Source organism: Gossypium raimondii, chromosome 7 (genome assembly GCF_025698545.1).
Source record: "Gossypium raimondii isolate GPD5lz chromosome 7, ASM2569854v1, whole genome shotgun sequence".
Taxonomy (NCBI): domain Eukaryota; kingdom Viridiplantae; phylum Streptophyta; class Magnoliopsida; order Malvales; family Malvaceae; genus Gossypium; species Gossypium raimondii.
In genome coordinates this window covers 24265041-24337129 of record NC_068571.1, presented here as the reverse complement: position 1 = coordinate 24337129, position 72089 = coordinate 24265041, and the positions used below count along the sequence as shown (strand labels likewise).

Sequence of the window (72089 nt, the reverse complement as noted above, 5' to 3'; positions counted from 1 at the left end):
TTTAAGCACAAGAGTAGAGGAGCTCATAAGAGAGCTTACTTTGTGCCGAGCTGCTATGGGTAAAGGAGAATTGAGTGCGACACTCAACCGCAAGATGGATGTCCCCAAATCGGAGAAGTTCAAGGGGGAAAGGTCCACAAGTGAAGTGGACTACTTCTTATAAAAGATGGAACAATACTTTCGTGCCATGAGCATCAATGATGATGGTGTTAAGGTAAATACTATTGCTTGATATTTTACTGACTTTGTTATTTTATGGTGGAATCGTAGGTCCACAAATGAAAAGCGTGGTTAGGCTGCGATTGGAACTTGGGAGGAGTTCCAAAATGAGTTCAATGAGCAGTTTTACCCTCAATATGCCAAGAAGAAGGCTCGGTCTAAGTTGTGTTGGTTCTCACAAACAGGCATAATCCAAGAGTATGTAAAAGAGTTTAGCAAGTTGATGATTCAAATCTCCAATCTGAGTGAGGAGGAAGCATTCTTCTATTTTATGGATAGGTTGAAATCGTGGGTTAGACAGGAATTGGAACGTCGAAGGGTCCAAGAACTATCAAAAGCCATAATTATAGTTAAGTCTTTGATTGAACTTGTTCCAATGAAAGATAAGTTCAAGTTTTTCAAGCCTAATGAGAAGAGCAATGGTGGGGGAGACCATGAGGAAGATGAAAAGGGACACAGCGATGATGGAAATGGTAGTAGTAGTGACAGTGGTAATGGGAAACCATGAAATGGGAAGTGGAGATGCAACAACCCGAATGAGAAAGGGAGCAAGATAAAATGCTACATTTGTCGAGGACTGTATATGACAAGGTATTGTCTAAAGTGATCTATTTTTTTTACTGTCAGAAGGGATGATGAGTTAGAAGAAGCACCCATGAAGCTTGGTTCAATTATGAGTAGAGTCGAAGCCAATAAGGCCAAGTAGAGTAAGAAGAAACTAGTGTAGTACTTCTCTTGTAGTGGTCCGCATGAGATGCGGAACTATCCAGAGTGAGTTAAGTCGTCCACAACCAATAAAGGGAAGGAAGCGGAGCCTGATGAGAGGAAGGCATCGAAACTTAATTCAATGATACTCACTCCTGGGAAAAGGAATCGTAAAGTGAAAAGGTTGATACTTGTGGACATTAACATCGTAGGCCAAAAAAAGAGTGCTCTTGTTGATACGGGAGCATTAAACTTTTTCATTTTGAAAAAAGTTGCGAGGAAATTTGGTCTCTCGATTAGGATTAAGGCTGTTATTTTTCCTTTTATCGATCAAATTCATATCGTTGATGATCCGTTATCACGAATTGTTGTACCGGTAGATTGAGATATAAAGGTTGGGACCAAGGTGTTGTCAGCAATTCAACTAGTCTAGAATATTTCATATGGGAGAAACATTGACTCAATAAAACAGAGTGCTAAGAAAGCACATTCGGAAATGCTAGTGGAGCATGAAACCAATATGAAGCTTGTTGAGATATCAATAGAGCTACCACCTATGAGAAATGTGGGTTATGCATCAAAATTTAGGGGTAAAGTGGTGATCCAAACTAGACAGTCGGGATGAGTAAATGCTATAAGTAAGATACATTTCTAACACTTTAGTAGTGTTTTGCATTCTAACTTGTTGGCTTGGTGAGAACATAAAGGCCCTTTCAGAGTTCAGAAGAGGGTAAGCCGAAGGACTTACAAACTTAAGTTAGCGGGAATACTCAAGGTTAACCTGGTGTTCAACGTGGGGGTGTCGAAACCTAGTTGTGTGGATCAAACGGATCTTGATCGAGGCAAGTCACAATGTAAGCAAGTGAAAATGATGACTTTTTGTGAACGAAATGTATGAGCAAGGGAAACGGTTTGAGTTAAGAAGCGACAAAAGCTGAGGCAAAAGTTTCAAAAGGCGAGACGACCCAATAGTGAGACTAGTTGGGAAAAAGCTAAGGCATCGAGAGTTTCGAGGTGAATCAAGTCAGTTTATTCTTAGAGCGCAATAAAGGCATTGCGAGAATGAATGTGGGAAAATGTCAGGGGCCAAGGTGCAAAACCCGTGACCATCGTGTAAAATACATCCCATGGAGGTCTATTGGTTATATGGGGATCATTTGACCCACGAGGAGTGGCCCGATTCACAGAACTGATAGAGAAGCCTGTCCATTTGAAGCCTGGTGGCCCAATGAAGCAGATATGGAAAGTTAGACTACCTTAGTAAATAGGGAAACTAATCTTGAAAGATTAAGAGGAATAATATCTGATAAGATTATATTAGATTTGATTGTATAAATTTTGTAAATCCCTTAATTGTAGTGATAAGCTTCATCTTAATCATCGATGTAATTCGATTTATACCGTTGGTTTTGGGGAAGCTCAACTATAAATAGAGAGCCTCCCCCTCAGTTGTAAAGTATCCATTGTTTTGTATTCTTTGAGAGTGAATACTAAGTTGAGACCGTTTACTCAAACACCTCTCGTGCATTGTTTTTTGTGGCTATTATGTTCTTTTGAGCACTCTTTTGGCTTTGTGTTGCTTCCGCTATATAAATTGGTCCCTTGGAGGAGTTCTATGAGAATCTTCACTTTGTGGGATTTAGGCAAGCTTAGGCGTGTTTGGAACGATAGAATCACTTAAGGCTGCACGAATAAGGAGAGTAAAGTTCTAGTCCCATGACATTAGAATGTAAGACTTTTAGGATATTCAAATTATATATAACAACATAATGTTTTAGCCAAAAAGTTAACGATATTAACTATTTGAACTAATTAATAACATTATAAAAATATGGGGACCAATTTATATTAAAAATTAAAATTTAGATGTTAAATCTCAAATTTAGATATATTATATGGGTCAAAACTGAAATTTAACCATTTTAGTAAAATGCAAAAAATAAAAGAAAATGAGAAATAGAACCTAAAAAAAGAGGGACTGAAATTGTAATTTAACCATTTAAAACATAATATAATAAAGGGAAAAAAATGCATGAATGGCTAGGCACGTGTCAAATAGACCTGTTCATGGGCCAGGCTACCTGCCTAGACTTGCTCAAAATTTGAGAGGGTTTAGGTAAAAATATTAGGCTTGAAAAATGGGCTTAAGCAAAAAAATTAGGCCTGTTTGAAATATGGGTTAGGCTCGGGCTTGAACATTCAAGGCCCGAGCTTGAACCAACCCGGCCTTTTTGTAAGTTTATAATATTTTATATTATGTTATTCTATATATTATGTAATTTATAACACATTAAAAAAATAATCTTATAGTAAATATATAATACTACTCGAATGTAAATATTAAAATAATGTTAAGATGACTATATAAAAAATTTCAATAAATAAAAAATATATAAAATTATTAAATATTAAATTAAAATATTATAAATATTTTTAAAAAAATTAAAAATAATATGGGCGGGCCTAAATGGGCTTGGGTTAGTCTTTAACAAATATGGGCGGACTTGGGAAAAAAATTAAGCCCATATTTCGGGCCTGGCCAGGCTTAGGCAAGCATAAAATATATTAATATCATGCTTAAGCACGACCCAACCCGACCCATGAACATCTCTTGTGTCAAAGAAAGAAAGTTCTTTGAACCTTTCTTTTATATATAAGTACTAGTGTTATGGTTCGCAGATCAAAGTTCGTGATCATTGCGCACGGAACTAAACTGCCACAAATCGATGTGGTAAATTAGAGTCTTTTTGGCACTTAACGAGCTTGTTTTCTAGTTGTTTTAGATTATTTTGTTATGTTTTCTAGTTGTTTTAGATTATTTTCCGTTTTTAGTAGTTTATGTTTAATTTTAGTAAAATAAGTGTTTTTACACAATTTTTGGGTATGGAATGACCTAATGGGCCAATACGGGCCTTGGGAAGGACTAACATGTCGATTTAGTGTGCAGGACGTTCTTTTTAAGCTAAAAATGCAAAAGGACGATGGCATTGTCGCAACATCAGCATTTGGTGTCACAACACCACACTTCGAAGCTAAGGAAGTCACTTAGGAAGTACAGTGTCACAACACCAGAGCGACGGAAGGCATCCACATAATGTAATTTTATCAGTTTTAATGTTTGTTTTTGACCGAATTAGGGTAGCCACAATTGCCTATAAATAGCAATAGTTAGGCTGAGTTAGGGAGCCATTTTTAGGGAGTCGACCTAGAGATTTTCCCTAGGAAAGCGTCGAACGATATTTTCATACTTTTAATTTTCAATTTTCTTTAGTTCTTATTTTATCTTTTATTATGTTCGCTAAATCGGTATCGTTCTATTCCGATATGGAGACGATTGCGAGCGGAGATTGTTCTAAAACTGTGCTTCTATTAATTATTAATGAGCATTCTCTTTTCCTTTATTCTTCTATTCCGTTATTTATATTTCGTTAACTTGATCAACTAACATTTGTATGGGTATTGAAATAAAATCTTGTCTGTAATTTATATCTTGCATGATTCGATTATGGAATTGATTTATTGATTAAGTAATTATTTATCTAAAATTGAGAGTTTATTCAAAAGTACTTAGTATACTAGGAACTGACGCCCCTAGTAGAATATCTAGAAAATTGAGATCGAAAGGGTATCTGTATGCTTAGGTAGAGACCGAAAGAGTGACTTAGGTTGTAATCCATAGTGCAGATGAGACCGAAAGGTATTCTTAGCTAAGGGTATTCTTAACTAAGGGTGGTAAATAACTTAGTTGAGGATAATTAGCGACTTAATTGATAATTAGAGATTTAATCAATCATAGGCCGGGAGCACGTACATTGACACTAGGAATAGGAAATTTCATTAAGATATCAGGTTAATTAAATACTATTAGGTTATTTTATATTAATTAATTCCATTAGTTTAATTAATAATTTAATTATGCATTAACACTACTAATTTGTAACTCAATTAGATTAGTAATTATTTTTGGTAATTAATTTAATAATAAATTTTCTCCAATCTGTAATCTATTAGGTACGATCCTTGGAATACTTCTCGGAGTGTTTCGTTGTAACACTTTACTATATTACAATTTGAGTTGTATACTTGTGGTCACTGCTACTTTATTCTATATCTTTTTGTCGCAGTATTTCCTGTTCAGACGCTCGAATGTCTGGCGGCAATCAAGTTATTAGTGTCGTCGCTGGGGATTGCAATGGTGAAAATTGTTATTAATTTAATTGCTTTGTAAAATAATACTAGTTGAAAGATAAATGAGTTAGATAGTGTGTTAATTTTTAATTATTTTGTTATTTTATTTATTTAAATATTTTTTTAGATACCTTGTTGATTATTTAATTTAATCATGAATGCGATTGATGATGAATTTGATGATGATAGTAGTTGAGACGAGGAATGTGGGATGTCTGCATGGTTCGATGATGAAGGGTATTGTAACGAATGATCGATTTGGGCAATCAGAACTTCAACAAACCACTAGAGTTTTGATGAAGGCAACAATGTGACAGAATCTTCAGTTGAACCTTTTGGTGAGTTGTATGGGATATCGACGAGTTATGATAGAGAATATGATGTGCCCAGATATTCAGCCCAAAGAATTGGACCTAATCATGGATGATAAGGTATACCAGGATTTATATGAACAACATAGGAACAATCAATGATCACAATTGTCGAACAAAGCCTCAACAAACTAACATAGTCACAATCGAATGTGCGGAGATTATGAAGATTCATACAAATTTCCTTTGGAGTCGGAGGAAAATAAGTCCTTTCACCTCAAGATAGAATTCCAAGCTAAATCAGGGCAAGTCTAAAGGCAATAAGACTAGTTAAAGACATCTAAATATGCAACCGATCTAGCTTGTAATTCATATGATGTAGTTTCGTGCAAAACCACTACATCAACCTACACAACGGATGTGGTAGACATAAAAGAAGTGCTGGCATAAATATTGGAAATGAAAAAATTACTAAAACAACAAAAGGAGGCATAGAGCTCTTTGGAATATATCGAACATGATGTTTCTAACTCTAATCACGGGAACAACCGTATCATCGTCAACCACTCTGAATTAGATGGTAGTTAACAAGATTTTGGAACCGAAGACCACAAGGAGCCACTGAATATAGCCGAAGGCATCTTCGAGCCAATTAACAGAGAGATAGACATAGTTGTAGATATAGCTGTAGAAGTAGATCTAACCACTAACATGAAGCTTAACCAAATTTCGAATAAAAGTGCAGATAAGTCGATACACTGTCTAACCTAAATTGAAGAGGTGCTAGCGGATGAAACTGACAAGTTCATCTCGTTCTCATTCGATGATGAAGGTAAAGCCTGGTTTAACAAAGTCTTGCACAACATGGAGGTGAAGAGGCTCAAGGTAATAATACTCAAAAAAATAATTTGGGGTTGGCACGAATTCGACACCAAATGGCTTAGATTTCAAAAATAAGGCAATATCATTGGAATTGACCTAAAGTTCTGGTTTACATTTCTCGATTAAAAAACAACTAATGAATCAAAGTGTCAAGGACCAGTTGGAAGTTCCTTTTCGGTGGCGACATGGATCGTCTCAAGTAAGAAAAATGACTTCTTGTTTAAATTTATTTTAAATTTAATTTAAATTTTAATTGTAGTTGGTTATTTTTGTTTTGTTTATTTAAAGTTTTAATTTAGATGTTTTTACGTGTTGCCTATAGTGGTCAATGAGTTTGAGAAGTGGAAGAATCAAGAAGTTGAAAAAGGTGAAACTTCGCGCACGGGATAGATTGAAACAATGAGTGACGTCTTAACGTGAGATGTCGAGTCGTCTTGATGAGCCCACCCCACATCTCAACGTGGCCTCACGTTGTCATGATGAGCCGGCCCAACGAAAGGCAAAAAAGATCGTGACGTCGGGACGAGGTATGTCTCATCGACCCAACGAGCAGTTTCACGTCGCAACAAAGGGCTATCCACATCGCAACGATTCGTGACATAACGGACTTGGAACTCATAACGGCTATGCGACGTAGGGACAACGGGAGAAGTGACATCGTAACGAGGTAATGATTATAAAAGGACCTTGTCACGACAAGCCTTAATCAGATGCCCCAAAGAGTTTTCTCTTTTTTTGTTATTCTCTACCTCCACGTCCTCAACCCCCCTGCTTCTTTAGTTTTTCTCTGTTATTAATCCTCCATTTGCATCATTGTTTTCTATTTCAGAATTAAACCAGTCCCTTATTGAGTCTCAACAAAGTTCTCCTCTGATGAAAAATGACAGTGGTCGATAGGAAAGCATGACGATGCCGACATTTCGAAAACATAAAAGTTCGGTGATACTCAATCTTTTGCTAATCTTTGAATATTCATGCTAGATTTTTTATAAATAGATTAGTGAACATAAAATTTGTTTTGAATCAATTATATTGTGTTACTGGTTGTTTAAATTATATCAGAATTTGGTTAGCATGTCATCCTAAAAGCAAATGACATCCTGATGAACCGCGAAACACAATGTTCCAAGTGACCCAAGGAGACGATTCGTCTCAAACGAAACAACTAAAAGATTTGGCAACTTCAATAAACGACTAACCTTGAAATGTGGCTACGACTTTGCAATGCAATTATTCCAGGACCCTATAATTACAAGGGTCGACCGCTTACAGTGGAACATATTTTGCTGACAACCTCTCAAACTGGCCATCATCTCTATTGTTCATGAATTCTATGCAAATTTTCTTGAAGCCCAAGACAACACGGTCTTTGTGAGAAGTGTATACGTAGACGCCTCTCCAATCGCGATCAAGGCTATTTATAAAACACCTCCTTATGCCTCTGATTTTTTAATGAAGATTTAAATGAGGTGGATCATGATGAGATTATTAAATTTTTAATTAAAGGTTAAGGCAATTGGTTCTGAAAATTGGTATCCCGAGAACCATTATAATTTCAACAATCAATAATGACCCAAAGGATAAAATGTGGATATATTTTATCTGTGCAATTTATTTTCCTACACAGCATGTCACGGAAGTTACCCATGATCGTGCTCTTCTCTTGTATGTCATTTTACAAGGATGGAAGATTAATGTAGGGTACACGATCTAGACCCTAAGGAGGGATCTCCATCTGTGACCCACTCGACACCACCCAACCCACACAAGCAAGTCCATCCACATCAAGAGAGAATGAGACGAGGGTTGTCTCGAATGAGCATGATAGTACCACAGGTGAGTTCGACAACGACGACCTAAGTCCATGAAGTTTGCCAAACTAAAGTTTTAGCCTCATGAAAGTTTGTATCAGAGTTAGACGAAATTTACTTGAAATATGATGGGGAAGATGTGCTACTGAATCGATTTCTCCTCTTTGACTACCTCTTTCAATTGAGCCACCATGACCAATTCTCTGATCTCTAGCTACATGAGTAGATCTCTGGGTAGTAGCAGGAATATCATTAACACTTCTCAGACAATTTCGAGTGATATTCTCTAAAGATCCATATCGAAAACATGCTCCTATTTTCTTCCAACATTCACTTCTGTGCTTCCTACCACAAGGTTCAAAGTTCAAAATACTTACGTCCTTTTTCGACTTATCAACATTTCCAATAGATATTGACGATTATTTAACTTGGTCTTTGTCATATTCAACTTCCGATGGAACCAATTTCCAAGAACTTCGAGACTCTCTAGTTCGTTTAGGAAAATATTGTGAATTAATAGTCACAACTCTTTTTCCAAATACTAGGAGAGACTCATCTTGCTTATCTAGGCCTAAGGCTTGTTCAACCAATTTCGCTCGTTCAGCTAGATCAACAAACTCTTTTATTTTGTGCGAGACTAACTTAATTCAAAGTTCATCTCGCAATCCTTGAAGGAATCACTTACAACTTTCCTCTTTTGAGGGCACTGACTCAAGAGCATATTTGCTCAGTCGCAAGAATTCTCTTTCGTAGTCGACTACTAACATATTTTCTTGCTTCAACATCATAAATTCTTGCTTTCTATCTTCCAAATACAATTAATCAATATACTTCTTTTCAAAACCAGAAAAAAGGATATCCAAGTGATCTAATTTATTGGTATATAACAAGTGGCAGTTAGCCACCATTGTTATGCTTCTTCTTTTAAAAGAGACACCACACAAGTAACACACTCAGTCGGTGTACATTCTAACTATAGTAAGACCCGTTTGGTGCCTCGTGTTGGGTAGGAATTGATGATGACTCCATCAAGGCATGCACTCCCGACCTACAAATGATGCGAGGTTGTGTTTGCCTCCTACTATGACGTTGGCTAATCCTCACCTCCTCCAGCAGTAGATATAGCTTGTCGTGATGTCTGAACTATGACATGTACTCTAGAGAAGTCACCAATTCTGGTGCGAGAATTGGTTTGCATATAGGTATGAAATTGCACCTATACTCTCAAATGTTGATTAATTGCTCGTAGAATTTAGACCAATCTTCGTTGGTTCTCCCCCGCAAGTTGACCTTGTGCAATTTTTCGATATCTTAAGGTGACGATGGAATAGTTTGCCTAAACTCAAATTTTTCGTTGGTTTTCATCACTCGATCGGATTCGTGCATCTCCACCATCGTGTAAACTATCAATGGCACCTTGACGTGCCATATATTATAATGGGCCAAAAGTTCGATCGGGATGTGTTCTTCAATTTTTGGATCAGCGTATGACATCCATTCAAACTATAATATGAAATTATAAATTTTATTATGTACATAATATTAAATTTCAAATCCTTTCTTAAATATTATATAATTGAAAATTTCAGAAATTAACCTCAACTTCCTATCGTTGATCTAACAGTAATTGGATATCTTCAAACTCCTTTTTTAGTGCCACATGACTTGCGTGATTGTTTCACCTATTCAAATAATATGTTATTTCAAAAATATAATAATAATAAATATTATGATAACTATATTATCAAATGAGTTTTATCTTCTTACGGGTGAGAAAGTATAAAGGGCATCGACTTAGGGACGTAAAAATGGTAGTTTGTACAATGCCCATGACTGCAAAAGGAGTATGCAACCACTGATTTTAAGTTTTTAAGGTTACGTTGCCTGACACATCTTTCGATACAATTTGGCTAACACGGTTGATCCCTAACTAAGCCAGCTCGCTTCTTTCAAGTTGACAAGTTGTAGTAGCCATATTAAATGTACCAGAGTTCGAGATTTATCGGGCATTAGAATTCCTCTGACTAACCTCAGGATGAATGCTCAAGCATATTGTTATCTTTCAAGGTCACTCGCATAGTTGTCGAGATAATTTAAATTTTGTTCCAACCATTTTATCTCTATCCGACTACCAAAAAACCTCTCCGGCACCTTGTCTAATAGTTGTTCGCAAATGTCGCTCCAACCGCCAACTACCACTGACCCCGTAATGATTGAACCATGCACTGGTAAATTGAGTTGTAGAGCTACGTCCTCGAGTGTGATTGTACACTCACCGCATAGAAAATGAAATATATGTGTCTTGGGTCTCCATCTTTCCACCAAAGCGTTGATAAGTGTGAGATCCAATTTACACCCTCGAGCATATGATACATGTGCAAGAATCCTTCCTCTTTCAAGTGTTATTCAATTACACGCGGTGCCCTCGTAGATAGATTGTATATGTACGTCTCCAAAATGTGATCTTCGACCTGGTTATATAAACATAAAAAAATATCAATTTAATAATGTTAACAACTTAATAATGAACTTAATTAAAATTAAAAATATTTTCTTACCATTTGCAATTAGACACTGAAAATGTGGTTGCCATCAAAACGAATAAGAAGAATTGTCATTATAAAAATATTAAAATGAATAAATTACTAAATAGAAAATTAAAACAATAAGAATTTGGGAGAAGTTTAATGAAAATTAATAACTAAAAACTTGAGAGAATTGAGAAAATGGATGAATTGAGAGAATGAGATTTGAATGCAAAAGGAAGAAAATGGCTTGGGTTTATTTAGCAAATAAACTAGCCATTTGTAGCCGTTGAAAATTTTACTGTTGGGGATATTACTTTTGCCTAGTTAGGCGAAAGCGCATCGAGTAAGATGCGTTTTTACATTCTCTCCAAAATCGACTTATTTCTTTAAATATCCTAGAAATCGATCCAATACTTTAATTTTTTTTAAACTGATATATTCATCAAATTTAACATGGATTATGAGGAGAATCGTGTTTGGTTTTCAAATTTAGCCCAAAACCCACCCCAGTTCATCATTGGAGATCGATTTGGTTTTCATTATATTCGTCATGTAAAAATAGTAGTTTATATTTTTTTTAACGTTATTTATGGGTTTAAGGGTGTAAAAAGCCCTCAAATTTTTCAAAAAAAAATCAATTAAGCTCATGTTTTTTTTCCACTCAATTGGGTACTTGAACTTTCAAAATGCATCAAAAATACCCTCAAATCTTTTTTAAAAAATTAAAAAATTAAGCCCCTACTTTTATTTTTCATTCAATTGGGTACTTGAACTTTCAAAATACACCAAAATGACTCTCAAACTTTTTCAAAAAAAGCAATTAAGCCATTGCTTTTATTAAAATTAGAAAAAGTTATAAAAAATTAAAATCAATAAAAGCTATAAATATTGTTATATTTTAATAAAAATAAAATATTAAAATTTATTAAAATTAGAAAATATAAAAATCGTAAAAAATATAAAAAATTTGTAAAATTTTATAAAATTATAAAAATTATAAAATATTTTGAAATATAAAAATTTATAAAATTTTATAAAATCATAAGAAAATTATACAAAATGTAAAGAAATATAAATTTCAGAAATTTTTTTATAAAATTATCATACCAAAAGAATCATTTTCTATTTTTGCTATAATTTTTGTTGATTTTTTTATCATTTTTTGCCACATGTCATGCTGTGTTGCGACACGTGATGACTTTAATTGAAAAAACTAGGGGTCTTTATTTTTTTATGATTTTTAATAAATTTTAAAATTTTTATATTTTTATTAAAATTTTATAATTTTTCTAAAGTTTATTATTTATTATTATTTATAATTTTTTTCTAATCTTTAATAAGAGCAGGGGCTTAATTGCTTTTTTGAAAAATTTTGAGGGTCTTTTTGATGTATTTGGAAAGTTCAAATATCCAATTGATTGAAAAAAAGTAGGGACTTAATTGCTTTTCTTTGAAGAAGTTTAAGAGTTGTTTTGATGCATTTTGAAAGTTTGAGTGCTCAATTGAGTAAAAAAAATGGAGGAACTTAATTTTTGTTTTAATTGCGCCCCTAAACTTTATTGATGCAATAATTGATATGATCGAAATCAAAGAAAAGAATCGGTGTGAATGGTATAAATCTAAACTTTTAATGCTGAAAAAAACTAATTATCTTAATTTACTACTGAAAGAATGAGTACCGAACGTTTGGTCCGAAATGAAATTAAAACATTAAACTGAAATTGATTATAGTCATAAAATTTGATTAAATTATAAATTATTGATAAAATTTAAATTTTGAGTTAATCAATTAAGTTATTCGATTTTTTGAGTCAATTCAAATAAATAATTCGAGTTTTAAGTTCGAATCGAGTTGAATTTTATAATTCAAATAACTAGAATAATGATTGATGTAAATAACTCTTTAGTCATTATAAATTTTTAAAATGAGTAAATTAGTTACACTCTCAATAAAAATTACAAAATTCAAAATTCCAAAATTTACATTTTCTGAAAAATATAAAAATTTTAAAATAATAATTTTGGGATCTAAATAAGTTAATTAATGATTCAAGTTTATCATACTAAATATCTTTTTTTAAATTTTATTTTGAAAAAGTTTTTAAATATATATTTTAAATTAATTATATTATAATTTAAAATATTTAATTTTTAATTTAACTCGAATAATTTTACTCGATTCAATTTAAATTTCATTTCACTCGAGTTAATTAAATAAAATAAATTTTAGTCAAAATAATTGAAATTTTTTCGCAACAGAACATAATCATTTACTATAATGTATCTGCCCCGAATGAAGTACAGGTATAAGAAAGAATAATAATAAAATAAAGCAGCGCTTAAACAAATTTTAAAGAAAAAAAGGTAATTGGAGGTTAATTTGACAGTGGAACTAGACGAGTGACGTTATGGGGTGTCATCATGTCAGAGAGAGAAGTAATATAATAAAATTGAGAATAGGGACGCAAAGTCGTCCCCATTCATATGAATTCACTTGATTTTGAACCCCCCCGTTCTATAATTGCCTCTTACCTATTGGCTTTGTGGTTGAGCCGTCCCCCTCACCCCTTAAGATTGTCTATGCATCCCAAAACACCTCTAGTCTTCTTCACTCAGCATCACCTCAGTTCAATTGACCTATTTCTCCTTCTTTTCCTTCAGATAAATTAAAGAGAAGAGGGGAAGCCATGGTGAGCTCATCATCAAAGAATAAAATGATGATGATGATGAGCAGCTCCTCAAGACATAATGAAAAAGACCAACTTTTTCATATTCTTCATAAAGTTCCTCAAGGTGATACTCCTTATGTTAAAGCCAAACATGCTCAGGTTTGTCTCTCTCTCTCTATATTTTTCCCTTTGGAACATTTAAGTAATCAACAAACAAGTTTCACTTTTTATTAGGTTTTCTTAAGTTCCTTATATGTTGCTACATATATAGCTACCCTATTTTGTTTTCCTTTAGTGGATACTTTCTCTATTTTTAACAGTTGCTTAATGAAAGATGGATGGAGAATGTACCCTAATTGGCTGTTGCATGCCATGCTAGGCTAGCATGGCATAAAGAATCAAGTCATCGCCATAGTCATTTTCATCAACTAATAAAAAATAGTTGACTGTGGATGCCATATCTACAATTTCTCCATTTTCATATGCACAATCACTTATTTGTACTTTTCTGAACGAATGCAGCTGGTAGAAAAGGATCCAGAAGCAGCAATAGTACTATTTTGGAAGGCAATAAACGCCGGAGATAGAGTAGAGAGCGCACTAAAAGACATGGCGGTGGTGATGAAGCAACTAAACCGAACTGAAGAAGCAATTGAAGCCATCAAGTCTTTCAGGGGCCGTTGCCCCAAACAAGCTCAGGAATCACTTGACAATGTTCTCATTGACTTATACAAGGTAAGGTATATATGGATGATTGATTTGACGTCCCTCCTAAGACTATCTATTGTCTTCACAAATTAAATGTAACTTGACAGAAATGTGGGAAAGTAGACGAGCAGATTGAGTTATTAAAACGAAAGCTAAGATTAATATACCGAGGAGAGATCTTTAATGGAAAACCCACCAAGACTGCACGCTCCCATGGCAAGAAGTTCCAAGTTTCAGTTCAGCAAGAAACTTCTAGGTTACTGGTATGCTTTTGATTTTGCTTCCCAGTTTCTTTAATTGAACCAGCAACCATAGCAGTTAGTGATTCCCGCTTTATCCTGATTTTTTTTTTCTTTTTTATCAAACAAGTGCCCTTTTTCATGAGAATCCCTTTGTCTTGCCATACCGTTGCTTTTACCCATTTCCCCGAATGTCTTTCCTTTCTCAATTGAAACTTCAATGGTGAAATATGACAGGGAAATTTGGGGTGGGCTTACATGCAAAAATCAAACTACTTGACAGCAGAGGTGGTGTATCGAAAAGCCCAGATGATCGACCCAGATGCCAACAAGGCCTGCAGCTTGGGAATTTGCTTGATCAAACAAGGCAGATACTATGATGCACGGTTGGTGCTTGAAGAAATATCGCAACGGAAAATCCCAGGTTCGGAAGAAATTAGAGCCAGAAATAGAGCTGCGGAATTGTTAATGGAAATCAATACCTTCGAGCCGCCACCATCGGACGTATCAGATATTCTGGGCCTTGATGATGATTTCCTCAATGGGCTTCAACTGTTGATGAATGAATGGGGACCAGCTAGATCAAAGAGACTACCTATTTTTGAAGAGATCTCCTCATTTAGAGATCAGTTGGCCTGTTAATATCAATTATATTTGGTCTTTTGGTTGTTCAAATGGGGTTGTTTTATACTTAATACAATTGTGGTTGGATTAGTCCTTTTAGATGTGTAGGAATAAGGTGTGCTGTAAATAGTGATGCCATTTATTTCTAGAACCTATTTGCCTTTAATAATAGGCCCTTACATCAATATTGTAAAATCCACTAGCATTAAAAAGAGATAAATGTATTCCGACGATAAATTAAATTACACAAAAATAAGATGAACAAAAACGATTAAAGTTAAAAAGAAGTCTAATTCAATTTTGTCTTCATCAAGAAGAAGACAATTGTATAACCAAGATTTTCATGGCACCAATCGGTTTGCCCATTGGCAATCGTCAATAACCGATGTAGATAAATATCCGGTTGCTCATCCAAGGCCCCTAACGAATCTGCTAATTCAGAAACATTAGAGTCCAACAAATCAGCTCTAGGCCTTTAATTACCTCCCACGCTCTCAATTGGATTCTCCTCAATTTCATGTTCCATATTGATCCAACCCGTTCCACTTGAAAATCCGTTTTGATTCAAAATGTCATGATTTGGAGATCCTTCCAAATTAAAACCCAATACAGGATTAATATTTCTCCACAAATCACTCCTCGTTTCATCCCTTAATTGTTTCCTTAAAATCATCATCACCTTCCTCACGAAGCCAGATACTATTCACTATTGTCGCTCTCCTCGGTTGCACTTTTAGATTCAAATTCCATCCAAACTCCATGACATCTCTCCCCCAATTCAACCTAACAGGACAAAACTTGTCATTATGGCCTAAGCATCCACATAAGAAGCAGAATAAAGTGAGCCTTTCATACCGAAAATTCACATAAGTGAATTTCGATAATGGAAGCATAATTTTCTTCCTTCTCTTCCAGGGTAATTTGTTTCCTGATTTCTCAATTAGGCACCTACCATATTCTTTCTCTGATCACTGCCCACTTTTAATTCAAACAGATCAGGTAAATAAAGGGAGGGAGTGGAGGAAATTTAGATATGAAGTCTAGTGGGTTCCAGAGGATTCTTGTGAAGAAGTGGTGTGATGAATATGGGAATCAACGTGGGGTAATGTTTTGTCAAAATTGGATGCTCTCAAAACTACCTTGCAGAAATTATAGATGTAAATTACATCTAAATTTGGAGATGGAAAAAGAAAAAGCGTATTAAGAACAGAGGGATCGGGAAAATTGGTTGAGGATAAGAGGTAGGAGTACCGCATTTTTTCATAAATTTGCTTCCCAAAGGAGACACATGAACTGGATTAGAGTCTTGGAAAATGAGGTGGGAGATATAACAAATAATGAGTGTGAAATGGAGGAAATTGCCCGGAATTATTTCATGAATATTTTTTTCCACGAAAGGGGTGGGAAATACGGTGCATATTTTTTCTGGGGTGGAAGTGATGGCTTTCCGGCGATTTGCTTCTAGCATTTTTGACACATTATCGGTCGAGGTGTGAGTATATTTTGCCTTGATATTTTGAATGAAAGTATGTCACTGGATTCTCACAATGTTACATATATTGTTCTCATAAAATTGCTCAGCCTATGAACTTATCAAAGTTTAGGCCTATAAGCATTTGTACGGTACTTTATAAAATTATTTCTAAAACTGTCGCTAATCTATTCCAACAAGTTTTAGAATGCTATATTGATGAGGCTCAAAATGCCTTTGTTCCGGGTAGGTTGATTTCTGATAATGTTCTTTTTGCTTATGAAGTTCTACATGCGTTTAAGCAAAAAAGAACAGGAAGAAAGGGATTTTTGGCATAAAATTGAATATGAGCAAAGAGTACGATCGAGTTGAGTGGTCTTTTTTTATGTCAAATGATGTTAATGATGGGCTTTGCAAGTTCGTGGGTGGAGTCCATTATTCATTGCATAAGCTCAAATTCGTACTTTATCGTGGTTAATAGGAAAGAGAGAGAGGGATTTCATCCTACTAGAGGCTTAAGGCAAAGGGATCCATTAAGTCCATATTTATTTTTGGTGTGTAGTGAGGGTCTCTCGTCATTAATGAGACTGGCTAGGAGAGAGGGTTTGGTGGAGGGGGCTAGAGTAAATCGACGAGATCCGTAGATCTCTCATTTAATGTTTGTTGATGACTGTATTTTATTTGGGGAGGCTTCAACAAGGAGGCATAAACCTTGAAGATGATCCTTAATGAGTATGACGTTGTTTCAGGATAATGTGTGAATTATGAAAAGTCTATTTTTTTCTATAGCATGAACACTTCTGAACAGGTGAGGGAATTAGCTTTGCAAAATTTAAATGTTCGAAGCTCTACAAACCCTAAAGAATATCTCGACTTACCTAACATGATTGGACAGGGAAAGGAATTGCATTCCAACTATTAAAAGACCGTATGAAATGTAAAGTTGACAGTTGGAGTATAAAATATTTATCGCAATGAGGGAAAGAGATTTTTATAAAAAATCAGGCATACATGCAATTCCGACATATTCAATGACATTTTTTTTACTACCAAAATTGCTTTGTCACGAAATAGAGAGTATTTGTGCAAATTTTTTATGGAAAAAAGGTCATGGTAAGAGGGGGATTCATTGGTGTGAACGAAGGAAGTTATGCAAATTAAAGGAGAATGGGGGGTTTGAGTTTTCATAGTTTAGCTAAATTCAATTTATCTTTACTTGCTAAACAAGATTGGAGGTTGATTAATTTTCCCAGTTCATTACTTACTCGTACATTGAAAGCTAAATACTTCCCAGACACAAATTTTCTGAGTGCAAGTTTAGGAAATATACCTTCCTATACCTGGAAGAGTGTTTGGGCGGTCAAGGGAATCCTCCAAGAAGGGTTATGCTGAAGAGTCGAGACTGGAACAAAAATTCTAGTAAGAGAGACTATATGGGTACTAGAAGCTGTGGATTATAGAATTCAAAATGATGAGAGGTGTCTAGATACTCTTATGGTGGTAGATCTAATTGACAATGGTACAAGGAGATGGAAAGTGGAGTTTGTAATGAATACCTTTTGTGAAAGTGATGCTAAAAACAAATCCTGAACATTCCGTTGTCAAAATTCCAACATGAAGACTACCAGGTGTGGAGAGGAGAGGTGTTAGGGGAATTCTCAGTTCGTAGTGCCTATAAGTTTCTACTGCAACATTCTATCGAGGCTACTCATTTATACAACCAGATTGAACATGCAAATATTTACAAGAAATTATGGGGTTTGAATCTACCCCTAAAATTGAATATTACAATTTGGTGTTTCACAAAAAAATTTCTACTTTATTTAGTCTACAATACAAGAGATTAGCAAATACAACATTATGCCCAAGGTGCGTAGGTGAGGTGGAAACCAATGAACATGCTTTGCGTGATTGCCTTGTGACAAAGGAGATATGACATTAGTTGAATTGGAATTGGATAGGTTTAGTATTATACATAGATTTATGGAATGGGTTAATTGGTTTTTTGAAAATAATTCTAGTGTTAAATGTTGTCTGTTTGTATGTGCTTTATGGTAATATGGACTGAACGAAAAAAATAGATGCATGAGGAGAAAAGAAGAACAGGGTTAGCCATAATAGATTTTATTAAGAACTATGTTCGAGAACTTCATGGGTTGAATGTTCCATACCTATTCAAAAAATAGAGTTGAAAAAGCGACAACTATCGGAGAACCGGTTCGTGAAAATAAACTTTGACGCAGCATTCAGGAAACATGAAAATAAATCCTGCTTAAGGATTGTAATTAGAGATTCTGATGGCATGGAATTGAGCTCTAGAGTTGAGATAAATGAAAAGATACCATCTGTGTTCATAGAAGAGTCCCTTGCACGCATTCAAAATATTCAACTGGGTCTGGATCTGGGGCTTATGGAGGTCAAAATTGAAGGCGATACCCTTTTTGTTGTTAGAAAATTACAGAGAGAATGTGTTGATAAATCAGATATCTATATTACATTAGAGATGGGAAAGGGCTTAGTAAAAGATTTTGTACCTTTCAATTCAAACACATTGATATATAGATGAATGAAGTTTCTTACTTGCTGGCTATTGAAGGCCTAAAGAAAGGGGAACGGTGTTGTTTGAGAAAAAGGTTTCCTAAGTATGTTAGAGAAGAAGTGGAAAGTGATTGTAGGGGGATAGTGTTTTCGATATAATCTTTGCTTGATTTTGGCAAGTTAGAGTAGGCGAAGAGTTTGGAGAAGAGATATGAAAGAGAGGATGGATGGTCTAAAGTAACTGGAAAGTTGTACCACATTAGCTACTTAGGCTGGAAGCTTGGATAGTTCTAGAGCAAGTTCTTTTTTTGGCTGGATCTCAGGCTACTATTTTGGCCCAATTATTTTGTTATGCCCAATTGTTACTAGGGGTTTTTTTTTTTGTTGGTTATTTGAATAAAATTCCAGCTGATATTTAAAAAAAAAAAGAAGAAAGTCTAAACATGATAAGGCATAAATTAGGGAGAGAAGCTTCATACGAAAACCTCTAGCATGAAAGTATGAGATGGACAAGCTCTATTAGATGAGCAATGGTCATTAATGTGAATCAAGTTCCCCTTAATTAGTTGACTCATCTTAGCTCTTGTAGAAAAATCAAGATCAAAACTTGCAAAAACCAAAAAGAGGCTCCAAAATAATCTAACCAAGCAACAAAAATAAAATTCTTCGAAGAGTGCAAAAGCAAGACAAAGATTAGCAAGTCCAAGCAAGGAGATGACAGAGATGAGATCTAGTGAGAAGGCTCCAAAAATTTGCGCTAGAGGGCCATCTATGAGAAGTAGACCAACAATGTGCATCAAATTCACATACACAAAACAAAAAAATGACAAAAGGAAAGGATAACATAACACAAATGAGGAAGAAATGAATCAAGAAAAAGAAAAATGTAGGGAAGGAAGAGGAGAAGAAGGCGCTCAACCATGGAACTAAGGTCACTTGGTCGACCATACAGCTAGGAAAATGAAGAAGAGACGTATAGGTTACACCAAGGGGTAGGGGAACGACATGAGAGAGCACTTTCAGGTTTAGTTGAGGTCATTTGATTAGTTTTGTAACACTCCTTTTTCCCATCTCAACGATCGGTATGGATAAGAGATGCGACCGGAATGTATGTAAAGTAAAAACCTTTGAAATACTTAAGGAAGTAAACCTTAAAATAATTAAATAAACTCCTTGACTCGTATTAGAGTTAAGTACAAGATTGTAAACATTTATAAATCACTTTAAAACATTTAGAAGTTGTTTTAGGGGTTAGAAACATAAACCGATATTTCAGAGGCTTAAAATAAATTAGGCTTATTATATAGAAAATCCTGTTGAAAACAATTCAATAATCAGTTGAATCGTAAATTGAAAACATCACTTAATTGAGCCCTTAATTGTTTTTAAGCAATCAATTAAGCCCTTGAATTGACACTTTTTGTGGAAGCCCCTTAACGTCGTTAACTTCACTATGTGGCACGTCATGGTTATGCTTTGTGGCAAAATATAGCAATTTATCTTATTTTTTTAATCATTAAAAATCATAAAAAATTCTAAAAATTAAAATATTTTAACATTTTCAAAAAATAAAAATAAAAAAATAGAAAATTATAAAAATGAAAATATTAAGAATAATAGAAATTAATTTAAAAATAAAAAATAGAATTTTTAAAAATTATAAAAAAATATTAAAAAATTAAATGGTAATAATGCCAACATCCGATGACCTCCAAACTGGTGCTTGGTCTTTTGAAGTTCTGTTCTATCTCCCCATTCATGGAGGCTATTCTTCATATTTATAGAATACGATTCCTTGATGTGATGTGTTAGGGGATAACTAGGTGCCTTGCATATTGACACATTCCCCCCTTAGGCTTGACACATATCCTTAGTAATGCTTCTGCTGAGATCCCGCGAGGTTCAAGGGGAGCTCCATTTTGCGAAGAGGCAAGGTGCGAGGACACCTCATGAGATGATAGTGAGGCGCGAGGTGGTCCTGCAAGGTGTGGTGAGGCACGAGGTGGTATCGTCTTTTTGTGATCGGGTCAGATTTTGGGGTATGAAGAGACCCTGCGAGGTGTGGTGAGGCATGAGGTGGTGTCGTCTTTCCCTAATTGGGTTGAATTCTGAGTCATAAAGACGAATTGGACTTTAGGTCGGGTTGTGATATATTCTATAGTAGGTCTAAAGACGATCGGTGCCTCCCCTATTGTCGACCTGTTTTTTCCTCCCCAAAACATCAGACCGCACCTATATTTACTACACAAAAGCTAAACAACAAACGCATATACATTTCTTAATTGCAGTGATTGGATTAGAAGAAATGACATCCTTGCAAGTCCTTGTTAAACTAAGCTTTATTTGATAAAGTATTTTGATATAACAAAGAAAATGTTTTTGAATAAAAATCAGTTTTGAATAAAGACTTAATGAAATTCAAAGTAAAAAATTTTCAAACACTTTGAAAATTACTTTGAACGCTTAGAAAATACTTTGGATAAGTTTCAAACATTTTAAAACAAGTGAAAAACTACTCCCTAATACTTATAAAATTGTTTTTAAGCTTTAAAGTTTAGAAATATTGAACAAAAAAAAAGTATCGATACTTATTGATACCTATACATTTTTATCGATACCCATGCTAGGTATCGATACGAAATTGCCATTATGGAATTTTTTATCAAAGTAAAACCACTAAGTATCGATACCATAATATTTTTATCGATACATTTTTTGGTATCGATACGAAATTGGCATTCTGACTTCGAGGGAAAATTGAACATAAGTGTTAAGTATCGATACCTATAAAAAAAACTTATCGATACATTCCCTTGGTATCGGTATGGTTTTAAGGTTCGATATTTTGAAAATTATTCTAGAAATTACCCTAGTATCGATATCTATAAAAATTTATCGATACTTGTAATCAAGTATCGATAAGTCTTTCTAATTATCGACGTGAAAAAGGGTTAATGATCACTAAATTTAACATGAAATGCTTTAAGTAAATATACCCATCAAAAGATATCGATACCTATTGTTGCAGGTGACATTAATGCACTAGCTTTACATCCTTAATGACTCTATTCAATTTCACAACAACACAACGGTTGGAAATCAATTTGGGAGTACAAATACCAAGTTCTAAAGGTTTAACGACAACAGGAGGGTGCAAAAAGATAAAAAAAATCCTATCAACCTTTATGCTTAAATTCTTCATGTTTTTCTTATACACACTTGGGAGCATTTATTATCTTTCTATCAGCTCAAGTGTTTTCTTTGTATTAGTACTTAATTGACAAACATCCTAATCTTTTAAAGATTATTTCTTTGTTTGCTCTTTTGAGGGGTTTTGTTTCTTAAGATTTGGGGAGAAATCAAGAAATCTTAAAGGATTTGTAAGGTTAAACATTATCCTCAAAGGTTCATCAAATTAGTGAATTTGGGAAAATCCTTAGTTGTGGAAAACTAAGGTAGTGAAGTGGGCAATTAGGGTCGAACCACTCTAAATTTCTTGTGTTCATTGTCTCATACTTTTTCCTTTGCTTCCAAAAATTTTTAAAGTTTAATTCACCCTCTCTTAGCTATTTCGATTGTTTGATCAAACTAAGAATTAGTATCAGAGCTAGTCTTATAACAACCAAAAGAAGATCCTCAAAGGAGCTCAAACGATCATCAAAATTCTCTACAATAATGACGTCCACTTCCGAGTCAGTTTTCTTTGGATAATCCCAATTTATTTCCAAGCCTCCATACTTCAATGGAGTTGTCACACCCTAACGTCGGTGGTGTAACAACCCGATTTTAGGCCTAGTCAGAACAGTGGTTTCAGGACCACAAATTCGACGAGAAAAAAATTATTTTTTATTATATTTTTATGGTCTAAAATTTCACAGAATGATTTCGTAAAAATTTTGTTCAAAAATTTCGACGTTTGGGTACTCAATTTAGCCAAAAGGACTAAATTGTAAAAAGTACAAAAGTTGAGTTCTACAAGTTAGAAGTGTCCAATTGTTATGAAATTTTAAATTGGAGGTTCTTAAATGGTAATTAGACCATTGGTTGAATTTTTGGACAAAAATGGATAAGAGATAAGTGAAATAGAATATTTTTAAGTTAGGGGCATTTTGGTCATTTAGTAATTAAAAGAATTAAAAGGGCAAAAATAGCAAAATATTTATCCATCTTCTCCATGATGAACGGAAATAGCAAGGGGGAAGCCATGGTTAGGGTTTTCAAGCTTCCAAGCTCCATAGTAAGTGATTCCAAGCCCCGTTTTTAATGTTCTTTACGTTTTTGAAGTCCCGATAGCTTAATTTAGCTTATTCTAGCAATAATTTAACCTAGGGTTTATATTTGGAAAAATACCCATAGGTGAAATGTGTTTATTTTGATGTTTTATGGTAGAATATGAAGCTTGAAATGGTGTTAAATAATTTTTGCTAAGCGATTTTCAATGAAAACAAGTGAAACGATATAATCGGTAAAAATTATTATTGTTCATAAGTGCATGTTAGAGCAAGAATTTGATGTTGCTATAGAAGGGAAAAATGTTCATCATGTTATAAAACATATTAAAAAGGAATAAAGTTTAATTTCCAAGCCTAGGGGCAAAATCATAATTTTGTGAAACTTTAGGGGCAAAAATGTAATTTTGTAGAAATGTGATTTTTGGACTGGATTGAATAATTTGAATGTTATATAAGCTAAATATGTTATTATAAATCAAGAAAGACGAGAAATTGACATTGATTGGTAAAAAAAAGTGAGAAAAAGTGAAAATTCCCGGTTGAACCTTCGGAATGAAAGAGATACGAGTGAAGTTGCTAGGTCACGTGTGTAGTACTATGTGCAGGCTACTACGTGTACCGGAATGATAGGTTGCATTTGTAGTACTATGTGCAGGCTACTATACGTACCGGATAGCTTCGATCACGTGTGTAGTACTATGTGCAGGCTACTACGTGTATCGGATGAAAATGGTCACGTGTGTAGTACTATGTGTAGGCTACTACGTGAATCGGAATGATAGGTCGCATGTGTAGTACTATGTGTAGGCTTCTATGTGTACCGGATAGCTTCAATCACGTGTGTAGTACTATGTGCAGGCTACTATGTGAACCGGGTATCATTTATTATAAGGTGGTTGCTATATGTTGATTCCACCGTGTATCTGTTATTATTCCGAAGTGTTAATCGGGAAATTGACTAAGTGTAATTGAGTGATGAATGTAAATGTGGAATTGAATTGAAGATTGACTTGAAATTGGAAATGAGAAATTAGATTGCTTTGAATATAGTGATAAATTGAATGAATTGTATATGAATTGAAATGAACTATTGGAATGAGATGTGAAAAATTCAATGGAATTGAGATAGTGAAAAAGTGAAATTATGAAAGAATACATTTTACAACAAAACAGTTTAGACAGCAACAGTTGTGCGACTTTGAAAAATCACCAAAAATGGTGAAAATTAAATTAGAGACTGAATAAGATATAAAATGAAATATTAATGAGTCTATTTTTAAATAAAAGAAACAGAGCAAGCAAAAGAGTTATATATTTTGAGATATTTGAATTTTAGTGAGGCACGATCGGATTGATTTCGGAATCCCCTGTTCTAAATTTGGTAAAATAATTAAAAATTGTAAAAAAATAATTATGAGTTATAATTTATGTGCTTAGAATCCTTAATGAGTCTATTTTCAAAGGAAACAAATGAAAATATCATCTGAATTCTGTACAATGAGATAATTCATTTTTTAGTAAAGAAATGTTAGAGATGTTGAGCAGTGAAATAGGGGTGACTTTAAAGAATAAACTGTGCTAATTGGCCAAGTAAAAAATTCTAAAAATTTTATGGTAAGAATATACGTGAGTCTAGTTTTGGGGAAAATTAATGGATCTTAATTTGGAGCTCTTTATCTCCGGATAAAAATGATTTAGTGACTCTGACTCAAATAGACAGCTTTGAATTTAAATATAAGTGAATAGTGAAATTATGTATATTGCTATTTGAGCATGTTATATACATAAAGGATGTGGGATGGAGAGGAGGAGGAGGACAATAAAGTATATGAATGAATTGTGTATAATTGGTTATATGACTTATTATAATCGATAAACGTTGAAATAGGAGTGATGTTTATATTGGTGCATTACTGGTCATGGTAAGCTCATGAGAGAAAATAAAGTTTCATAGCATATGTGTGTGGTATATTTGGCATGAAGCGATGTCATGAGTGACTCATGAATTAACTCATGTTGGTAAGTTGATGCATAATTATAGTATTCAAATATATACATATTTGTAATATTTATCTATGTGATTCGGAAAAAGGGTAATAAATAGCATAATGAAAATTCGGCCATGGTGCTAGTTTATGTTAAAGGAGTGTTTTATGGCATATATTAAGTAATGGAATGTTATCAATTTTGAGGTTAATTTGCTAGTCAAATAAATGACAAATGAATGGACTGTGTATTCGTAATTTTGACATATGCTTGGTATATGAAATGTAATAATATATGCTTGAATAAACTTTAAGTATTCGGATGACATGGATTTGATGGTGATAAGAATCGAATATTGAATTCATGAAGCACAAGTGATGTATTATTGTTGTGCGATAGCTTGGTTCGTTATTGGGTAGCTAAATGGTAAATGGAAGCATTTATGGATTTAGAAGAAAATTTGGAATGAACATGAAATTTAGATCAATTAAATTATTTCATCAATTAAACATTGTGTATACCAGAATGTGTTAGTGAATTACATATTTGTAAATTAACATTCGAAGTTCGGTAAGTGATATATGAAATTAACATGAAAAGATTTTTGATTGTTATTAATATTGATTCGACATAAAGTGGATTCTTCAATATTGGATTGATTTAACGAATATATTGAGCATATGAATGGGTATGTATTAGGCCTTGTATACCCTAATTAGTGACTCGAAGATAATAATTTGAAAGTTTTTAATTTGGATGAAATTTTATAACTCAGTTTAATATGTCTATAAGTGTATTTATTCTGGTAATGCCTCGTACCCTATTCCAGCGTTGAATATGGGTAAGAGGTGTTACAATGTGACATCACCAGATTCGGCCCTAATGTTTAGGCCGGGTTTGGGGTGTTACAGGTGGATCTAAGAAAAAGGACAAGTGGCAGCCATATTTCTTGTTTTAGCGCACTATGGTAGAATAGTCCACCAATTTACAGGTTGCTGGCAGACTAAAGTTTGGCACATAAAGTATCCGCCCGTAGAAGCATCTAAGGATTTCTTCTCACGGTATTATTCAATTGAAGAAGAGTACGATAGACCAAGAGTACACCTTAGAGTTTTGGCTGAACATGAAGTGCCTACTAAGTATATGAGAAAGTTGTAAGGGACTAAAGTGTCTTTAAGTCCACGCCATACGTGAGTTACCGTCAATACGTAATACGTCTGGTTTGCATGAATACTATTCTAGTTGGTTCTCATAATGGGATTAATTTAGAGTTGACTGGTTTATCTTTAAATGTCAATTTCACCGGATTTTCCTCCACTTGCCTCGGATTTTTAGTAGGGAAAACAAAGGATAATTTTAGTAAATATTGCCACTTGTCAAGATTGATTATGAGGAACTGAGTATATATATGGTAAAAAGGGAACATTCAGATGGTTTTTTTTTCTTCCTTTCGTTTTACGCTTTAGTTCTTCTTAAGACTAAATATTCACTTCTTCTTTGTTAAACTGGAAACTAAGGTCTTTGGGTTAGTCAATGGATGTTTCAACCTCCTGATAAGTCTGATAACTTTGCATGTTATGATTTTGAAAGAGTAAGGATGTTAAGAGGCCTAAAAGCAGTAGGGTGTGAATAAAAGGCCCTACTTAGGGGTCTTTTGTAATTGAGATGTTAGTAAATTGTCTGTAAAGAGGATTTTAATTATAATTCTGGGCTCTTTAAGTAGTTGTTGCTACTTGTTCGGGTAGGACTATCAGAACAGGAACTCCGAGCTAAAGTAAATATGAGTTTCAGGTGAGTATTTATCCTGACTCATGCATGTTAGTTTACAATGGTAATTCATGTATTGATGTATTCTCAGATAGCTGGTGAATGCATGTGTCTGTGAATTATCATAAAGGTTCTACATATTTATGAATGAAATATATGAGTTGTTGCATGAATAAGATGATGTGCTATATGTATTCATGTGAAATCAAGTATTGGAGAGTATGAGTTCATCAAGATTGTGAATGAACTTAGGTAAGTGTATTATCTGTTAAATGAGTTCATCCATTTGTGATGCCTCCGGTAGGGCAGGTACATGGCTAACTGAACTGAAAGATCACAACATGCAGATATGTGTAAGACTATGTGGTAGAGACCCATGGGACCGTATAGCTACGAGAATACTCATGGTGTAGCCTCTGGTGAGATGTAAACTAGATTGACAGATCATGACATGAAGATATGTATAAGACCATGTGGGAGAAACCCTGTGGCACCCATAGAGATAGTCTGTCAGGACAGTAAACACGAAATTCTATGAAGCCTTTGTGGCGAGATCTGGGTAAGTTTGAAGATATCTCTATTTAGATAGCCTTATAACAAAATCTGAATATGACTTAAGAGCATTTCCTTAAAGAGTTCTCAGTAGTGTTTCTAAAGGGTGAATCTGTCATAGTAGTCTATCAGTACAGAAAATTTGGCGTGTTCATAACTATGGGTGGTCTGAGTGTTCGCTAGACCTGAGTTTGTCTACAGTATGTATAAAAGTTATTTAAATTCTATGGTATCTGCGAAATCTAAGTGTTTCACACTATATATAAAAGTTATCTGAAGTTTAAGTTGTCTACCAAACCTAGGCATTCTCATGACATGTAATATGGTTGTTTGGGATTCCCAGGGATGAGTTAGAATGTATTATCCATCAGAATAAGTTGTTGCCTAAGTTGATTTAAGATCTAACTAGTATCTTGATAGCTACCAAATTCGGTATGAGAATCCGTCAAAAGTAGGATTCGTATGAAGTTCACCTTAAAATATCAGTTAGTATAAGTATCCGCCAAGAAAAAACTCGGTGAGCACACCATCCTAGGTAAGGTATTCAATATATGTTTGTGCGAGAGTTTGTCGAAAGTAGATTCTGCATGAGTATTTTTTTGAGAAAAACATCCATTTTCCGATAAGGAAATAAGTTCCGCATGGTGATATCTAGAATCTGCCTAATTAGTGAATTGTGTGTAGGCTGGTCAAGTATGGAAATTGGCGTATATGTATGTGCCCAATATTAGAAAAGTGTCCGCTGAATATAGAAAAGAAATCTAGAATCTTCAAGTTGAGGAATTCAACAATAAATACACCAAGGTAATTTGGGTTAATATTCACTAAGTTCGTTAAAACTTATAAGTGTCTGTTTGTGATGCAAATTCTGATTAAAGAGTTGGTACGCCAAGAAGGACCAATCCAGGAATATGTCAAGGTGGCAGTTCGAGTTGTGATATTATGCATATAGAGGACACCATAGGAATATGACGCTTAGTACTCTACGCCATGAAGATGTTTGTTTTTAACAAAGTTTTAAGTTGAAATGTCATATGCTGTTTTTGAAAATTTGATGTCATTATTAAACATTTTCTTTTATTAATCTTTTGTTTTAAGAACAGTAAATAAAGGAATAAGATATATGTTTTAAAATGGCTTTATATTTTTCATAAAATTTTTGTTAAGTGTTTAAGTTTTTTAACATCTAATATCGGGATCCGGTAATTTGGGTCTGGTATAGAGTGTATTAAAACGTTTGCGGGTGGCAAAAATAAAACGACTCAAGTATTTATAGTGGTTCGGCCACAATTGCCTACCTCCACTACTTTAGCTTTCCTCAACTAAGGATTTCCCAAATCCACTAGATTTGAACCTTTAAGAACAATGTTTAACCTTACAAATTCCTATCTTTTCAAAGGTAACTTAGAACCACTTCCCCTTAAGGTTTTCTACCCAAAAACTTAAGTAACACCTCAAAAATGAGAGAAAATAATGATGAATAAGATGATACCTCTAAAAGGTAGATAATCAACAATTAAGCACTCTCACACAAAGTTACAACACTTGAAAGAATGATAGAAGACTTAACCCACAAGTGTGTACAAGAAATATTTAGTAAAAGATTGAGAAAGATTGAGAAAGATTGGAAAATTTAGTTCTTGGAATTTAGGCACTTGTTTCTATATGTTAATAAGCAGCGTTGGCCTTGTATTTAAGTTCTCTAACAACCTTGTGGATGTTTGTAGACATTAGAAACAAAATAAAGTCGTTGCAGCCATAAAAACTAGCATTAAATGTAGTCTCCAACTTTGTTGTATTGGTAGAAGTCCTTCCAAAATATGACCGTTGGGCTCGTTGTATCAGTAAAGGTCCCCTTGTACCAGTAGAACTCTGAGGGTTTCAACTGGTATCAGTAGAACCCAGGAGAGTATTGGTAGAAGTGTAGGGGAAGCTGAACTTTGGCTACTACCTTGACTTGTTTCGGTAAAAGTTCTCAAGGTACTGGTAGAGATCCTAGGCCAAAACTACCTTGTACACTAGAGTGCGTTCTACCGATAGAAGTTGGCTACAACTAGAGTGTGTTGGGTTGTTGATGTTGATGTTGATTTCTGCACCAAACTAAACACCAGCACCGCCACCATTGGCAATATTGATGCCAACACCACCACCAATAGTTATAGCTACTTGTGTTCGAACATTCATCATTTGCCAAAGTATAAAAACCAGGAAGAACCAACAACAAAAACCCATTTTTTTTTGTTTGAAGTCACCAAGAATGGTTGAAGTGATGGGTTAGTTTGCTTGTAAGGTTATATAAAATTAGGCTGCTGCTGGCATTGATGAGAGGACAGAATGGGGGGTTGAATGTTTTGATTTCTTCTTCTAAAGCTTTTAAGCCTTTTGTACGAGTAACACTCTTGGGTGTGAAAATGTTGACTTGAGAATTGTTTATTTTAAATCATCAGTGTCACCTGACACACTAACGACACCAATTAAAAGATATTTTTTCAACTTTCTTTCACCTGAAAAATTTGTAAAAAAACATGATCGGTTCCGCCTGAGAAATCGACAATACCATTAAAAAATATTTTTTTCTTTTTTCCACCGTGTATACCCGTGAAAATATTGGCATTTTTAAAAATATATGCAGGTGTTGCTTGACACAGTAGCGATCCCAAAAAAAATTCTTTTTTTTAAAAAAAGGTGATGACTGCGTGATGATTAGGGGGAAAGGGGGTGGTGCTTCCAATGTGTCAGGCGGCACCATATTGTATTGTAGCAAACGTACTCTTTTGTAATTAATTAATTTTTTAAATATTATTTTTAATAAAAAAGCCACGCTATTCTCAATTCTTTTTAAAGAGAAAGCATTGTCATGACTTTCTGTAAATACATTTGCTTTTATACATGATTTATTTTTTCTTTTCTCTAATCAAAACAAAAATTCATGCAATAGGTAACAAAGTGGGAAATACAATTTTTTTTCCTACACAACATGATTTTTTTTACGAGTATATAATTATTTTATTTATTTATTTATTTTATTACACTCTTTTTGCATGAGAACTTCTACTACTAAGAATTCTCATGCAGGGGGCAACATGTAGATACTCAATTTTGACTACTAACATTATCTCTTCTTTGAAATAAATAATATTATATTTTAGGGAATTATGCTACCAAGTGTATCTCTTCTAGAGCAACAACTAGGGATGTGCAAATTTCGGGTAAAACCGAATTAATTCGGTTAGCCGACTGAATTCGGTTAATTGGTCGGTTAACCGAATTAATCCGGTCGGGGTCGGTTAATAATTTTTTATAAGTTCGGTTAACAGTTAATTCGGTTCAAAAGTATTCGGTCGATTCGATTAATTTTTTGGAAATATAAATTAATCGGTTGGTTAAGTAGGTTAATTTTTTATATGTTTTATACATGTTTTAACAAAAAAATATATATATAAATTTCGGTTAATTCGGTCAGTTAACCGAATTAACCGAAAAAGTTTGGTTCGGTTCGGTTAATTTTTTTAAAATATTTTGGTTCGGTTAACGGTTAAGGATTTAAAAAGGTCGATTAATTCGGTTAATGGTAATTCAGGTCAGTTAACCGGTCGGTTAACCGATTGAACACCCCTAGCAACAACTCTTATTTAGAATAATTGTTGTTCAGAACAATTTTTGTTTGAGAATAACTATGTTCAGTATAGAGCTTTAGTTAGAATAATTGTCATGCAATGTAGTTGTTATTTGAGAACAACTAAAGTTCAGGACAAGTCTTATTTATAATAATGACATTTTAGGAATAGTTATGTTTAGAACAATCATTGTTTTGAACAACCTGTATTTAGAACAATTGTATTTTTCCTGAAGAGCCATTATTCAAAATAAGCTTTACCAAGAAAAACATCACCACAAAACAACTCTTATTTGAAACAACCTCTACTTTGAGAACAACTATGTCGAGAACAACTCAAGTTTGGAACAAGTAAAAATAATCATTATTTGGGAACAACTCTCATCCAAGAACAACCATCATCTTACGTTTCAAGAGATGTTTCGCGAAAAATGTTTCACGTGTTACCGCTTCACCAAAGTAGAAGAAGTGGAAGTAACCCGGAAATATGGCAAGGTTCTTGGGTTATCTTCACTCTTGGGATGTTTCGAAGAGCTTGGATTGGTGGATTAAATATGGAGGTAGTTAAGAGTTCTCCTCTTAATCTTTTTCCTGTAACACTAAGTGTTTTTCCCTCATTTCAAAAATATAATGAATTCTTTTTCACTATTCACCACCACCAACAAAACTTTTCATTATTCCATCTTAATCATTAATGCCATTGTAACTGAAAAATATCTATCATTACTCTTATTAATTATTAGCTTTTTAACTATTATTTTTGAAACACTATAAATAAGAGTCTTTCACAACAGATAAGAGAACTTTTGACACTTTCGGCATTCTAAACTCTCAAAAGATTCTTTCTTGAATTCTCTCAAATTACTTCTTTGTTAAGCCTAATCATTAGTCACATTTTCCATTCTTCCTCTTCGCCTTCTTCTGGTACATCTTGTTCACTTGTTTACAACACTTCCTTTTTCCATCAAAAGAACCCTCTATTCTTCCTCTTCGCCTTCTTCTGGTACATCCTGTTCACTTGTTTGCAACACTTCCTCTTTCCATCAAAAGAACCCTCTACGGATCATAACTAATACCCATCTCCACATAAAGAAGTTCCATCGGTGGGTTTGAGGAGTTGTCGATAGTGCTAGTGACTACACTTTGATCTATTTCCATGGTAGTTGTAGCTCATATTAGGAGTTTAAATCTAGGACAAGGAGGATGCTTAAGGATAGAGGAGTGTTAGAAGTTTACTTCATCTATTTGATGTTGATTAGAATAAGATATTTTAACCTTACTACATTACTTCTATTTGACTTTGATTAGAATAATGTTTTAAACCTATAAATAGATGTAATCGTCTCTCCTTTTGTATCATTTGAATTTGACATAGTTAATTTTCTCTTTCTCTGCCCGTGGTTTTTCCTGTAAGGGTTTCTATGTAAAATTATGTGTGTTCTATTTTCTCTTTTTTCTTTGTGATACACTGCCATTATCGTCGTTCTATTTTCTCAAACTAGTATTAGAGTTTTCTATGTTTCTTATCTCGATGACGGTAATGGCATCACTGAAGTATGAAATTATGTTGTTGGATCGCAACACCAAATTTGCATTGTAGCAGATAAAGATGCAGACAGTTCTTACTCAAATGAATTTGAAGGATACCCTGCTAGGGATAGATAAGATGCCTTCGACGTTGACAAAGGAAGAAAATGAGCGTAAAGATCGAAAAGCTTTGATGCAACTACATCTGCATTTGTCTAACGAAATTCTGAAGGATGTGATGAATGAGAATATTTCCACTGCATTATGGGTAAAACTGCAACAGCTATGCATGTCAAAAGCCCTGACTAGTAAGTTGCATATGAAACAACATATTTATGCTTATCGTTTGGAGGAAGGTGCGTATGTGCACAAACACTTAACTGCGTTTAAAGAAATTGTCTCGGATTTGGAGGCCATGGAGTTTTAGCACGATAAAGAAGATTTAAAGTTGATTCTACTTTGTTCGTTGCTCCCGTCTTATTGAACCTTTATAGACACAATTTTGTATAGCCTCGAATCTCTCATAGTTGATGAGATCTATGCTTCTTTGACCTTATATGATAAGATAAAACATCTTGTGGTTAGGTTCGACTCTCAAAGAGAGAGTCTCACTGTTCATGGAAGACAAGAATGAAATATCGATGATAATCGTGGGAAGACAAAGGATCGAAATTCTTGTAATAAATCTAAGGGTAAATTGAGATATTCAAACAGAGGTAAAATCTGCAACTTTTGTAAGAAGAAATGGCACATTAAATCTGAGTACTATAAGTTGTAGAACTAGATCAAAAGGGAAACTGCGAATCAAAAGGGAAAATAACCAGAAAAATTTGGTGAAGCTGATGTTGTAGAAGACTATAATGATGGTGAACTCCTAGTTGCTTCTGCCAACAATTCTAAAGTGAGCGAGGAGTGGATTATTGATTCTGATTGCACCTTCCATATAAGTCCCAATTGGGATTACTTTACAACTTACGAAACAGTGTCTGAAGGTGTTGTTTTGATGGGAAATAATGTTTCATGTAAAGCCGCAGGTGTTGACACGATAAAAATCAAGATGTTTGATAGAGTTGTCAAAACTCTTAGTGGCATTCGACATGTACCAGAATTAAAGAGAAATTTGATTTCATTGAGTGCTCTTGATTAAAAAGGGCACAAATATTCAACTGAAAGTGGGGTTCTAAAGATCTGTAAGGGTTCCCTTATTGTGATGAAAGGATAGAGAAAGACTGCCAAGTTATATATTTTTCAAGGTTCTATTATTATTGGTGATGCAATCGTCGCTTCCTCTTCCTTTTCAGATGATGATGTTACTATAATTTGGCATATTCGTCTAGGGCATATGAGTGAGAACAACATGGAAAAATTGAGCAAAATAGGAGTTCTTGATGGGCAAGGAATTTGCAAACTGAAGTTCAATTAGCATTGTATTTTTGGGAAGCAAAAGAGAGTTTGATTCATCAGATGAATCCATAATACAAAGTGAACATTAGATTATATTCATTCTGATCTTTGGGGACCATCTAAAGTACCTTCGAGAGGAAGAGCTAATTATATGCTAACTCTTATTGATGATTTTTCTAGAAAAGTTTGGGCATTCTTCCTGAAGTAGAAAAGTGATATGTTTTCCACATTCAAGTCTTGGAAAACTATGGTTGAAAAACAAACAAGAAAATAGATAAACACATCCGCATAGATAATTGCTTGGAGTTTTGTTTTGATGATTTTAACGAATTGTACAAATCAAAAGGGATTATGAAGCACTTGACAGTTCGTCATACTCCACAATAAAACGGCGTTGTATAACGAATGAACAGAATGATCATGGAGAAGGTTCGATGTATATTGTCAAATGCTAATTTGTTGAAGTCCTTTTGGGTTGAAGCAGTCTTTACTGCATATTTTTTAATCAACCAATCTCTATCTGTTGCAATTGAAAAAAAGACTTCTCAAGAGGTATGGTCTGGTAATCCTACTGATTGTTCTGATTTGAAAATATTTTAGTGTCCTGCGTATGCTCATGTTGATAATGGGAAATTGGAACCAAGATTCATTAAATGTGTTTTTCTTGGCTATAAGGCTAGTGTTAAAGGGTAGAAGTTATGGTGTCCTGAAAATAGAAAAATTGTGATTAGAAGAGATGTTATTTTTGATGAAACTGCTATGCTACCTAACTTATCTTTTAAAAACTCTTCAAATAAAGAACGACAAAAGCAAGTGGAGCTTCAGATTGATTCAATATCTACAATAAAGTCGACCCCTCAAGTTAGTACAAAAATTCATAATAGAGTCACTTCTTCAGCACAATATTCTATTGACAAAAACAGAACTAAAAGAGAAATTAAACCTCCAAAGAGGTATGCTGAGGCTGATCTAGTTGCTTATGCTTTAAATGTGGCCAAAGATATAAATACAAATCTAGAGCCATTTACTTATTTCGAGATAATTAGCTGTGAAGACTAAAAAAAGTGGATGTTTGTCATGCAAGAAGAGATGGAATCATTCCACAAGAACAGAACATGGGGTCTTATGAAATTTCCTAAAGGTAAGAAGGTTGTTCGTTGTGAATGGATGTTCAAGAGAAAAAAATGACCTCCAGAAGTTGAAGAACCTAGATATAAAGCAAGACTTGTTGTAAAGGGTTACAATCAGATTCCATGTGTGGATTTCACAGATGTGTTTTCTCCAGTTGTGAAACACAATACTACTCAAGCTTTGCTTGGTATTATGACCATGTATGATTTGGAGCTCAAACAGTTAGATGTAAAAAACATTTTTCTTGTATAGAGGACTTGAAGAGGATATTTACATGCAACAATCAGAGGGGTTTACAGTCACAAAAAATGACTATGTTTGCTTGCTGAAAAAGTCCCTTTATGGCTTGAAACAGTCACCAAAGCAGTAGTACAAGAGGTTTGATTCTTTTATGACTACTCATGATTTCAAAAGAAGTAATTTTGGCAGCTGTGTTTATTTTAAGAAAAACAGTAATAGTTCTTTTGTGTATCTACTCCTCTATGTTGATGACATGTTGATAGAAACAAAAGATAAATGAGAGATAATAAAGGTCAAATCCTAGCTTAGTGAAGAATTTGAGATGAATGATTTGGGAGCAGCAAAGAAGATACTTGGTATGGAGATTCTCAGAGATAGAAAAGCAACTAAATTGTACTCAAGTTAGAAAGGGTACATTGAGAAAGTTTTTTGTAGGTTCAATATACAGAGTGCTAAGCCCGTTAGTACTCCTTTAGCGGCCCATTTCAGACTTTCATCGGCTTTGTCTCCATAGTCAGATGATGAGATTGACTACATGTCACATGTTCCATATTCTAGTGCAGTGGGATCTCTTATGTATGCTATGGTTTGTTCACATCTAAATTTATCATATGCAGTCAGTGCAGTTAGTAGATACATGGTGAATCCCAGTAAAGAACTCTAGAAAACAGTTCAGTGGATTTTGAGATACTTATGAAGTAATACTGATGTTTGCTTACAGTTTGGAAGAAATAGAAATGGAGTCATTGGGTATGTTGATGCTACTTTTGCTGGAGACCTTGATAAAAAAAGATCTCTCATAGGTTATGTCTTTACAATTGGGGGTTGTGTAGTCAGTTGGAAAGCCACTTTGCAAACTACTGTCACTTTGTCTACCACTAAAGCTGAGTACATGGCGATTACTGAGGCTTGTAAAGAAGCTATTTGGTTAAAAATGCTCTTTAATGAACTCAATGAAGACCTTCAAATTAGTACAATATTTTGTGACAGTCAAAGTGTCATTTTCCTTACGAATGATCAAATGTTTCATGAGAGAACAAAACACATTGATGTTCAGTATCATTTTGTTCACGATATTATTGCTTGTGGTGATATTGTTGTAAGCAAAATTAGTACTCATGATAATCCTGCAGATATGATGACTAAGTCACTTCCTATAACCAAGTTTGAGCATTGGTTAGACTTGGTTAGTGTTTATTGTTGAAGATAATCCCTTAAAGGGGTTTCATGGAAGAGCTGGAGAACTTGTTCGTTGAGAGTTCGTGATGAAGAATTTGTTCATTGAGAATTCGTGTCAAGATGGAGATTGTTAGAAGTTCTGTGACTCAAATTCCTATTAAACATAAAATACAAGTTGTTTAACCCAAATTCCTATTAAACATAAAATACAAGTCAAGCTGCACAAGTGGAATCTGTATAGAAGTTTACTTCCTCTATTTGATGTTGATTAGAATAATATATTTTAACCTTACTGCATTACTTCTATTTGACTTTGATTAAAATAAGGTTTTAAATCTATAATTAGATGTAATCGTCTCTCCTCTTATACCATTCGAATTCGACATAGTGGATTTTTCTCCTTTGTCCGTGGTTTTTCTCAAAAGGGTTTTCACGTAAAATTTTGTGTATTCTATTTTCTCTCTTTTATTTGCAATACATTACCATTATCATCATCCTATTTTCTCAAGGAGAAAAAGTGAGGCTTCAAATTTTCCTAGTCAAAATAGTAATCGCAAAAAAAAAAGAAAAAAGAAAAAAAGAAAGAAAAGTAAAGGAAAAGGGAAATATAGTACAAAAAATAAAAAGAGAAAAATATATACCATTTTTTTAATTTTCTTATGACTTTTAGCATTTTATAATTTTTATAATTTTGAAAATTTTAATTTTATAATTTTAAAATTCTATTTTTAAAAATATTTTAAATGATTTTCTATTATTTTAAATGTTTTTATTTTTATATTTTAAAAAATAAAAAAATTCTAAATTTTTATATTTTTTAGAATTTTTAATTTGTTTAAACAAATATAGCAGAAATGACCGACATGCCACGTGACGAAGTTAACGACATCAAAGGACGAGGACTTAATTGATTGTTTAAATTCGATTGAGGACTCAATTGAGTGTTGTTTCCGAGTGAGAACCTAATTAATTATTGAATTATTTTCTAGGAACTTTTTTTATATAATAAATCAAATAAATTAAAAGTTGCAAACAACCGTTAGAAAATAATTCAAATAAAAAACCTCATAAAATAAATTTAACACAACATTTTAAAATCATTTAGAAATCGTATAGGGTGCTCGGTGGGCTCAAAAAGCCCAAAACAGTGTAATGGCCCATGTTTGCTTCCAGGTATCTGTACATCATGGATGATGTGCCGGAACATTGTGCCATGTATCAGTATAGCACAGATGATGTACCGAAATACACACCTGGATATATATATATATTGGAACCACCCTTGGAGTCTTTAAAACATTCAAAATCATGTCCAAACCAAATCAATTTGACTACAAATTCCAAATTTCTTGTGATTATTTTTTCATCACTTCTTTACCAAAACAAAGATCAAGCAATTGTATCTTACATGCCAAACAAAACCTAAAAATATTTTCATCACTTATTTACTCAAATGAAGAACAAGCAATTTTTCTTTGCTTTTAGCTTAGCATGGACGATTCGAGATTATATAATCAAAAGAAATTTAAGTTCGTAAATAATTATTAAATATGAGTTATTTCAGTTGATTTCTTTAAAAATAATTTGGAAATATAAAATAATTAAAATTTAGAAGGATATTAAATTAATTAATTCACTTAATTCCAATTTTATTGTAACAAATTGGTTGAAGTTATCAAAGGATAAAAAATCTCAAAAATTTATTTAATTGATTTTGATGTTTTAAATTTCAAGATTGAAGAAAAAGAAACTTAGAAATTTTGATAATGGGATAAACATGTATAATTTGATAAGTTTTAATGCATTATTTTAGTTTAATACTGTTTTTTCACTTTAATCTTTAATATTTTTTACCTGGATAAGACCTTAAAGAAAAGATTTTTGGTTACCAAAATGAAAGAGACCTAGAAGTTGAGTAATCTAAATGAAAATGTAAACATGACGTGGACATGATTTGGTATGTACATTTAGCCATGATTAAGGTTTAATGCTTAGGTGACTAAAATCTAAGCACCCTAAAAATTGAATGATAGAATTACAAGAATTTTTTAAGTGACCAAAATGACAACACCTTGAAAATTGATTGACCTATCGGGTAGTTTACATTTTCTAAAGGTGCTTCCATTACTATTATTAGGTCAAATTCGGCTATTAGACTCTATATTTTGCATAAGTTGTATATTTAACATATGTACTTTAATTTGGTTATTTTCAGTTTCGTATTTTTAGAATTTGAAAATATTAGTCTTGACCAACTTGTAATTATTAAATTCTTTAAGTTAAGTTCATTATTTTCAAATTTTGATGTTTTAAATATATTATCGCATGTGTAATACTATGTTAGCTTGTTATTTCCATATATTACTCACAAAAAGATCAGCTAATAGATTTAATGACAAACGTTAAAATTTGAAATTCAAAAATATAGTGACTAATAATGATTCAGGTTTGAGAACATACACTAAACTTATAACTTCAAACATAATATAGGACTAATAGCATAATTTAATCAAACATATTAACTGCTACCATTTGGTTATGACTAAAATTTCCAAATTCGAAAAGTACCGGGACTAAATTTGATCAAATTAAAGTACAGGTACTAAATCTAAAACTTACACAATGTACAGGGTCTAATAGCAGAATTTGACCACTATTATTAAGTAAAAATCATGGTTTTGGTTCAACCGTCAATCTTAGGCGGCGTTTTACTCTCACTTTCCAATTTCCAAACTAGCCGCTCTAAAGAAACCAAAGGCGGTAGCCAGCCCGAAAATTTCCCTCAGGCCTTCCACCCTCAAAAGTTGATATTTTTGAGCGACAAATTCCTGAGGGACAAAACTTTGTAACTTTTGATAGCTCCAATCTAATGGCAGCTAAAGAGCCATTGGTAATAACAGCCAAAGATGAGATGAGAAAGTGGTCGAGAAAGATGAGATCCCAAGGCAAATCAATTGGGTTAGTTCCTACCATGGGTTACCTTCACCAGGGCCACCTGTCTCTCATCCAAGAAGCACACAAGCACAGCCACCTCATAGTTGTCTCTATCTATGTAAACCCAGGTCAGTTTTCTCCTTCCGAGGACCTTTCAACATACCCATCTGATTTACATGGTGATATGCTTAAGCTTAAGTCTGTTCCTGGTGGAGTTGATGTTGTTTTTTGCCCTAAGAATCTGTATGACTATAACAATGATAGTGATGAGAAGCAAAAGAATAAGAATGGAAATGAGAATTTGGGTGCTGGTGGTGGGGATGGGAATGGGGTGGTTTCATGTGTGGAGGAGAAGGGGAGTGGGCATGAAACATGGGTGAGAGTTGAAAGATTGGAGAAAGGATTGTGTGGGAAAAGTAGGCCCGTGTTCTTCAGAGGGGTTGCCACCATTGTGACCAAGTTGTTTCACATTGTGGAACCTGATGTTGCTGTCTTTGGTAAAAAGGATTATCAGCAGTGGAGGATAATACAACGGATGGTGAGATTTTCGTAACTCATTTATCTTCTTCATCTTATTAGTAGTTTTTAATATGGTAATTCATAAACATCGGTTTATTGTTTTATATTTTTAAACTGTTGTGTCTTTATTTGCTACAGGTTCGAGATCTTGATTTCGCCATTGAAATTGTGGGGTCTGAGATAACCCGTGATAGCGATGGCCTTGCGCTGAGTTCACGAAATGTGCATCTCTCCCCTGAAGAAAGGCAAAAGGTTCCTTCATTATTGTACTTATTCGATGGTCTGTTTGATGGAGATGCTATTTGTCTAGATGCTTAACTCTCATTATGTAGTGCCTAGCGAAGTGGATAAATTGCGTTAAGCTTTTATACTAATTGTTACAAAGCCTGTTTTTTAGGCTGCAAATATGGTTCCACACGAATGTGACTGAATTAGTTCGTATTTTATCTTGCAGGCATTGTCTATTAGCAGGTCATTGTCAAAGGCTAAAGCTGCTGCTAAAGAAGGGCAAGTTAAATGTAGAGAACTAAAGGATTCAGCTATCCTAACAATAACTCAAGCTGGGGGAAGAATTGATTATGCTGAGGTTAGCTACAATCTTTCTTGTTCTAACTTGATCTTTTATATAGCTTGGAGTAATTAAGAAGTTAATGCCTCGTTTGGTTATTTAGTGTATTAACACAAGAATATTAATTTTTGCATAACTATTAAAATAGTTTGTGATAACATAAACAATAATTAGTGTAATTTTAAACTTGAAATTAGAAGGACGAGTAAAACTCTAGTAAAAAATAAGACCTCTTCGGAAAATGTAATGTCTTTTTCCTTTTCTTTGCTGAAAACAAGTCATGTGAGTGGCTAAAAGTTATCAAGTGAAATTAGTTTATTATTAATTCCTGTATTAAGACATGTTGAAAAAATAATACTCCTAGCAAACGAAGCATAAATGCTTAAATGACATTTTTACTTAACTATTTGAAGCCTCTGATATGAACAAAAAAATCTGAAAAGTTATTGTCATATTGAGAGCCTGTTTATTGTCCTGCCCCCCTCCTCCACCTCAAGTGCCAATGATGTTTGGGCCCCCTCCCTGGCTATGGTGCAGAGTCCAAACCACAGTTTGTGGGGATTTTTTTTATTGGCTGTCCAATAAGCCTAACTTCAAGTAGTGTGCATGGCTGAGAACGCACCCAAGTTTATCTGATCCCATGAACCCTCCAAAATGCCCACCATGTCTAGTTCTATTAATTCATTTCTTTCTCCTAACCATTCATTTCCTATTTGGTCATTTTGTCATCATTATTTCTGGTATTCTGTTAGTGCTGTTGGACTACGGTGAAGTTACTATCAACTGGTTCATTCCCATTATGGGTGTGAAACCAACAGCAAACAGGATAAGCATCAAGTTTGAATACTTGCTTGCACCCTCTTACCAGCAATTTGCCAAGTTCACATCCACTGTGATCCCTCTTTAATGCCAATGTTGTGTATTAGAATTTTTTTTATTATTTTTGGCTGCAATGTATATATATTTCATGTTGCAGGTTTTAGGAGTAGCTGTTTTTCCTTTAAAAGGACCATGATATAGTGTTTAGTGAGTGAAAATGATCCTAATTTCTGGTGTAATAAAAGTTTATTAAAGATGCCATGACTTTACAATCCATGTATGTCATGAGACGTAAACACATAAATTCTTTGTCAAAATTGGGACCATGTTTATTAAAGATGCCATGCCCTTGTCGGGTTCTCGTATTCTATTGGTAGTTCCCTAATTTCAATCGTAATCTGCGTTCTCGCAGATAGTTGATCAGGAGAATTTGAAGTCAGTGGAAGAGATTAAGGGTCCTGTTGTTTTTTGCATTGCTGCTTGGTTTGGCAAGGTTAGGCTGATAGATAACATGGAAATCGACATATGAAACTCTCCGTCTTCAGACTAATGCACTTACTTATTTTTTTGGGAGGGGCAATAAGTTAGGGTGGTAATGGTTTAATTTTGTTCTTTTTCTATGGTTAATGTGTAACATTTTGGTTTTTTTTATTTTTATAAACCGAGCCGAACAGCATCCATAATCAAATCAGTCCACACTGTATAACTTGGCTTAAATTCATAATAATAATATTCTGTGTTCTGTTCCAATACTGGAGTTATGAAGCGTGTGTCCTAAGAAAATGCAATGGAGTTTAAAAAGCACATTGAGCCATGATGTCGTGAATACACGATCATCTTAAAATGCTTAAATTTTAAAGTTGCTTGCTATATTGCCCAACTATTTGTCAAAGAGACGGATATGTAATTTAATTATAATTATTCAATTTTATATATCAAAATCCAGTTTCAAAAAGACGGATAATGAATTTCCACACATCAATGAACTTAATGCAATCAAAAGAATCCAAACTGTAATATACAGCACACTGTCTTGTGATTTAGGCTACACCAGAAAATAAAAAAGAACGTGTAATCAAGAAATGTATAGGCAGACGGGCATCAATACAGTTGTGCGACTGCAACAATACCTCTGATCAATGAAGTGGAAATAGAGTCCATAGCAGAGCAGATGAGCGTATTCTCTTCAACAATGGAAGCCACCGCAAATGGACAGCACGATAATGAGAATCAATGCGATCAGGATTCCCAAAACTATCAGCTTTACCTTCATGTTCTGCAACCACATCTTTCTCCTCATCCGGGTTCCCTGCTGCCTGAAATCTTGTGCCTACCAAAAAGCACCCATAGAGTAGAGAAAATAAGTAAACTAAGACAAGCATCCTTGCCTATAATTTTGAATTCACCAGTTGAAGAATCCTGCAAAGAAAATTTCCAGTTTTCGAATTCAACTATTCAGCTAGTCCCTTCAAATTCTGAGAAATGGTGTTGCTAAATGCTTTTATAAATGAAATGAAATGCACAATTGATTAACATATTCCTGTCTTGGACTTATCTCATGAAGCTAACAGTAATAGTTAACATGAAATGTACTTTATTTTGTGCTTTACCAAATAGTCACACAAGAAGCCCAAACATTGCACTACATTCGATCTAACCAAAAGCAGTTAACCTGTGATTCTAACTTTTCTAAATAAAAATTGGAAAATGTATACTTGTATTTCATTTTCAAGTAGGGGTTAGCATGGTTTTACCAGTCAGTCCCCTAAACAAGTCCAAATAATAAGCTTGGCAGTTTTAGAGGACATTGCCCATACTTCAAGGTACAGTGTGAGATATATTTGCTGACCTGAGAGCGAAGATTTTCCGTTTTATCTACCAGAATCTCAATTTTCCCGCCACGGTCCAGAACCTGCAAAAAAAATGTCAATAATAATAATAATAATAATAATAATAAGATCCAAATGATTTATCATTCATGACCTAGAAATTTGTGAAGTGGAACTCTTTGCCCACTTAAAACCCTTAAATTGCACTCCTTTTATCAAGTATATAACAGCAACTATGAAAAATAACAAGCACCTTTTCAATATTTTCCATCATTACTCCTTTGACTTCTGAAACTTGAGCTTTCACTTTGGCAATCTTACTAATCTCCTCTGGATGATCAATGCAATATTCCATATGCTCCTTTAGCTTAGGCCTAGGTCAATGATAATAAACACATAGCATCAATGTACTTGATAACAAAGAAGGCATTGTATTTAATTCAAGGAATATAAAATACCCAAACTCCTTGCTAAGGCTGTTTGCAGAAGCTGTTGCAGCTTTTCCTCCACCATATCGCTTGGTAAAATCCTCCTTAATTCTCTCAAGAAAGGCAATTGGGACTTGTCGGCCAACGGATTCAACAGCAACCACGCAGTAAGCTGCAAAGAGAAAGGAAGGAGGGTTCATTCAAGCTAGCAATGGTGGTGGTGTTTCATGATAGAGGATGCAGAACAACTTGTGAAGTAACAGGAAAAAATCATGCAAGCAAAAGGAAATGAACTCTTAAGCTTTCAGGCTTTCAATGTATAAGCAAACATTAAAGGACCAAACATTCCTCTTCTTCTACAAATATGGAGGATGTGACCAAAGGACATCAACTATTTGCTAAAGTGATGAAGTTACATAACTAGTAATCCACTTCAATATATATATTAGTGAAAGCACACAATAACACACTTGAGTGAAATGAAAAATGGCAAACATGTAACTCGTACTCTGTTATGACCACAAGATTTTGTGATGTGACCATGTAAGGGAATTGAGCTTAAGAATATGGATGTTCTAGAACAAATGATATTTTTCCAAGTAGATAGATATACAATTGTTGACTTTTTAACATGTCATAATTTGAGCAAAAGAAAATTCAGGGGAAATCATGGACCGAAAAGGACGAACTGAAACCAAGCAAGGTTCTAACCATTCTAGCTCCAGCTCATGTTGATTCTTTAGGGCTTATGTACCGTAGTGGTGCATAGGCATACAAAAGACAACAAACGCTATAAAATGATAACTTACAAAGGAAAAAAATACATATATCAGAATGAGCAACTGATTAAGTTATAAAACATGTTCATGCATAAATGTTTATATAAAAGTAAAATCTGCGTTTCCGTTGTTGGAAAAGTTTTAAGTTTTTTTTTTTAGTTATTCAAAATATAATGAATTTACTCTTGTATGAAAATGCGATTAACGTTTTTTTTTTTGCTTCGAGATATGGCTAAGATAGCCTTTGTCACAAGATTACTATGCAGATTTAATTCATTTGAATCGACCGAACATTCAATCATTTAGTTTTAACTCCTACTCAGTTTCGGAAAGTTTGATTTACAAGTTAAATTAAAGCATAACTTCCCAAAATTAAATAGCACATTAATAGATGCATACATCATTTATTGTACAATGTTAACCAACTCTATTCTTGAAATAGCAAGAATCCAACCGATTCTATCTCTCTCACTTTTCCTATCAATCAAGTAAATCACTTAAAAGAAAAGTCAAATAAAAAATACGTAATAAACAACAAATAAGCAGCCAAGAAATACCGATCATCAACAACAACGAGAACAGGAACAGTAACAACTTCGCGCCGTGTCAATGAAGCAGTAAAAAGACAGATCAGATATATATATATATATATATATATATATATAGAGAGAGAGAGAGAGAGAGAGAGAGAGAGAGATTACTGTAGCCGTTATCGACGAGATAGTTAAAGGTATGGCCATCGCAGTTGTAAGTGAACTTGTTGTTGGAAGCAGGAAGTTTCTGGAGGCATTGAGAAGCTATGCCGGTGAAGTTGCCGGTGAATTCGGTGTAGTCCGCTAAAACCATGGTGCCTCGCGCCACGAAGGCGTAAATCAGCGATTGTTGCCCCATCACACTAACTCCTTAACCCTATCAGATAGAAACAAATACAAATCTCTGTAAACAAAGGACGATAGAAGAGGATTTGAGGTTCTTTGCTTTGCGAAGGGTAACAGGAGAGAAAGAAATGGAAAGGATTTTATTGCTGAAAGAGAAGAAAAAGAAAGGAAGGAGGAGAGTTGAGTTTCCTTGAGACTTTTTTTTTTTCAAATTTCGTGAATGGTTATCTAATTGGCCGGGGCGGCCATGCCACGGAGTCTGAACTTTGAAATTGAAATATATTTTCATTTTAAATAAACAAATATATGGTCAAATTTGGTTTTGGCCCCTCCATTTATACTTGAATTTGATTTTTAATCTTTATGCTCATATTTTTACTAGAAATCATATCACACGCGTATGTGTGAAATCCACATATTTAAAACACATATATATGTTTACAAATGACATACAATAAACAATGAAACATATGGTTTGAAATTAATTAATCATAATAACACATGAAATTAACAACATAAATGCATCGATTAACAAAACTAAATGCACTAGAAATATTTTGCATGATGTTGCCATCGATTGTGAGTTAGTGTCAAGTTTACTTGTGTATCAACTCAATTAACAACATTGTTAATATATACAACTAATGAGGGATAATAAATTACGATATTAAGATGAAACTTTGGTTGAATGGTAAATTTAAGGTTTTATTGATGTAATTGGTGTAGGTTTTAATCCTATTATATACATATTTTTACGTGTTTTGTTAAAATGAAAAGACTAAAAACCCTTGAATAATATAATTTATTTTAATTATGAAAATGTATTTCATCATTTTTCTAATCGAGTTGGTGACCTAGTTGAGGTGACACCAACTCAAGAAAACACTTAATAAATAGTACATATATACAATTGATGGTGATAATGAATTATGCATATTAAAATAAAAATGTGCAAAACACGTTAAAATGATGCTTTGGTTGAGTGGTAAATTTATGGTTTTACTAATCTAATTAGTGCAAATTTAAATCTCACGTATGCAAATTATAATTGGTTTTGTTAAAATGAAAATATTTAAATATATTTAAATAATATGACTTATTTTAATACAAAAAATATTTTCATAATTTTATAAATATTAATGACTAAAGTTGTTGAATTTTCTATAAAACATTTTATAAATCCCACGTATGCAAAATATAATTGATTTTTGTTAGAATTCAAACTAAAATGATAAGGTTTTGTAAATATTAAGGCGAAATTTGTTGAATTTTTTATATTTTGGATAAAATGATAGAGTGTATAAATATTAGAAGGCTAAAATTATCATTAGACCAATAAAAAAGCCCACGTCAACTTTCTGTTAGTCATCTAATTACAACGGGTGAGTGACTAAAATATTTAATTTCAAAAGAATTAGTGACTAAAAAAAAAAGTTGGATGAACGTAACTATATTTTTTTTTAATAACGAGATTATAAAAGAAGGAAAAGAAATGAAAGAATGTGAATTTGAGGATAGTAGAAGGATGAAAAGCAGAATATGACCTAAATATATAAATGATAAAAAAGAGAGCAGTTTAGCTTTGGGTTTGCGTTGTGTTTCTAGAATAAATAATTTTCAAATCACATTTTGATCTATTCTCGTTTGAGAAGTTTCTTATTCACGGCCGTCCTCATGACTCTTTCTTCATTTTTATTTATTATGTATAATTCAAACAATGGGGTCAGGTCAAAAGAAGCAATTCTGGCCTTTTATTTATTTTTTTGCTTTAGTTAGAACGAAAAATTCTCAATCAATTCCAACATTATTAGGGACGATTTTGCAAAAGATAAAAGCAGGGTAATCTCATGAAAACCACTGACTGAACCACCAAATTTAAAAAAAAAGAAAAAAAAAAAAGGTTAAGCTAAATGGTCGTTTTCCCTCACCAGTAGACCCTTATCAACATAATTATGTATACAATCGGTGTATATCATTGTAAGCTAGCCCACCAAATGCTTGGTGTTATGCCAAGAACAACAGCTGATGCAAAAAATCAGCGCCACCAGATTTATTGCTTTTGCACACAAAACTTTGAGTTCCACAACCTTGGTATTTGATGCAGAGTCTCGTGTACGGTCGTTAAATAATAATATGATTTATTATCACTTATAAATAAATATTAATAGTTTTATTTAAAAACAATTAAACATTAATTATAATTATTATATTTTCTTTCTCGTTAGCCTTAAGCCTAAAAGACCCCTGAAAGATGGATTTTTAAGAGAAAACAAGTAATATACTAAGCAATCTTAACACTAAGCAATGAAATTTAACTAAAAAACATGGATGAGTGGCGTAACTGTTGTTGCAACTTGTAGTAGTCTCTACCTCATCTAATCAAGATGAAGATCGCCCAAAGTCTCTTGCTAAAACATGTCCAAAATGACCTCACCACTTGGTCAAATCTTGGTCTTTTTGCTCAACATCAGTCCCATGCATGCTCTACAAGTGTACAAAAGGTAAGTCACATTCATATTATTTGAGAATGCTTGAAGGAGACACCTAGCAGCTCTATCACATTCAAACACAGATGCAGGAGACTCACCATGACTTATCCTTTTAAATCCCTTAAGTTGACACTTGCCCAAGGGACCCATTTCCCAGATTATAGGCTCTATAAGCCCTCTTCTCACCCATATAGAGAGAAGAACAACCTTTACTGGGGGAAACTCTATCTAAATCCCTCTAAGACTCCTATCTTCTTATTTAACCTCCATACAATTATCTTAAATGACTCTTCGCAAGGCCACCATGTGAACCATCATCAACTATCCTAATCCACTCAGTGTATCAACAATTGGTGTGGTGAGCATAGGTGACATGGCTCATTTTCCTCAAGAACCAACTTAAAGGTCAAAATAAATACAACTTTTAATATCAACAAGTTGTTCTACCAAGCTGGTCAATACATGATTATGAGGAGTTGGTCTAGTATAGGTAATTAAAAAATTTGTACATATGAGATCGTGGTTATGAAATTATATCTTGAACAAACGTAAGAAGAAAATCATGTGATGTTGGCCGATACATGATTATGAGGAGTCGATCTAGTTAAGGAAGATAAGTGAATTTGATCTGTTCAATTATTAGTATGGACAAGTTTTAATATGGTATGAGTTCTCTAAAAAGTTGATATGTCATGAGCCTAAATGATTTAGGAAGTGTTTGGATACGAAATCTGGTGGATTTTGGCAAAGGATGCAAAATATGAACTTCTAAGATGTGAAGTGAATTCATTTCAGTTGGCTATAGATGTAACACCCCTCACCCAACCTGATTGCCAGATCCGAGCTACAAGATGGCACAATCGTTGCCGGAGTAACTACCGTCAAGTTTGCAATAAAACAATCATTTATAAATTCTAATATGATTCAATTACCTTTAAATTATGATAAAAAATCAAATTTGATCTTATGAAAGCTCTTTTGATAACTTGAACACAAAATATGACCAGATTGCGAAGTTTTAAAAATTCAGGGCCAACATCGTGATGTCACTTTCTCCATGTTGTGATGTCGTCAAAATAGTATGTCACATCGTGACTTCAGGCCACTCGACGTCGTGATGTGACTCATTGTTTTGGTTGATGTTGCGATGAGCTAAGTTGCATGTCGGGATGCAGATTTTGTTTTTGGTAAATTTTGATCCATTTGGTACTTAGTTCAAGCTTCCACACAAACTTATCATTTTATGCACAAATGAATAACTTCACCTGCACCAAAACACTTTAAAACACATACCAAAATAAGTGGAAATAACACAATCAACTTCTTAACAATTTATATCACCTAATCAACCATTAGACATATCATCTTATTACCGTGGCATATATATATATATATATATCAAACAATCACCTAAATACCAACTTGTCAACACCAATTCATATCCAAATATGCCAACTCAATTTCCACATACACATCTCAAACCATTTACTAAAACATACCATTTCATTAAGACATTAACATTGCCAAAATTGTGCATTAGGTTGATTTTAGCAATGTTCAACATTCAAAGTTAACATATACAAAATAAATATGTACATGCCACAAATTAGGACTTAAAATAATAAAAAAGCTACTGATTACAAAATGGGACAATGTAAGCTTTGAACAATTTGATTGACATTTTTCCGCAAGGTGAAATCTACAAGGAAAGGGAAAACAATGGGGTAACCATAAAAAATGCTTAGTAAGTTCATATGAATTTTACTTAAATTACCTTAATAATTCAATAAGCTAAACATTTAACACATTAGCAATCAATATGGCATTCTTTGACATATGTTGAAATGGCTAATGCATAACACCATATTCATATCAAAAACTTGTAACAATGATCATATACAACAACTCAATTTAGAAGCATGTACCATTCAATTCATATCCAAACCATTTCAATGTTTCCAATTTTATTAGGTTAAATTTTGCCCGAGAGCACCTTAGTAAATTGAACTAAAATATACGAGACTATTTTGCTCACACAAGTTGACAGAGATCAGAATTGCTCACACAAGCTGACATCAGATCGAGGTTACCAGTCCAGGCTAAATAAACGATACATATAAACTGAGAATTCACAACAAATGTTGGATCCCATATCATAATGTAAATCCCTGATCAATTTCGTATTTAACCCTACCGACATACCATACATATACTAATATTTTACTAAGTTCACTTGGGCATCGTTGTTGTAATTGTATCATTTTGAATCTTGTACCATTATACACATGTCACACATATCGTGTACACATTTAACATTCATATTGGTACCTTGAACCCTTTCATAATATCCAACATTTTCATGTTTTACAATTCATTCCAAAATAAACCAATTATACCAATTCATATTGGTACCTTGAACCCTTTCATAATAGCCAACATTTTCATGTTTTACAATTCATTTGAGACTAAACATGTCGATAGAATAAAACATAACATAAAAAAAATAGTAAGTTCCATATGAAATTAAGCGGCAAAATAGAAACCAAATTATATTTTTAAGGACTATTCTACAATTTTACCTTTTCCTCGATTATCTTCGATTTGGTTCAATTCCCGATCTATACAATTATTCAATTTAATTTAATAATACAAAACATTTTTATATCATCCTATAATATGCATGAACCAGTTCAATATCATTTTTTGAATGCCACTAAAGTTTTGCATTTGATTTAATTTAGTCTCTAAAACCGAAATAACAATATCTTTCAATTTTGAGCTTCGATTTCAAAATCGATTTCAATCATATCCTCCTAGGACCCTCTATTATATATTATTATAGAAATTTTACAAAAATTATACAATTTATGCATTTTGGTCCTTTTGAAAAAACTAACACTTAAATTTTACAATCTGGTCCTTCTTCACATCTAGGCCTAAAATTATCAATTTAACACAAAATTCTTCACGAAAACAACAATGACAACTTTCAAAAACTTTAATAGTTTTTCAAATTGGTACATAGGTTAGCTAAATCAAGCTCCCATGACCTCAAAAATATAAAAATTACAAGAAAATGACTTAATTGAGCTTACCGATTTTTGGTTGAAAGTTTGAAACTTTTGAAACCCTATTATTCTTTTCACAATCAATGGAGAATAAGATGAATAGAAAATGACTTGTTGTTCTTTAAATTTTAAATTATATACTTCAATTAAACTAAATTATTCATAATTAATTTCATTAAACTATAATTAACAAATCCTTAATCATAATTAACTAAATTTAGTGGGACCTTACATTATTAGTCCCATGCATGCTCTACAAGTGTACAAAAGGTAAGTCATATCCATATTATTTGAGAATGCTTGAAGGAAACACCTAAAAGCTCCATCATATTCAAACACACATGCGGGAGACTCACTATGACTTATCCTTTAAGCTCACTCACGCTGACACTTGTCTAAGGGACCCATTTCCCAGGTTATAGACTCTATAAGCCCTCTTCTCACCCATATAGAGAGAAGAACAACCTTTATTAGGGGAAAATCTATCTAAATACCTCTAAGACCCTTCTCTTCTCATTTAACCTCTATACAATTATCGTAAACAACTTTTCCCAAAGCCACAATGTGCACCATCATTAACTACTCTAATCCACTTAGTGTAACAATAATTGGTGTGGTGAGCATAGGTGACATGGCTCATCTTCCTTGAGAACCAACCTAAAGGTCAAAATAAATACAACTTTCAATATCAACAAGTTGTTCTATCAAGCTGGTTAATACATGATTATGAGGAGTCGATCTAGTTAGGGAAGTAAAAATATTGTACGCGTGAGATCTTAGTAATGAAATTATATCATGAGAAAATGTAAGAAGAAAATTATGTGATATTGGTCAATGCATGATTATGAGGAGTTGGTCTAGTTAGGGAAGATAAGTGAATTTGTAACACCCTATACCCGACCTAATCGATGGGTCCGGATACAAAGTGTCATATCGACTTCAAAACAAAACTACAAACAAATTTCAACTAAATTGTAAATCTAACATAACTAAATCAACCAAATACACTTTCTTAATCATACATAACTTAGTTTGTTGAACTGCTAATCGAAAACACAATTATCAACTTCTAGACCAAATGTCTTAACAAGCAGACTTATAGAAAATTAACGATAACAGTTCTAATATTTTAAATCAATTTCTCTTTGTTTTATACAATTCATACTTAGTTACAAAAGGATAATTTTGACCTTCAGGCTCAACCTCAAGGTTACCCCACTATATGTGTGTTATAATGAAAAACATAAGTTCGCCTAAGCTTGAGCGAATTCTAGCTTGATACCTCTTCAGCTCTTTATATAAACCATCATACATGGAAAACATAACAAAATTAAGTAAGTTCAAATGAACTTAATGAGTTTTCAATACAATATACCTTTTATGAATTAGAAGTAAAAACTTTATGGTTTTGATCTCCTGTTTGACATCGCTTGCACAAGTAGGGTTCACACATTCTTTCTGGCGTACTCCTATCCTCCCTTACGTTGGCTCATCTTGAGAATTTGTACACTTGCTTTATTGACACAATCCTCTGTTCCTATCAATCATACTATAAGCTACAACGTGAATTGATTTTTTTACTTACCCATTTGTACTGATTTCTTGCAAGATGTAATATTACCCCATTTTCCAGTAGAACATATGTGAATTACCTTAGCAATAGTTATTATCATGGATTTATGTACAACAGATTAATTTTAGAAGACTCATGCATGGAGATTCACACTTGGAGAATTTCTTTTACATGCTGATTTACACTTAAAGTCATTTATACGTGGACTCAAGCTTGACGAACATATACCTACAGACCTTACTTACTAACCTTTATAAGCGAAATCATAATTGCAGATTCATACATACGGGTTCTTACTTGTGAACTCCATCTTAAATAATAGTTGCTGCCAAACACTTGTTTGGCGGATAGTCACCTCTTGGTTTAAAGATAGCCCTTGGTGGACTCCTATGTAAAGACGATCCCTTCGGTTTTGGCTTGGTATAACTTGTTCATTCAAACTCTCATAGCTTGAACATAAGAATAAGCCCAGACGGTCTCTTTCTTGGATAGTCTCTTTATTATCTTAAACTTAAAACATGAATATAAGATTAGCAGACTACCATAGCTTGAATCATAATGATAAATCCAGCTGACTGTCAAACATATGGATTCATATTGAAGATTTATGGGTGCGAACTCATATATGGCAGACTCATACATGCGAATCCATAAACAAATATTTACATATATATGCAAATTCTTATACGCAGATTGTTCCGTAGACTTTTTCATGAAGGAATTCCACATATAACTTTGTTATGAAACCTAGAGAACAATTCTGGCGGACTGCCATTCATTCAGATTGAGAAAAAAATATTCATGAGTATGGCGGACTTTCATATGCGGATTTTATCACGGACTTCGTATGGTGAACTCCCACATATAACTTTGATGAAAAATTAAAGAACAAGTCCGTCAAACTTTCATAACTTACATATGTCATGACCATGGACTTGCTTACACATATGAGGCTTTAAGCCTTAGACTCAACAGGGACTCATACTTGTAAGAACCCACGTAGGGTTATCACATACATGTGCGCATATATCTCCGTACAATCTAATCGAACCTTCACAAAACTAAATACCATGCATATACATTCTTCGTACAATCCGTCCGAACCTTCGCAAAACCAACATCATGTGGCACAGAGTGCTCAACATGTCCTTTCTTCATCTTTCATCTGCCAAAACATCCTTCCATACTCCACATATCATTCATATTTATGACAGACATATAACAAGCATTCAACTAATTATTCTATTAATAACACAACATAGATCATACTAAGCATATCTTTTAGCAGACAATTCCAATTATAACTTCTTTAGTAATTATTTTACTAGTAAAAGTTTAGCAAAGCAATGAACTGATACGTACAATCAAACATGCATATGTAAATCATTATTTTGCACACTTCAACCGAACAACAAACAACCCATAATAATTCAACTCATCATCAGTAGAACAAAAGTCAAACATACCACTACATCACAATAATAGTATACAAAAAAACAAGCATTGAGGATATGAGTTCAGAAACTCACCAGCAAAATACCTGAAAGTTGGTACTGATTATAATTGCTTAACTTTTCCTTGTCACCTAAGCCTTCTCCTTCTCGGTTAACTAAACATAATAACCATATCAAGGTCAAAATAAAGACATTCATATATAAGAAAACTATTATTTATTTGCATGTAGAGATAATTTAAAGGTTAGCTTTAGCCATAAACATTTCAATACAAGCTCGATGAATTAAACAGAAATCTTCAATTTTCCTTCCCTTTTCTTCAATAAAAAAATACAAAAAAGCTTAAAAGATTACCAGTTTACTAAATCCTCAATCACTTAAGCTAATACATTATTTTCTCCCTCCATGCAGATTGCTTCTTAACTTTTCTCTTTTTACGAACAAACTAGAGAAGAAGATGGCAGAAAGAAAAATGAATACCAGAATGAAATAATCCTCCCATATATAATCTTTCCACTACCGTTTCCATTAATCCCAAGTTGGTCAGTATTATTAATACCCTTAATCATAATGTTTCCCACTAAAAGAAAGTTTTTCTAATTTAATACCCATAATTTTCGTTGCCCTTAACCTTTAATATTTTTGGGTGTAACAGAATTCGATATGTTCAATTATTAGTATGGAAAAGTTTTTAATATGATATGATTTCTTTGAAAAGTTGATATGTTGTGAGCCTAAATGATTTAGGAAGTGTTTGGATATGAAATCTGATGGATTTTGGAAAAGGATGTAAAATATGAACTTCTAAGATGTGGGGTGAATTCGTTTCAGTTGGTTATAGATTCTTGATATTTGCTATAAGTTTATATTTTAAGAAAGATCAATAGTAAAACCCTTATCTGTTCAATTCATTTTGATGATATAATATTGACTCGAGCTAATATCTATTTGAATTGAGATCACGTATGATATTAAGTAAATTAAGTATCGATGCCCTAGGAAAGTTGAAAAGAAATTATGGAAAAGAATTAGTTCATCAAGAAAGTTACTTGGTGTCCACCTAGATGAAATTTCAATGGCGAAATTTTCTTAAGGATAGGAGAGTTGTAACATCCCAAAATTTCCAATTAGACCCGTGACACTATTCCAGTAGCAGATATAATGAAGTTTTGAGAAAACTTGGAAAATGAGTCAGTTAAAGGAATTATTATGAAAATAAATGATTTTGGATATGAGAATTAATGAAAAGAATTTTGGAAGTGAAAATGTGAGGAAATGACTAAGTTACAAATTTTGAAAAAGTTCAAGGGCTAAAGTGTAAATTTCAACAAAAAGGAAAAATGAATTATTATTGATTTTTGACATATAAACTTGTTGGATTATATGTTAGTGAGATTTGTTGGACTAAATTGGAAAAATTTTAAAAGTATATGGACTAAATTACAAATTTCCCATTTTTCTTGAGAGAAATGTAAAATTCTAAATTTTACCACCCGTGAATTGTAATAAAATTTTATTATGCATTATGAGTCGTAATTGAATTAAATGCCTAATTTTGAAAGAAATTATGCTAAGTAGTAAAAAAGGGTAAAATGGTTATTGTGTAACAAAAGGGTAGTTTGGTCATTCTTCAAGTATTTTTTGATGGAAATATTATTTTGATGATACATTTAATATATGGAAATTATTTGGACCATTAGGTCATGATTAAAGAAGATTGGGCTTCAATTGTTAAGCTTTGTGTTTAAATTAGATGAAATGGGCCTGTGGCCCACTTGAGTTTTTTTTTAAAGAGGAAGAAAGGATGAAAGAAACCCCCATAAGCCTTCTTTCCCCTTTCTACCACCATCCCTCTCCCATGGCTCCCCTTCCTTCTTTTTCTTCATTTTTCCTTACTTTACTCTCCAAATTTCCTAGAGACCCAACACCTAATCTTTGAAAACTTGCTAAAATCTCTTAGAAAAAAAAACCCTCCATAATAGTTTTTCACTATCAAAAACCTCATTTTCAGCATAGGATTTGAAGGATTTTAGTGTGAGAACTTGAGGTTAGAAAGAGAAAGTTTCAACAAGGTAATAATGGTGGTTTTCTAACTCTCCTAGCATGATTGTAATGTCCTGATTCTCTTGGTGTCGAAAATGTCAAGTTTTGACTAAAAATATTAAGTTGATTTATTCAAAAAATTGAATCATGAAAAATTAGTTAATAACCAAATCAATTAAGCTAGTATGATTGGTACGAGGTTTAAATTGCATAGTGATTAAAAAGGAATAAAGAATGTATTTGCAATTTTATGAGTCCTTAATAAGCTAACAACTGAGTCCTTGGAAATAAATATTCCATAATTAATATGGTCGTAGTGGAATTCCATGGTTTTCTCCACTAATATTCATTTATCAACATTAAACACGTGATTAGTGATAAGTTAGTGATTTATTAACTTAATTAAATTACTAATTACATATATATCTAGATATTTAGTGGGAGAGAGAGAAGATTAAAACATCATATTTCTCATCTTTTCTAACTAAAACAAAGAAAAATAAGTTATAAAGGGTTTAAGTTTTCTTCCTTATTCGGTCATCAATTAATCAAGGTGAGAAATATTTCCTTTTTTTATAGAATTTTAATTATATAAGATTAAAATTCATGCCCATGTATTAGATTCTCTAATTGTTGAGTTTTAATCTAATTGCCATTAATGAATATTGATGAAATTAAGTTTGGTTTTGATGAGATTTTGAAGTATGAGTTTTGAGCATGTTAGGACTAAGTTAAAAGATATAGAAAAGTGTTGGAATTGATTAGAAATCCATTTAAGCTATATGGTTGATTTATGACATTAGGGACTAAATTGAATAAATTAAACATTGTTAATAAATTAAGCAATATATTAAAAGTATGAGGTCCACAATGAATAAATATAAAATCAAATTTTGATATGATACTAAATATTGAAAGATATGAGTATTTCAAATATAGGGACTAACATGAATAAAATACAAATTATGTTAAATTGTTGTGTTTCATGTGTTTTTATGAAACTAATATTATTTCTATTATTAAATTTATCGTACATAGCTAAATGACATTAGGCCATCTTGAGATAAAGGAAAGGTGAAGGCCGTAGATGAGTAGCCTATTTTGGTTTGTGCTTTCATGACTTTGAATTCAATATGTATGCGGTTCATTAAATATAGTTTAATTAAGGTAACACCGGTACTTGTCTCATGATTTGGTAAGTATGCATGTTATGATTAAATTGAAGATATGGATGTGTTAAGTAATGTTATGTATTGATATTTAAATGGTTTGATTGATATGAACTTGCTATATAATGGTTGATATAATGTAATATACATATGTTGAGAAAATGATTACCCTATTAATGGTCTCAGATAAAGTTGGGTATAGTTGGCATGGAGCACATTTTATACTTTAGACGTACCGATGAGTTGCTAGGCACATTTATATATTTACTTCTATTTATACCTATTAGGTGCAAAGCACATTATACTTTGAACATACCAATGAGGCATTGAGTGTCGAATATATTGGTGTATGTTGAATCTGGTGCCCTGGGTGTAATATATTCATCTGTAAACTTGTAATTTTTTCGAACAAATTGGTTAATAAAAAAATTCATTGATTACAATTAATATAATTTTTATTATTTTCCTCAAATGGTTTTTTTGCACGTAAAGCAAAATGGAAGCAAATGTTGTTCATTGGTTGTCTAATGTTTAACTAATACTAAGAGGTATTACATGGTCGGATTGTAATATGAAAAGACAGATTGTATTAGTAGATGAAATTAGATATGTCCTTATTCTAATCGAAAATGTGCAAACTGATTGAATGTCTAATATCTCATCTATCAAGTCCAATTGAGGAGATGCTTTGTCTTGGGCAAGTATCGGAGCGGATGAATCCCAGAAGATAGAGACATAGATGTGACTGACTGAACTGATAGTACATCGGACAGGACCTAAGAAGAATAGATCTTGAATCTGTTTATGGATTTATTCACTTGTGATGTTCATAGTGTGGCATACCTAAATCCTAAGTGGATGACAGACTATGTATGCGTGACTGGTACACTTTAATGTAAGTAAAAGCGTGAGATAAGGAATCGAAAGCTGGTGCGTTGGGTGTACGACTTCTGCAGTATGTAGCGTCATTCACAATAGTGGAATTCATAGCCCAAAACATGGGTAGATGATATCCTCTGATTGACATTACATGGTTGATGAAAAGTAAACGTGGCCATGGGTCGTCTGTCTTTGTGATGGATGACTTGATCACTATATGATAGTGATTGATTTTTCATGAAAAAAGATGTAATGATTATCATGAGATAAAACAAGATCATATTGGGAGAGCGAATATTATTCCAAAGAGATTAAGGATGTCCTATGTGTTAGAGTATGCCCAAAGACCAATCATGAGATGATTGTAATCATTTAATCATTTTATCTTATTTGTTAATATAAGACATTGCCATTGTTATTTCAGTTTCTTTTTCTGTGTAAATAAATTTATTAACAATAAAGTCCTGAGTATAATATGATTATTCTTAAAAGATCCTTATTCAAGTATTATTGTAGGATTGGGCAATAATAATGCATTGAGACCATTGTGTAGTTGATTGATGAAAAAGTGTTAACATTGACATAGGGATGTCAAAATCAATACATGAGTATGAGTTAGAGAACAACCTATTGGGCTGACCCGTTATGAGTATTTTTCTTAGATTATTATGTAATAGTCACAACATTACTCATAGTGATAATTATGTATACGATCCTCAGACTTGAGATCATCATTGTCCCAACATCATGAGTCGTATATTTTGATACAGTCAAACGTCTACCATAACAAGTTGTACTATAAAGATTGATGTTGGATATGCCACAATCTATGTAGTGGAATATGATTAATCAAGATATGGTTTGTCCCTCCTACATAATGGGAGCAATATCTTGACTACTTGATGGGATAAGACTAGAAGTGCATGACCATGCTCAAATAAGTTGATATGAGATATAACACTTATTGACTTATTGTAGTCTACTCGGAATATCAAGAAATATAAGATTGGACCATGACTATTCCATAACTTGTGCCCAATCCAGATATAAAGGATAAAATGATATAATACATGAAAATTTATCACAGAAATGTTATGTCGATTCACGGCTTCTTGTACCTTGGGTAGCAATGATGCATTGCTGGATGCTAGTCATTTCTTGTAACATTAGAAATGTTCTAGTATTACTACTAACATTACAAGAGCCTTCAGAGTCATACCTTATGGTTGAAGTGAACAGAATCCTAACAAAATTGGTATTGTATTTAGTTGTCACATGAATTAAATTAAATACTAAATTAATTTAATTTGACAGTTAAATATTGAACTCATTATATGTGCAAACTTGTTCACAAACAGAGAACATAGTTAAAATGAATTTATGAATTTGATTCATATAAATATTAATCGAATATAGTTTATCGAAATTATTAAAATAAATAGCTAGAATAATTTCGGTCAAAGATAAATAACAGGAAATATAATATTCTTTTGGAAAGAATATAATAAAACTTTCTATACGTTCTCTAATGGAATATTTTTGTTTTTATTATGTGATATCAAAGGAAAAAAGAGAGTGAATCTCTGATGGTGTTAGGGTTACCAAGAAAAACAAATTAGAAAAAGTCTAGCAGCCACTTTTCGAATTCTCTCTGAAAAAGTTCAAAGAGTTTTTGTTGTTTGTTCTTTGATTGGGTGGAGTACGTAGAGGCCGAGATGCTTTTGGTTGCGGTTTAGAATCGACATCGCAAAATAAATCAGATCCTAAAGGTTTATATTTAACTCTTTTCAACTTGATTCATTCCTCATCCATGGTTGATGATCGCCAGAATAATTTTTTCGCTACGCCACGAGGCGTACCGACGTTCTAACACTATGATGGTAACACACTTATGACAAGGTCATTGGACGAGCACTAATTAGTTGCTTTCGTAATGGTATGTCGTTAGGGCGAGCTCAGTCACGATACTATAGTGGAATGACTTCATCACTAAACAAGTTTATAATTAATAGGCGAAAAACCTGAACTTAATTATAAATCATGTAAGACCTAATTACAAATGTTCAATCGGTCCTTCCACTAGCTTGTTGAAACGATAAATGAATTGCATGTTTGAATCAAAATGAACAAAATGAATAGAAATAGAGAAATAGAAAACATTCAGAAATGATTATGGTTTTCTCCAAAATGGAGAAATGGAATAATTTGGAAATGAATGTAATTTTCTCAAAATAGAAATGAAAATGAGAAATGATTTATTTGCAAATGTAGATGAATTAGTTAAAAATGATCGAAAGGATGAGTTTATGTTTTTGAGCTATTTTAAAGCTCGAAATTGAAAATAAATCATTCGATGACACTGAACAAGTTGAATTGTGAAATATTAAACATATTGTAACACCCCAAACCCGGCCTAGACATTATGGCCAAATCTGGTAATTTTACGATGAAGGGTTTTGAAATCAGTGTTCTTCGATAAATCATCCAAGTTTTACAACCTATATTCATTTATAGAACTATTACTGAAAACATTATTTAATTAATTAATTTGCCAAAACATAATTTACAGCGAAAGTCTTAGAAACCGTTATATTTTGGAAATCCAGTTCGTATTTTCAAAAAAACCTTTGTTTGCGTAAAACCAAAGTTTTCATAAATCGTTTTGTCAAACCAGGCAGGATAGCAAGCAAAAGAAACCAAAACCAACAGTTAAAACCATGCAGTCCAGAGAGTCCCAAAAATTACAAACTCTCAAATAAATTCAGAATTTAAAATAAAACCATTAATTTCTAAGTATAACCAACTCTCGGTCGAGTGGTCACTGCTGAGCCTCCGTCGCAACAACCTGCCTAAGTCTGTGGATTACCTGAATGGAATAAACAAAAAAAATGTGAGCTTTCGTAAACTCAGTTTGTAACCCAACAGAAGTAGTCATGCAATATACACAGAAATCTCAAATACAGACAGATACAGATTCAAACTTAGGTCCATAGAAGATGTAGATAACATAATCAGATAAATAGAGCAGATATCCAGAATCCTACCCCCATCCTCTGCACACCATCTCCGACCATTCCATCACACCATGTGGGGTTAAAAACACCTACCTATCCCTACACACCATATAGTGTCGATGCAACACATGACAGATAATATGCAGATAAGCTGCCAGAATATAGGTGAAAAGTCGCCATACAGATCACTTCCTCCGTATATACAATTCCCACCCCAATCAATGATAAAAAATACAGATACAGTAATATCATACATATCATGCTCATATACAGATAACATATATACTTAAACAGCACAGTCAGATATACATATTGTTGTCCTACTCAGAGCAGACTACCAGAATATCAAATCACATAATTTAGCGTTTGGTTAGCCCTTACCGACCATACAGTAGGCCCACAGTTGATCGGAACAACCCGTACGACCCTAGGGAAAATTTTAAAATTTTGGGCCCACATGCCGGTGTAGGCCCACAAACCCGTGTGTCCCACACGCCCAAATTGGCCTTACCCGTGTAGCCCACATGGCCTGGCCCAAAACTCATATGCCCAATCTGCCCTAGCCCGTGTGGCCCAAATGACCACACTCACAACATCACACAGCGGTGTCCTGCGCACGGCCACGCCTTCGTCAAACACACGGCTGTGTCTCGCACACGGCCAACCACATAGCCAGGCACACAACCATGTGACATCGACAGTGCTCTTTTTTGGCTTTTACCAAACCTCAATTTCTCATGTTTAGGTACACACTTGGTACGATTTTGATGCGAGAAAATCTTAAGCCTTTCAAAACCTAAAAACAAAATACCCAACATCAATTTAAAAGATTGATTATCGCATTCGTCAACAAAAATCCAACGCGAAATCGAACCGACCACAAACCACCGCTAATGCGTACTAAGCAATTGAAATGCAATTCGCTGCCTCACGATCTTCTCCTACGCAGAACATATTCATAGAGATTAAATCCCTTAGCTACTCACCATCTCGCCAAACCAGAAATAAAGTTCTAACCGACAATATGGAAACCAAAAGCTACAAAATACTAAACTCCCACTTACCAAAAAAAATGCAAGAAACCGGACAACCAAGACGCATGGATTTGACGATAATTTGTAAACATAATAGAAGGAGGTAGCAAAAAGAAAAGAAGAACAAAAATGCAGAGAAAGGGAAAACAAAATTGACGTCAGATTTTTGGGAAGAGAGAGAAGAATTTTGAAAAAGAAAAGAAAAGAAAGGAAATAAAAATAAAATAACCAATTTGATTACAATCCCACTACATCCACTAACAACCCAACCAACTCAGAGTTTCAAGACCACTCAAACTCTCTCAGCCAACTGAAACAAAAATTAACACTCCCGTTCCCACAGGGATTCAAACACAGGACCTCCAGCATAACAACCCCCTTACCACTCGAACCAACAAGCTCATTCTAATATGGATTAACAAACAATTTTATATAGGCCCACTCAATAAGGGTAAGGCTAGGATAAAAAATAACCAAAATTTCCCAAATGTGGGGCTTGAACCTAAGACCTCTCAAGCACACCCAAAACACTTAGCCACTAAAGCAGATACACATTTGTGTCAGAATTTACAGAAACATAAATAAATTATTCAGTGCTTTACAACTAGATGTGGTCATGGGTCGCACGACCCGGCCCGGCCTGACGGCCGGCTCGAAATATGAGAGGGTTCGGGTAAAAATATAGGCCCGAAATATGGGTTTCGGAAAAAATGAGGCCCTTTTGGAAAACGGGCTGGGATTCAGGCAACACTTTTTTGGCTCGGGCCCGGTTCTGCCCGAATATAATAAATATATATTTTTATTTTTTTAATTTTAAAATATTTTTAAACTACTTTTTTAAATTTTTTTATTTTTAAAATAAATTTTTGGTGTTTATTAAAAAATGGGTCGAACAGGGCTTGGGCTTAGGAATTTTTCTAGGGCCGGGCCTGGACAAAATTTCAAGCCCATATTTCGGGCCAAGCCGGGCCCATGCCTAGGACTCGGGCCAAAATTCTTTTCTAGGCCCGGCCCATGAACACATCTAGTTACAACTCTACCCCCTAAAAGAAATTTCGGCGTCGAAATTTACTTGATCCGATTAGATGAGGATACTGTTGACGCATCGCATTCTCAGGTTCCCACGTGACTTCCTCAGTGCCATGATTCTGCCACAGAACCTTAAGCAACGGTATTGACTTCCCCTTCAAAACCTTAGTCTCTCGATCCAAAATCTGAACCGACTTCTCTTGAAAAGTTAAGTCCGGTCTAACCTCAATCTCCTCAACAGAGACAACGTGAGATGGATCAGACCGACACCACCTCAACATCGAGATGTGAAACACATCATTGAGATGGTCTAACTCTGGAGGTAGCTCCAACTAATAAGCGACTGGTCCCATACGCTTCAGAATCCGATACGACCCAATAAACCTAGGGCTCAACTTGCCCTTACGACCGAACCTCAAAACTTTTTTCCACGAAGAAACCTTAAGAAATACGAAGTCACCAATATAATACTCAATATCTCTCCTTTTTAAATCCGCATAAGGCTTCTGTCTATCAGAAGTCGCCTTCAGATGATCCCGAATAAGTCTAATATTATCTTTAATCTTGGAAACCAACTCAGGACCCAAAATTCGTTGATCAACCAACTCAGTCCAACATAACGGAGTACGACACTTACGACCATACAAATCCTCGTAAGGTGTCATCTGGATGCTAGACTAGAAACTGTTATTGTTTGCAAACTCAGCTAACGGCAGAAAATCCTCCCAACTACCTCAGAAATCAATCACAGAACTCTGAAGCATATCCTCTATTATCTAAATCACCCTCTCAGATTGACCATCGATCTGAGGATAGAACATAGTACTGAAGTCCAATCTCGAACCCAGAGCCCCATGCAGTTTCTTCCTGAACCAAGATGTGAAACGGGGATCCCTATCAAAGATTATCAAAATCAAAACCCCATACAGTCTTGCTATCTCGAAGATATAAGGCTTCACTAACCTATGCAGAGAGTAGTCCGTCCGAACCAGAATAAGGGAATCTTAACATGTTGTAGCAAACCTGAAGGCAACTGGTGCTCAGCCTTAACTTGTTGTCACGTCAGACAACGAACAACAAAATTCGTTACCTCTCGCTTCAAGCTCGGCCCCAGTGCAGTTTTCGGAGATCCTGATACATCTTATTGCCACCAGGATGCATGGCATAAGGGCTACTATGCGCCTCCCTCGAATCGATCGTCTCGCACCGAATCATTCGATGCAAAACCGACCTCGAAACACGAACTCTATCTTTATTCACCCAAAATCGAAATCGCCACTCTCTACTTGACGAAACCGCAGAAACAAAGACTCATCCCCTAATTGCTTTTCTCAAATTTGTCCAATCCAAGTCAGCTTAACTTGTAACTCGAATGACAGACCCCCATCATTGAACAGAATAAGACGAGCGAACATCGCACTCAAATTAGTCATCACTTTTCAACTGAGAGCATCAGTCACCACATTGGTTTTACCAAGATGATACTCTATCATGCAGTCATAATCTTTGAGCAGTTCAATCCATCGACGCTGTCAAATATTCAACTCCTTCTGAGTAAGGAGGTACTTGAGGCTCTTGTGATCGGTGTAGATAATACACCTCTCACCATATAAATAGTGCCTTTAGATCTTAAATGTAAATACCACAGCAGTTAACTCGAGATCATGTGTCGGATAATTCCCTTTGTGTGACTTAAGTTGACGGGACGCATAAGTCACAAACTTACCATCTTGTATTAGTACACATCCCAAACAGACATGCGACGCATCACTATACACTACAAACTCCTTACCAGATTCAGGTTGTTGTGCATCAGTCCAGACAAAAGAAACACCCTTACACAGAAGTTTAGTTAAAAGAGCTACGATCAGAGAGAATCCCTCAACAAACCGCTGATAATATCCTGCAAGACCCAGAAAACTACAGATCTCAGATACATTCTTAGGTTGTTTCCAATAAAGCACAGCCTCAATCTTTCTAGGATCAACTCAGATCCCCTTAGCAGAAACCACGTGTCCTAGAAAAGTTTCTTCTCGCAACTAGAACTCACACTTGCTCAACTTAGCGTAAAGTTGTTTCTCTTGGAGTATTTAAAGCACTACTCTAAGATACTCATCATGCTCATCCTCAGTCTTAGAGTAAAATAGAATATCGTTGATGAAGACCACGATGAACTGATCCAAATATGGTTGAGAAAATTGGTTCATCAAATCTATGAATGCGGCTGGAGCATTCGTTAAACCAAAGGGCATAACTAGGAACTCGTAGTGCGTATAACGAGTCCTAAATGTCATCTTATGTATGTCAACCTCTTTAACTCTGAGCTGATGATGCTCAGATCAGATATCTATTTTCGAGAACACTGAAGCCCCTCAAAACTGATCAAACAAATTGTCGATCCTCAGAAGTGGAAACTTATTCTTCACAGTCAGTTTATACAATAGCCGGTAGTCAATGCACATCCTCATGGTACCATCTTTTTTCTTTACAAACAGAACTAGTACCCCCCACGAAGACACACTAGGACAGATGAAACCACGATTCAAAAGCTCTTAAAATTGAGCCTTAAGCTTGTAAGCTCCTTCGGTGCCATACAGTATGGAGCGATGGACACCGAAGCTATACTCAGTAGAAGTTCAATACCGAACTCAACTTCTTGATTTAGAGGTAAACTTAGTAATTCCTTAAAAAAAACATCCAAATTTTTTTTCACTGTTCTGATATCCCTTACGGAAGAGTCCTTAGAAACTGAAACACTGACTTAAGCCATATACGCCTCACACCCTTTTCGAACAAATTTCTCAGCCACAAGATTAGAGATCATATTAGACAGATAATCTCGACACTCATCAATCACAACAGTTTCCTTATCATCCATGGTCCTCAAAACAATAATCTTAGTCATACAGTCCAGACTAACTCGATGCTCAACCAACCAATCCATACCCAGAATTAAGTCAAACTCCCCAAATGGTAGCTCCATCAGATTTACCGGAAACACAGTCCCTTGTACTTCTAACGGAACATTCCTATAAAGTCTATTTATTCGAACAAAATACCCCCAATGGACTCAGTACAGTAATCTCATTAGAATAAAACTCAACAGAAATCCCCAAGTTCTCGAAAACAGTACTAGCTACATAGGAATGAGTAAAACCTATGTCTATCAAAGCAGTATATGAAGCATCAAAATTTAAAAATATACCCGTGAACACATCAAGAGCGTCTCTATCCTCTCAACGTTAAGCAGCATAAATCAGTGCAGGCTGCCTCGCCTCAGTCTGACTAGCACCTTTCCCTGATACTTTCTGTCCTCGGCCCATACCATTACCACCCCTAGCAGGTCCACGGCCTCTAGGTGGCTGCTGAGCTGCCCTCTCAGGTTGTACAAAACTTATTCCCAAAGCTTACATTGATCAACACGATGTGGACACTCTCTGATCTAATACTCCAAAGACCCACACCGCAGAAAAGCCTCTAATCTCCTTCAACACTCACTCGAATGGCGCCTACCACAGTCACCACAAGGCTAAATCCCAATAGGAGCAATAGGAACCTCCACTCTAACAGGCCCATCAAGTCTGGCCCGTTTCTTAGACCTCTGAACAGAATTAGAAGGCTCTGAATCCCTCTTATTCTTGTCTAGCTCTCGATCTCTATTTTGGCACTCCACGTGCTTAACCTCCTCGGTGATTTTCGCCTTATCCACCAAAATAGCAAAATCACACTCCCTCTGTAGAGTAATCAGAACCCTCAAACTGTCCCTCAAACCGTCCTCAAAATAGACACATTTCTCATACTCAGATGCCACTACGCCTCAAGCTTAGCGGCTCAACCTCATCTACTTAGCCTCATACTCGATCGCAGATTTATCACATTGCGTGAGATTTATGAACTCATGTCTACGAGCATCAACATAGATCGCGCCCACATGTTTTCCCTGAAAGGCAGTCTTAAAGCAGTCCCAGTTTAGATGATCTGGTTGAGTACCCTCCTCAACCGACAACCACCACTGATATGCCTCATTGCGAAGCAAAGAGACTGCACCCTTTAATTTTTTCTCAAGAGTACAATCGATGTCGTTCATAATATTTTTGGTGGCTTCTAACCAATACTCGACCACAGTAGGGGCGACTCCAGTGAAACCCCTAAATAGCTCAGCTTCATTGGACTGGAGTCATTCAGTTACCGACCCACAGCCCTCAGATCTAGAATGGGGTCCAGCAACCCTCTCCAACACTCTCAACATGGCTTGGGACAATGCGTCCTCCCTAGCCGAGTGACTTTGAGACCAAGTCTCAGTAGTAGGTGAAATCGGTGTCTCACTCGTGTCTAAATTTGGCATACTACCTAGAGAAGAAGACTCAGCTCGAGCCCACTTATGGCGCCCGTCGCAGCCACGCATACCATGACCGCGAATTCTACTAACGCTTATCGTATCAAAATTTTATCTACTTTACGATATTTTATGCATCAGTTTGAATGTTTATTAGGAAATGTTTTATGTTTCAGATATTTATCAGAAGTTTCTAAAATATTTCAAAAGTCTTAATTTCTAACTAAATCAGTATAGTTTCTAACAATTCTGACTACAATATTCTAAGTTTTGAAGTACTTACAGGATCAGTGTTAAAGACTCGGTGTACCACATACTTTACTCATAAAAATAAACTTATTTTATAGCCAAAATTTTATAGCCCGAGTTTTGTAACCTAGCTCTGATACCACTAAATGTAACACCTCAAATCCGGCCTAGATGTTATGGCTGAATCTGGTAATGTTACGATAAAGGATTTTAAAATTAGTGTTCTTCAATAAATCATCTAAGTTTTACAACTCATATTCGTTTATACAACTATTAATGAAAACGTTATTTAATTAATTAATTTGCCAAAATATAATTTACAGTGAAAGCCTTAGAAACTGTTATATTTTGGAAATTCAGTTCGTATTTTTAGAAAATCCTTTATTTGCGTAAAACTAACGTTTTTATAAATCATTTTGTCAAACCACGTAGGATAGCAAGCAAACGAAACCAAAACCAACAGTTAAAATCATACAGTCCAGAGAGTCCCAAAAATTACAAACTATCAAATAAATCCATAATTTAAAATAAAACCATTAATTTCTAAGTATAGCCAGTTTTCGATCGAGTGGTCACCGCTGAGCCTCCGTCGTACAAAAGTATTCATGCAATATACATAGAAGTATCCCACCTAATTCTGTGTATTACCTGAACAAAACAAACAAAAAGTATTCATGCAATATACACAGAAATCTCATATACAAACACATAAAGATTTGGACTTAGGTCCATAGCAGATGCAGATAATAGAATTAGATAAATAGAGAAAATATCCAGAATCCTACCCCCATCCTCTACACACCATCTCCGACCATCCCATCACACTATATGGGGTTAAAAATACCCACCCATCCTTACACACTATATAGTGTCGATGCAACACATGACAGATAATATGTAGACAAGCTGTCAGAATATAGGCAAAGAGTTGCCATACAGATCACTTCCTCCGCATATATAATTATCATCCCAGTCAACGATACAAAATACAGATATAGTAATATCATGCATGTCATGCTCATATACAGATAACATATATACTTAAACAACACAGTCAGAATAAATGTCCGTGTCCTATTCAGAGAAAACTATTAGAATATCAGATCATATAATTTAGGGTGTGGTTAGCGCTTATCGAGCCTACAGTAGGCCCACAGTCGTTCGGAACGACCTGTGCAACCTTAGGGAAATTTTTAGAATTTTAGTCCCACAGGCCCAAATTGGCCTTACCCGTATGGCCCACACGGTATGGCTCAAAACCCACACACCCGTGTAGGCCCACACGCCCTTGTGGCCGACACGCCAAATCTGGCCTAGCCCGTGTGGCCTACACGGCCACACTCACACCATCACATGGTTGTGTCCTGCGTATGGCCACTCCTTCGTCAAATACATGGCCGTGTCTCGTACACAGCCAAGCACACGCTCGTGTAGCATTGACAGTGCCCTTTTTCGATTTTAGTCGAACCTTAATTTCTTGTGTTTAGGGTACACACTTGGTACGGTTTTGATGCGAAAAAATCTCGAGCCTTCCAAAACCTAAAAATAGAATACCCAACATCGATTTAGAAGATTGATTAACGTATTCGTCAACAAAAATCTAATGCGAAACTGACTTACCACTGACCACAAACCATTGCTAACGCATACTAAGCCGTGAGAATGCAATTCGTTGCCTCACGGTCTTCTCCTAAACAACACATATTCACAGAGATTAAATCCCTTAGCTACTTACAATTTGGAAATTGAAAGCTATAGAAATACTAAACTCCCACTTACCAAAACAAATGCAGGAAATCGAATAACCAAGACGCAGGGATTTGACGATAGTTTGTAAATAGATTAGAAGGAGGTAACAAAAAGAAGAGAAGAACGAAAATGCAGAGAAAGGAAAAACAAAATTTACGTTAGATTTTTGGGAAGAGAGAGAACAATTTTGAAAAAAAGAAGAAGAAAGGAAATAAAAATAAAATAACCAATTTGATTACAATCCCACTACATTCACTAACAACCCGACCAACTCAGAGTTTCAAGACCACTCAAACTCTCTCAGCCAATCGAAACAAAAATTAACACCCTCACTCCTGCAAGGATTCAAATACAGGACCTCCAGCACAACAACCCTCTTACCACTCGAACCAACAGACTCATTCTGATATGAATTAACAAACAATTTTATATAGGCCTCAACAAGGGTAAGGCTAGGATAAAAAATAACAAAAATTTCCCAAATGTAGGACTTGAACGCAATACCTCTGAAACACACCCAGAACACTTAGCCACTAAAACATATACACATTTGTGTCAGAATTTATAGAAAAAAATAAATTATTCAGGGCATTACACATAATTTTTTCAAAAATTTTATCAGGGGTAAAATCGTCATAATTTTACTGGGAGTAGAATTGAGATGAGAAAATTATTTAATTGAAAAATTAATTTTTATTTTGGAAAATAGAAAAATATGTAATGGGTTGGATTAAATTATAAAGTGTTGGGTTAAAAGTCTATAAAACACATATAATTAGGTCCAATACAATAAAAGGCTCGAATCCTCATTATAATACATATGAGGAGAAGCACACTTTATTAAACCCTCTCTTAGTTGGACTAGTAAGTTGTTTTATAAATAGACCTTTACGTATGAAATAAACCTTTACAATTCAACAAGGGTTCTACTTTCTCTCCTTATAAATAGATGACACCGGTAGAGCTATTTAAAACAACTTTAAGATATTATTATTTTGCCGAAAAATAGAGAGAATTCATTCTCAACTATTAAATATATTTTTCTGGAATAAGAATTCTACCGGTTTCTATTTTGAATAGAGAATTTTCTTTTTCACCCTAAAAAGGAAAGAACACTTTTTCTAGTTCAGTGTTATGATTCAATTGGTTCGAGTCCACACTCGAAATAGTTTGTGGTACAAGAATAGCAAAAAATATCGTTTGATTGAAAGTTGAGAAACATCAAGGATCCGTTTACCCAAAAACACATGTACCATTTTGGTCTAAGGTTTATTATTATAAATATTACAAATCGAGTCTATTTTCAAAATTTTAATTTTTCGTTGTGCAAGAAAACCAATTTCAAACCGAATTTTTTCCAACAATTAGTATCAAAGTCAAGATGTGTTATTCTTATAGTGTAAACTAAGGTTGAATCTCTCTCTTCATCTTGTTTGATTAATATTTGATAAGAGGTGGCATTCTTGTAATTATTTGCATGTTTAGGGGAATGTGTGTGAATGGATGTATATAATTATTTTTTTGTTATGGATGATAAAGTAATTTTGACAAAGTTGTGGTTCCTAGAAATTTATTTGTAATTTAGTTTGTTTTTCAGGCATGTATTTTTTAAATCGTAGACTATCTTCTCCACCTAAGATTTTATTTTATTATTTATTTATTTAGAATAAAATATGTGAGCCAGAAATAGACATAGGAATTTTGTAACCTAATTTTTTCTCAAAAAAATTGGAAAAATAAATGATGGAAAACTGACCCAGTTGAGCCGGTAGTGGTTCGACGGCGATGGCCGACTGAGGTCCGATGATGGCCCAACGATGGCTAGCGTTGGCAGTGACATGGAAACGATGACGGAAAGGTTGTGACGACAGAAACGTGAACCGGTACCGTAACAAAAGACTGTGGTTTTGAAGTCTGTTTTGGGGTGAATTTTGATGTTTTACAATTTTTATTTTCTAGGATGGAATCATGGAAACTTTAGTTGGTCAAGAGTCATTTAATTTTATACTTTTTATTTTCTATGAGATAAGCATGATGATAATTACATGACTACAAATACATGTCGATGCATATATGAGATAAACATGTCATATAGATTAGGGGAAAATGTCACACGTATTTGTCATGCATATATTGATCATTCATAATTGAAATTGGAAATTAAAAATCTTGCATGTTTTTAAAATATTAAATGGGAGAAGGTCCCTAAAAAAGACATACAACCTCTATCAATGGTCTCTTGTGATAGCATGAAACGAACCTACCCCAAGGTATTCATTGTCATGTGGATCTCATTGAGGAGACTTCCTAAAATTAAGTAAAATTTTCTTATAATTGTATGATAGTTGGACCGACCTCAGTGGTAGGTATCATCATGCGATATATCAAGAAATTTTGTATCAAATAGGACAACTAATCACAACATGCTACTTGGTGAGATTGTCCCAAAATAACTCATTTTTGGTGCATGATGTGATAGGTGTTGAGTTGATGGTTATACAGTTAAGATCATCAAGTTAAGTAACTCCATAAGGAGCTATGCCTAAGTTAAAATGATGGTTAAACATTGCACGATTATTAGCACGTGTGAATGCCTAAGGAATTACGTTCATATACTAATTGGATGGAAACTCATGTTCTTAATAGTTGATCATGATCACCCTAATGTGGCTTAATTCAATGGGTGTAAGAATTATCATTGCAACAGCTTACAAATGCTTTC

The 72089-nt window shown here is 34.1% G+C and overlaps 3 protein-coding genes and 1 long non-coding RNA gene across 5 annotated transcripts; 2 read left to right on the top strand and 2 right to left on the bottom strand.

The window, feature by feature from the left end:
* The first annotated feature begins 13188 nt into the window (after positions 1 to 13188).
* Positions 13189 to 15079, top strand: LOC105799016 (protein SULFUR DEFICIENCY-INDUCED 1). Its single transcript, XM_012629332.2, has 4 exons — positions 13189 to 13472; positions 13836 to 14048; positions 14129 to 14284; positions 14498 to 15079. The coding sequence occupies exons 1-4, from the start codon at positions 13332 to 13334 to the stop codon at positions 14900 to 14902; spliced, it is 915 nt and encodes a 304-aa protein (XP_012484786.1). The 5' UTR covers positions 13189 to 13331; the 3' UTR covers positions 14903 to 15079.
* LOC105799022 (uncharacterized) lies at positions 15072 to 19141 on the bottom strand. Of its 2 annotated transcripts, XR_008198113.1 has the most exons (3): positions 17912 to 19141; positions 17686 to 17757; positions 15072 to 15667 (listed from the first exon to the last, which is right to left on the bottom strand). It is a non-coding gene; the product is annotated as an uncharacterized LOC105799022 (long non-coding RNA). The 2 variants fall into 2 exon arrangements; XR_008198112.1 differs by having other exon boundaries at positions 15072 to 17757.
* Positions 19142 to 39234: 20093 nt separating this feature from the next.
* On the top strand, positions 39235 to 42117 carry LOC105799032 (pantoate--beta-alanine ligase). The gene is made up of 4 exons (XM_012629359.2): positions 39235 to 39999; positions 40119 to 40232; positions 40435 to 40566; positions 41780 to 42117. Exons 1-4 carry the CDS (start codon positions 39397 to 39399, stop codon positions 41894 to 41896), a joined length of 966 nt encoding a protein of 321 aa, XP_012484813.1. The 5' UTR covers positions 39235 to 39396; the 3' UTR covers positions 41897 to 42117.
* Positions 42118 to 42271: 154 nt separating this feature from the next.
* On the bottom strand, positions 42272 to 45536 carry LOC105799042 (vesicle-associated membrane protein 722). Its single transcript, XM_012629374.2, has 5 exons — positions 45105 to 45536; positions 43655 to 43796; positions 43450 to 43570; positions 43217 to 43279; positions 42272 to 42697 (listed from the first exon to the last, which is right to left on the bottom strand). Exons 1-5 carry the CDS (start codon positions 45292 to 45294, stop codon positions 42554 to 42556), a joined length of 660 nt encoding a protein of 219 aa, XP_012484828.1. The 5' UTR covers positions 45295 to 45536; the 3' UTR covers positions 42272 to 42553.
* Positions 45537 to 72089: the final 26553 nt, after the last annotated feature.

What these genes read in the sequence shown, in the direction of transcription:
- LOC105799016 (XM_012629332.2), top strand. Translation starts at nt 13,332, where the DNA reads ATGGTGAGCTCATCATCAAAGAATAAAATGATGATGATGATGAGCAGC. An exon ending in TTAAAGCCAAACATGCTCAG is followed by an intron (nt 13,473 to 13,835) that starts GTTTGTCTCTCT and finishes GAACGAATGCAG; the next exon opens with CTGGTAGAAAAGGATCCAGA. An exon ending in AAGAAACTTCTAGGTTACTG is followed by an intron (nt 14,285 to 14,497) that starts GTATGCTTTTGA and finishes GAAATATGACAG; the next exon opens with GGAAATTTGGGGTGGGCTTA.
- LOC105799032 (XM_012629359.2), top strand. Translation starts at nt 39,397, where the DNA reads ATGGCAGCTAAAGAGCCATTGGTAATAACAGCCAAAGATGAGATGAGA. An exon ending in GGAGGATAATACAACGGATG is followed by an intron (nt 40,000 to 40,118) that starts GTGAGATTTTCG and finishes TATTTGCTACAG; the next exon opens with GTTCGAGATCTTGATTTCGC. An exon ending in CCCCTGAAGAAAGGCAAAAG is followed by an intron (nt 40,233 to 40,434) that starts GTTCCTTCATTA and finishes TTTATCTTGCAG; the next exon opens with GCATTGTCTATTAGCAGGTC.
- LOC105799042 (XM_012629374.2), bottom strand. Translation starts at nt 45,294, where the DNA reads ATGGGGCAACAATCGCTGATTTACGCCTTCGTGGCGCGAGGCACCATG. An exon ending in TCTCGTCGATAACGGCTACA is followed by an intron (nt 43,797 to 45,104) that starts GTAATCTCTCTC and finishes TTCTCTTTGCAG; the next exon opens with CTTACTGCGTGGTTGCTGTT. An exon ending in AGCCTTAGCAAGGAGTTTGG is followed by an intron (nt 43,571 to 43,654) that starts GTATTTTATATT and finishes TCATTGACCTAG; the next exon opens with GCCTAAGCTAAAGGAGCATA.